The sequence below is a fragment of the Lactuca sativa genome, chromosome 5 (genome assembly GCF_002870075.4).
Source record: "Lactuca sativa cultivar Salinas chromosome 5, Lsat_Salinas_v11, whole genome shotgun sequence".
NCBI lineage: Eukaryota > Viridiplantae > Streptophyta > Magnoliopsida > Asterales > Asteraceae > Lactuca > Lactuca sativa.
The window spans coordinates 260,679,017-260,751,105 of record NC_056627.2 but is presented as its reverse complement, the minus strand read 5'-3'; the positions used below and the strand labels follow the sequence as shown (position 1 = coordinate 260,751,105).

The 72,089-nt window shown below is 37.2% G+C and overlaps 1 protein-coding gene and 1 non-coding gene across 2 annotated transcripts; both read left to right on the top strand.

The window, feature by feature from the left end:
* Positions 1–45,836: 45,836 nt before the first annotated feature.
* Positions 45,837–45,943, top strand: LOC111878844 (small nucleolar RNA R71). The gene has a single exon (XR_002845949.1). It is a non-coding gene; the product is annotated as a small nucleolar RNA R71 (small nucleolar RNA).
* A 10,707-nt stretch (positions 45,944–56,650) lies between these two features.
* LOC111878716 (uncharacterized) lies at positions 56,651–57,136 on the top strand. Its single transcript, XM_023875223.1, has one exon. It carries the CDS (start codon positions 56,651–56,653, stop codon positions 57,134–57,136), a length of 486 nt encoding a protein of 161 aa, XP_023730991.1.
* The last annotated feature ends 14,953 nt before the right edge of the window (positions 57,137–72,089 follow it).

Here is a 72,089-nt window from a genome sequence, read left to right as displayed (position 1 = left end):
GAATGGAGAATTGCAATCCCACAAAGAGTCCCTTAGAGCATAAATTAAAGCTGATAAAAGAAGAAGATGGAGAATTGGTGAACCCTACAGAATACAGAAGTTTGGTAGGAGGCTTAAGATATCTAACCCACACCCGACCTGATATTACTTTTGCAGTGGGGGTAGTAAGCAGATTTATGGAGAAACCAAAAACACAACACCTACAAGCAGTGAAGGGTATTCTAAGGTATGTGAAGGGAACTTTAGATCATGGCCTGTCGTATACTAGAAGTGAAGATGAACTGAAGATTGTGGGGTACTCAGATAGTGACCTAGCTGGAGATGTAGAAGACATGAAAAGTACAGGTGGAATGGCTTTCTACATGAATGAGAATCTGATTACTTGGGCATCACAGAAACAACGGGTGGTTGCACTATCATCCTGTGAAGCTGAGTTTATAGCTGCCACCATGGCAGCCTGTCAAGGGATCTGGTTAAGGCGACTACTGACTGAAGTTGCAAAACAAAAGGTTCCACCTGTTACTCTATATGTTGACAATCAATCAGCTCTGGATTTGATGAGAAATCCAGTTTTTCATGGGCGTAGTAAACATATAGATATAAGGTATCATTTCATAAGAGATTGTGTGGAAAAAGGAGAAGTCACAGTTCACTATGTGTGTACCAAAAGGCAGAAAGCTGATGTTCTGACAAAGGCAATGGCGAAGGCAAAACATGAGGAAATGAAGAACCTAATTGGAGTTAAAAAGGTTTGATATTTCTGAATTAAGGGGGAAAATATTGTATTTAATTCAGAAAGTTTATTGTTTTTGTACGTTTATTTAATTCAGTTTTGCTTTGAATAATTCAAGGCCATGTAGGCCATGAGGGTCCGAGTCTCAAGTTTGAGTGGAGTCAGTTGCTACTTTGTAGCATATCTTTTAGTTTAAATAGCTTGTTTTTATCTGGTGAATTACGTACCACCTCTTAGTAATTGCCTATTGAATAAAGTAGAGCAGTTTTTCTGCCCCTGTAAATTGCTTGTCTTATCTTACTTCATCTCTGATACACTGTGAAGACTAGTGAAAGTAGCTTTCCAGTTTTACCCTTCCTGTCGTTAACAAGCTTTTGTCCCCTGTACAATTCAGTATTATTTGTCCCTTGTTTCTTGCCAGGTTAAAAGACTTTGTTGACCCTACAAATTTCCAACAAACTCAAAAGACTGGACAAGAAGAAAATACCCTCGGGACCCGACTCAGTACTATGAGTTCCACAAATGCCAGTGGCACTCCATAAGCAGCTGTGAAGGCCTCAAAAGAGAAAAAACAAGATTAAAACACCGATAGTAGAACTCCAAGAAGAAGCGGGCAATAGGAGACCAAAAATCTTGATGATCCGAACAATGAGAGAGGAAAATTCATAGAAGGAGCCTAGCGTGAAGCGCCATACAAAGAATGTTGAATTCGGAAACAATGACCTGATCATTGAATCCAACAGAGGTGATGAGCCATTGATAGTCAGTAGAAGGATTGGGAAAATACCCACATAACAAATTTTCGTCCACACAAGAAGTTCGGCCAACATCATGTACGAAGAGTGCTACTCTAAGTTACCAGAGTTCATGAAGAAGGATCTCAAGCAATACCAGTCTACGGTGTCTAGGTTCGCAGGACAAGCCATATGGCCCAAAGGGATTCTAACTTTGCCCATATCATTTGAAGATGCATTCAGTCCCTTAAAGAAAACAATATTTGTAGATTTTTGTGTGATCAACGTCGTGTCACATTATAATGTGGTATTAGGGTGAACAGGAATATGGCAATTATTGGTGGTGGCATCCATGGTGCATGGGATGCTGAAGATCACATATAAAGGACACACGATTACCTTGTTGAGTTAGCCATGGCACGTGTCACGATGCTGCATTACTGAAAAAGGAGAGCAAAGCAAAGCAAAAAAATCATGACATTGACCTAATGACGGTGGTGATCAACAAACAATTTCCATAGCAGCCCATCAAGATAGGAAAGTTGCTCCCATCGACCATAAAGAAGGACTTAATTGTGCTGCTGAGAGTGGAAAAGGAAGTGTTTGCATGGAAATCGACCGATATGATTGGAGTTCCTCGAGTCCTAGGTGAACATCGTCTACATATAGCAGCTAAGGAAATACCCGTGATACAAAATAAAAGACCCATTACCCCAGCACGAAGCACATCGGTTAACAAAGAGGTGGATGAGCTGGCATCAGCCAAAATACTCAGTGAGTCAGTTTTCCCAACATGGGTCGCTAAGCCTGTACTTGTCAAAAAAGGAGACGGGTCATTAATAATGTGTGTAGATTTTACTAGCTTAAACAAAGCATTCCTAATGGATGCTTATCCTTTGCCAGAGATAGAGCAGAAAGTCAAGTCCCTAGAAGCATTCAGATGGAAGTCATTTCTAGATGCATACAAAGGGTACCACCAAATCCAAATGGCAAAAGTAGGCAAGGACAAAACCGCATTCCACATTGAAAGAGGAAACTTATACTACACTAGAATGTCGTTCGACCACAGGAGTGCAGGGGAAACCTACCAAAGGTTGGTCGACCAAATATTCAAAGATTAGATTGGAAGGAATGTAAAAGCTTACGTGAACGACACAGTCATCAAAAGTAGGGATGGTACGACTTTCATTAGTGACATCAAATAAACATTAGTTAGGTTTAAGGAAACGGGCATGAAGCTAAACCCTAAAAAGTGGATATTTGGGATCGAGGAAGGAAAAATCCTAGGGTACATGGTCACCCCAGCATGAATCACCACAAATATTGAGAAATTAAGGGCATTTCTCAAAACAGTAACCCCGAAGATAGTCAAATAGATTTAGAGTCATACCGATAAAATGACCTCCTTGGGCCGTTTCTTGTCTAAGTCAGCTGAGTTAAAGAAAATTTTGAATCAAAAGGAGGTCGAACGAATGAATGAATGAAGCTGAAGCAGTTTTAAATAACCTCAAAACTAGCTTGATGAATGAACCTACCCTTCCCAGTCCAAGGCTCGGAGAACCACTTACCAAGTATCTAACAACTGGATAAAAGGCCTTAAGTATGGTGTTATTGGAAAATCGAGGCAAGACCCAGATGCCAGTTTATTTTGTAATCCGGATGATACAAGGTCTTGAGAACAATTACCCTCAGTTGGAAAAAATTTCTTGGTGTTGGTACATACAACTTGGCGTCTACGAAGATAATTCCAGGCCCACCCCATTTGTGTGCTAACAAGCCAGCTGATTAGGCAGGTGCTCTTGCAATCCGAGCGGTCAGGACGGTTAGCTAAATGGGATATAGAGTTGGGAGAGTATGATATCTGGTATAAGCCAAGGACAAGTATAAAAGGGCAATCTTTAGCAGATTTTCTAACGGAAATGCCAAGAGAAGAATCGAAAGTCTCCATGAAAAGGAGGATGCATGTTTTGAAGTGGAACTTCCAAGCTAGACCTTGTACACTGACGAAGCGTCAAGCAACGAAGGGTCGGGAGCCGGGATAGTCCTTGTGATCCCACAAGAAGAAACATACACGTACACATTGTGTTTCCAGTTCACATGCTCTAACAACAAGTCCGAATACGAGGCTTTACTGACAGGGCTAAAGATGACTAAAGAAATGGAAGTCAGGCATCTCAAATCATATGGAGACTCAATGATTGTACTAAACCAAGTGAAAGGTGAATATAAAACAAAGGAAGAATCCATGTGGCAGTACCTCAAGCAAGTAACAAACGCAACACTATACTTTGAAACTTTCACCATAAAACAAATCCCGAGATCCAAGAACAAGCATGCAGGCGCTTTGAGTAAAATGGCTTCCATGGCTTTCAGCCACCTTACAAAGAAAGTGTTCGTAGAAGTGTTGGAAGAAATAAGCATTGGTGGAAAAAAAAATTGTGCAGGACTAAAGAAAGGGAAAGCTAGATGGACCCCATAATAAGATACCTCACTACATGTATAAAACATAGGATTTAGAAAAAGCATGAAAGATCAGGGCAAAAGAACACAACTACGTGCTTAAACAGGGGGGTCTTGTATAAGAGAGGTGAATATACTCCATGGCTCAGATGCCTAACAATTGAGGAGGGAGAAAAGGTGATCAAGGAAATGCATGAGGGGATGTGTAGAGCTCATGAAGGGGAATAAATGTATCCTAGAAGATTATCCGAACTGGCTACTTCTGGCCGACTCTGTCAACTAATGTCAAAAGATGGGTCCGGAAGTGCGAGTCCTACTAAAAACATGCAAATGTTCCACGAGCTCCTAAGTGGAAATGACAAGCATATGCAATCCTTGGCCATTTAACCAATAGAAAGTTGACATAGTCGACCCATTTCTCGAAGCCCTAGGGACGCTAAAGTTTCTGGTGGTAGCTGTAGATTATTTCTCCAAGTGGGCAGAGGCAGAACCTCTAGTACACATTACGGGAAAACATACGGCTAAATTCATATGGATACAAATAGTATTAAAATTCGGAGTCCCTCACACTATCGTCATTGATAATGGAACTTGGTTTTCCAATGAACCATTTAAAGCTGGTGAGAAAAGATGGGCATACAACAGAGGTTCACATCGGTAGCACACCCTCAAGCCAAAGGACAAACTGAGGTAACTAAACGAACCATCTTGAGAGCGATAAAAACCAGGTTGTCGCAAGCCAAAGGTTTATAGGAAGAAGAGTTACATAATGTCATATGAGCTTATAGAACCACACAAAGAAGAGCTACCAAAGAAACCCCCTTCGCACTAGTATACGGAATTGAGGTGGTGATCCAACCCGAACTAGATCTCATAACCAACATAGTGGCTAACTTTGAAATCAAAGAAAAACAAAGAATCAAGGAAGTTCGAGTTAGATGTCGTCAAATAAAAAGGGAGGAAGCCGCCATCATACAAGCTCATTATAAGGCGACCACAAAACGTTTCTATAACTATCGAGTCCGTCAAAGAGCATGTAAAGTGGGAGATCTAGTGTTGAAAAAAAATGAAGCCAGTCGAGTTGAGAAAGGATGAAAACTTGGCGCAAATTGGGAAGGGCCTTACAGAATTAATGAAGCACTTAGAAACGACTCGTACATCTTGGAAACCTTGGAAGGAGACAGAGTCTCGAGGACTTGGAACATCTCTAACCTTAAAATTTTCCATTTTTAGGTTAAGTTACTAAAGTCAAGGGATAGGGTATTTATGGATGTATTTTTGTGCGAAGGGAAGTTCACTTAGTGGAACTAATTTTGTACTAGAAATCTCATCCTTAATCGTAAAAAGGAAATCCTTAATATCAGTACAATGACATTGAATAAATTAACCCTCGGGCAGGGCCACATGTCGATTCACGCAAAGATGACCTGAATAAACCTTAGCCAGAGCTAAATAATATCGAACATATCAACCCTCGAGTAGGGTCATGGGTCGATTCATGCAAAGACGACCTGAATAAACCTTAGTCAAAGCTAAGTAATATCGCACAAATCAACCCTCAAGCAGGGTCACGGGTCGATCTACACACAGACAACCTGAATAAACCTTAGCCAAACTAAGTAAATCGCACAGATCAATCCTTAAGTAGGGTCACAGGTCAATTCATGCAAAGACGACCTAAATAAACCTTAGCCAAAGTTAAGTAATATTGTATAGAGCAACCCTCAAGTAGGTTCATGGGTCGATTCACGTAAAGACGACTTGAATAAACCTTAGCCAAAGCTAAGTAATATCAAACAAATCAACCCTCAAGCAGGGTCACGGGTCGATTCATACAAAAACGACTGAATAAAATTAAGCCAAAATTAAGTAATATCAAACAACTTAACCCTTAAATAGGGGAACAGGTTTATCCACACAGAGACGACATGAAGAACCTTGGCCGAAGCTATATAAGTAACCCTCAAATAGGGTCTGCGAGTCAGTCTATCCGAAGACAACTCAAACAAAGCATTGGCCAAAGCTTCATAATATTATACAAACCAACTTTTGGGCTAGGTCCACAAGTCGGTCCACGCAAAGACAACCTAAAAGGAAAGCTTAAAAAAGAGAAAGAACGTTAAATAAACCATCCCTCAAGTCAGTTTTGCAAATTGATCCACATAAATATGGGCTAGATAAATTTTTGTGAAGCAACGATAGCCCCGCCAATGACAAGTCCAAATTAACACCTCACATCGGGCGTAAGGGACTAACTAGCACCTAGAGAACAAAGGTGTATATGCTTGCATATAATCAAAATACTAGTAATAAAGCACAAACATTCGTATCATAAAAACATGTCCATAACATAATTTTGGAGGATAAATAGCTATTACAAAAATAATAATACACAAAAACATAACAGGGAATAATTAAACACCATCACCACCCGATTCAACGTTGACCACCTGAGCTCGAACCAACTCCTTGAGCTCCACAAATCCGACATGGCCCTCCCACGATTGCTTCAGAAAATTAAAGTCTTCTGTAACTAGAGCCTTGAACCAATTATGTACCATGTTTAGAGCATCAGGGTAAGATTACATAGAAATGACCTCCTTCACTTGAGCTAGGTATCAGCTCTTCATCTCAACACAACCTTTTTGAAAGCCATACCTAATGCAAGCAGTTCGAACCCTCACGTTTTCCTGACCATATTCCAGGGAGTGCAGAAGATGAACAAGGGCATCGAATATACCATCCTTCATTAACCAAGAAGCATCAGTCAAGATCTATTGAAGTCGCTGGTTACACCAGCTCAAGCCCTCTAAAAAAGCACCCTATCACTCTCCAAAATCACCGACTTGTAAGGAAATCCAGACTTATGATGTAGGCTCAAGGGTAGTCCAGTCTGTAAAGCTGTGGACCCATTGCATGTTGTTATTATATTGTGTTATTTGTTATGTATTGTTATTTTGGGGGAAACTCACTAAGCTTTAGGCTTAAGGTTGTTTGATTATGTTTCAGGTACTTCTCAGGATCGCGGGAAGGTGAAGGCATGATCGTGCACCTCCTCATGTTTTTATTTCAGGATTTTGGGATTTCTCTGATATGAATCTTATTTAGGAAACAGTTTGTAAACAATAATGATTTTGAATGTTTTTAAAAAAGTTTAAATATTTCATGAAGTTTATGGGTGTCATAAGTTGGTATCAGAGCCTTGGTTTGAGTGAATTGGAGGAACACTCATGTGAATCTAGTCTTAAACTAAGGAAAAGATTTTTAAATGATTTTCATACGGTTTTCAAAAAATTAAAGGAGGATGTGATGTGTACGATCAGCCGGAGCTAGTAAGTAGACCCCAAAATACCATACTATTATTTGATATTGTGATATGTAGAACAACATGCTAGTGATAGGTTAGGGATCTTCAGGAATTGCGTGATGGAATTGCCTGATTATATTATGTCTGATAGCCTAGGGCCTTTATTTTATGAAATTGACATCATTACTATAGTTGGTTAGTATATGCATCACTATTATATATAACTAAGATCTTATAGCCTGAGAATGTTTGGTTGTGCCTTATTTCCTGTTCTTGTTTAATGAAGGGCTTAGGGTAGGATCAGATATTCAAATGTCTAAAGGGTTCAATGTTATGTATGGCTAACATATACGAGTGTTGCAGGGTTGGTAAAACTTTCATGGATGAGTCGTGAGGGGTCAGTCGGCTAGTAGTGAGGACTAAGCGTTCGTCTATGCTTATGAGTATTGTTAGGGTGTTGTGATGATCCTTGAGACAAACACGGGTAGGTGTGGAAAGTAGTATGGGCCCGTACTAATGAAAGCATATGACCTGTACGTGTAGCAAGGAAGTCACAACCCCTAGGGATTTTTTGGGAGTTGATTCCCCATTATTGATGTGGATTATCTGATATCATCCTGATGTGTTTTCAATATGGTGACTACGAGGCGAGTTGAGATTGGATTCGGGTCAGGATCAGGGGCTAACAGTCAGATGAGGTCAGAGGATTTGGATGCCAGGATCAAGAGGATCCTCCATGAAGAGGTTGTGACCATCTTCCGTGGTCAAATTCCAGAAATGTTTGGGTCTATCAAGACCACTATGATGAAGGTTTTTAATGAGAGATACACAACCATTACTGAGACTATTGCTGTTGCAGCATCTGCAGCCGTAGCCATTGTAGGTGTTGGACTAGGCTGGGCCTTTAAGTATCGGGACTTCGATAATATGAAGCCTCCAACTTTCGATGGATTCCAGGAACCGATTGTAGTCATGAGGTGGCTATCTGATGTAGAGGGGTGTTTCTTCACGTGTTCATGCCCTATTGACCGGAAGGTCTGGTGCTCTCTGAACCTTCTAAGGTTCGAAGCGAAGGATTGGTGGAGACTTGTTACGACATCGTACTCTTATGAGCAGAGGGTTACAGTATCTTGGGATCAGTTTAGAGAGATGTTTCGTACTCGCTACATTCCTCGGGTGGAGCATGAGAGGTTGTCTTAGGAGTTTTTGGAGTTGAGGCAGAGGTTGGATTCGGTGGCGGAGATCACCCGAATGTTTACTGAGAGGGCCATGTTTTGCCCTGGGTTTGCTTCGGAGCAGGCTCAGATGACCCGTTACTTGAGCATGCTCAAGACGTATATTCAGCAGTTTGTTTCCACCCAGCAGTGTGATACTTTGTTGGAGTTACAGGAGGCCACTAGGCGACATGAGCTTTAGATAAAGCTTTAGTTGATAGAGCAGAGACAAGCCCCAACGCATTCGTAGCCTGCGCTAAAGAGGTTTAAGACCACAAATGACAGATCTGGGCGCCCGAAGGGCTGCACTAGTGGCAAGTGCGGTAAGGCGCATGAGGGTACTTGTCGGTCATCTTCTAGGTGCCACAATTGTGGCCGCCAGGGTCACATGGTGAGGGATTGCCGCCAGCAGGCTCCAAAACTCAGTTCCAAGATTTGCTATCATTGCGACCAGGTTGGCCATGTGAAGGCCAATTGTCCATTGCTCACTGGCAGTACGTCGTAGGTTCCACACCAACTACATTGAGGATCACTGACGGGAGTTAGGGCAGAGCAGAGCCCCTAAGGGCTCAAGGTCGTGCTTTACAGCTCACCGTCGAGGAGGCCAGAGCAGTACTAGATGTTGTGACTGGTATGTTTCTATCTCTTATATTATTGATTATGATTGTTTTATGCTCATATGTTTGTACCTCTAATACATACGTTCTTAGTGAGTTCTTTGCCTGCTCTTGTCTTGTTCGACTCGGGTGTGAGTCGATCCTTCGTATCTCAATCTTTTAGTAGGGAGTTTTCTTTGCCCTTAGGGGAGTTGGAGTGTCCGTTGCGAATTTCCATCACCAACGAACATGGGGTTTCTGCTGTTTCAGTTTATCAGGATTGCATTCTAGATATATTCGAAGTATCTTTCCCGATCTATTTGAGTCCTATTCCTATATGATACATCTTCTTGATAGTGGGTATGGATTGGCTCAGCCGTTTCGGTGCCATGATCGACTGCGAGGATTAGAATGTGGTAGTTCGAACCCCAAATAGGGGAGAACAGTTATTTATGGAGAGGGCACCGGGCTGGGTTCAAGATTTTGTTTAGCAGCCAGGGCTCAACAGTATATTTAGCATGGGTGTACGGGTTGTTTGGATTACGTAGTGGATATGCGAGTTGGGGGTCAGGTGTCGGTTGCTGATGTTCTAGTTGTCAGGGAGTTCACTGATGTATTTCCGAAGGAGTTACCCGGGGTTCCTTTTGAGAGGCAGTTCGAGTTTAGGATCGATCTTGTGTCAGGTGCGACCCCTATTTCCAAGGCGTTATACAGATTGGCACCGCCTGAGATGCAGGAGCTGTCATATCAGCTGTAAGAGCTGCTAGGAAAGCAATTCATCCATCCGAGCAGTTTCCTGTGGGGAGCTCCGATTTTATTTATTAGGAAGAAGGATGGTTCGCACCGGATGTGAATCGATTATTGGGATTTGAACAAGTTAATGGTGAAGAACCGTTATCCCCTTATTTGGATTGATGATCTCTTTCATTAGTTGCAGGGAGAATCTTCTTCCTCCACGATAGATATGAGGTCTGGGTACCATCAGGTCAGTGTGAGGGAGGAGGACGTGGAGAAGACTGTGTTCCAGATTCGTTATGGGCATTCTGAGTTCGTGGTGATGCCATTTAGACTCACCAACGCGCCTGCAATATTTATGGATTTGATGAATCGGGTATGCAGGACGATGCTCGATCGCTCGATTATTGTGTTTATCGATGATATATTGGTTTATTCCAGGACCAGAGAGCATCATGCGAGCATCTTCGCGAGCTTCTGGGGGTTTTGAGGCGAGAACGACTTTATGCTAAGTTCTCGAAGTGCAAGTTTTGGTTGCGATAGGTTTAGTTCCTTGGACACCCCATTAACCAAGATGGGATTTTGGTCGTTCCGACCAAAATCGAGGTGATGATGCAGTGGGAGGTTCTGAAGTCTGCCTCGGATATCAGGAGTTTCCTAGGTTTGGTAGGGTACTACCGGAGATTCATTCAGGATTTCTCCAAGATTGCACTACCACTCACACATCTGACGAGGAAGGAGGTGGATTTCCAGTGGGGCCCTGAGCAGCAATCTGCATTTGAGACCCTTCGAAGGAGATATTGCGAGGCCCCAGTCTAGATCCTCCCGGAGAGAACTGGGGATTTTGTGGTTTTCTATGATGCATCCATCACCGACTTGGGGGCAGTCCTCATGCAGAGAAGACGAGTATTAGCTTATGCTTTGCGGAAGCTGAAGCCGCATGATACGAGATATCCCACGCATGATCTTGAGTTGGGAGCAGTGGCTTTAGGTCTTAAGATTTGGAGGCATTATCTTTATGGGGTCCGTTGTACTATCTACATGAATCACAAGAGTTTGAGGCATGTTATGGATCAGACGAACCTAAACATGAGGCATCGTAGGTGGCTGGACGTGGTCAAAGATTATGACTGTGAGATCCATTACCATTCGGGGAAAGCGAACGTGGTGGCGGATGCCCTGAGCCGCAAGTCGGTTGGACCTTCTGTTGAGGTGGCATGTATGAGGATATCTATGGATTCTCCATTTGTGGGTTTGATTAGGGATACTCAGTCTGAGGGTGTTCGAGAGGAGAATTGGAAGATTGAGAGGATTAGGGATGAGATCACCAGATTTGTGCTGGATAGTCGTGGTTTGTTGACCCATTGTGGTCGAGTGTTGGTTCCTGTGTCTGGTGGGGTCAGACAGATTGTGATGGAGGAGGCTCATAAGTCTCGCTTTTCTATCCATCCGAGGGTCACCAAGATGTATCGGGATCTGAGATTGAGTTACTGGTGGTTGTGCATGAAGAGAGAGATCACTTTTTATATTAAGGGGTGCTTGATCTGCAGGATGGTCAAGGCCGAGCATCAGAGGCCGCATGGCATGTTGCAGCCTTTGGAGATTCCCATGTGGAAATGGGAGCAGATTTCGATGGATTTCATCACTAAGTTGCCGAAGACAGCGAAAGGTTTTGATGTTATTTGGGTCATCGTAGATCAATTGACCAACAGTGCCCATTTTCTTGCAATTCGGGAGATCTCGTCGGCCGAGAAGTTGGCCAATGTGTATATTCGCGAGATTGTTGCTCATCATGGGGTTCCGGTCTCTATTGTTTCAGACCGTGATGTTCGGTTCACCACCCGCATCTAGCAAAAGTTCCACGAGGAACTGGGCATGGAGCTGCATTCAGCATAGCTTATCATCCACACACCGACGGCCATAGCAAGCGGACCATACATACTCTCGAGGGTATGTTATGAGTATGCATCATTGATTTTGGTGGGAGTTAGGACTCCTACCTACCTCGTGTTGCGTTCTCCTACAACAGCAGTTTCCACTCGAGTGTTGGTGTTCTGTGTTTTGAGCTATTGTATAGGCGGAGGTGTCATACCCAGTCTGTTGGGGCGAGGTTGGCCACAGGTTCTTGGGTCGGACCGAGGTGGTTCTGCTGACTACAAAGATGATTCAACAGATCAGACAGAGATTGCAGACTGCTTAGAGTCGACAGAAGAGTTATGTCGATCGACACCGATCTGAGTTGGAGTTTTTGGTCGGTGACATGGTGCTGTTAAAGGCCTCACCCTGGAAGGGTGTGATTCACTTTAGGAAGAGGGGGAAGTTGGGCCCTTGATATATTGGACCATTCCAGATTATTTCCAGGGTTGGTAAAGTTGCGTATAGATTGGATCTTCCGGAGGAGATCAGTTACATTCATAGCAATTTCTACGTTTCGTAGTTGTGGAAGTGCATTCTGGACGAGGATGCAGTGGTATCATTGGATGACATTCAGGTTGATGAGCACCTGAACTATGTTGAGAGGCCGGTGGCTATTCTGGAAAGGAAGGTAAAGTTTCTGCATAACCAAGGTTGTAAAAATCGCTTGATGTAGGCTAATCGGTGGACTAGGGTCAATGGATTAATTGGCCAGGCGGGGATTAATCAGAAGATTAATCGGAGACCATTAATTATTAAAAAAATAAAAAATAAAACATTAAACATAAGAATATAGGTAAATAAGAACAATTCAAATGCATGGACATATTTGATATATAATCTGGAATCATCCCACTTATGTTAGAGCTTCTCAACACCCTGCAACATCCATACAAACTCTTGAGCATACAAGTTTTGAATTAAAAAACTTGTTAAAATTTATTAAATTCTACAATCACTTACAACAAACTCATGCTTATATATATAAATGAAATCACATGATCTTGCTTCTCTTTACCAACCTATCAACAACATGGTATATGAAATAACATTTTCACTCAGGCATTTTGTTCTTGCTATCGACAATCTAGACACTAACCTGAAATTCTAATCCAAAATCATAATTTGTAAGCGCTATCGACATCAACAATTTATTGTTTCTATGAATTCAATTCGAAATCACAAAACATCTATTGATTATCACATCGAGATGTAAATTGCAGTTTTTAAAATTGATTAAAGATGTATACACAAATGAAATCACCAATGAAAACAAAAGTGAATTAGAGGGATATCGATTGAAGGGATACCGATGAGGGAGCTGATGATCGCTTATGATGCCGATAATAGAGTTGTGGGGTAGTCCGCACTGAAAGAGATGTCAGTTATTGCTTCAGGAATCGGAGTCGAGCACAGGGGAGGAGCACCAATATGTGACTAATCTGAGTCGCTTGAGTCGATTGAGTCGTCTTCTTCGTCCCTTGATATTTCACCCAAAGGCGCAGAGAACTGGTAGTGAAGTCATGAATGGAAAAGGGGGATTGATTTTAAATTCACGATCTATTTGAAACAATATATCAAGAGTGTGCATATCATCTGATTTGAACTGGTGGATAATCACATCTATCATCTGATATGTGTATGTATATAATTAAAGAGTGTTCAAGGGAGCTGTGATAAAAACTAAAGAGTTAAGAGTTTCCCACATCGGTGGTGGGATAAGAGACGAAGGCAAAACTTATTCTATAAAAAGGGAAGCTAGCTGACTTTGAGAATCAAACCCAACTAAGTTTGGGCTAGCTGACTCCTTTGAGTTGGTGGGTATTTTAGAGTTAACCGAGCTGACTTGGTTCCGTTTGGGTTTGATTTGGGACGAATTAGTCCGATTTGGACCGTCTTTGACCGATATTGACCAAGGCCGATTAGATTGTAACACCTATTCGTAAGCGGTTGGAGTCCGCCAAGCGTCTAGGCGCCGATTAATCGGCCGCCTAGACCGATTTTTACAACCATGTGCATAACAAGGAGTTACCTTTGGTAAAGGTACAGTGGCAGCATCGGAGGGGATCCGAGTGGACCTGGGAGTCGGAGGTTGAGATGCGGGAGCATTATTCAAAAATTTTCACGCAACAGGCTTCGAAGACGAAGCCTAGTTCAAGTGGGGGAGAGTTGTATCATCCTGATTCTCAGGTATGAGAATTTTATTTAAAAAATGCTATTTTTCCTTGGAACTCGTTGAGTTGATGGCCTCAACTCGACGTGTTGAAAGTCTATGGGTCGCAGATCTTTTTGGACCAACTTGACGAGTTAGAGAAGAAAACTCGATGAGTTGGTGGTTGAATATGAAACCCTAATTTTTTAGGGTGTTGCACCCTATTTAAAGGCCTTAAGTCCCATTGTTGGCCTCCCTAATTGCCTCCTCTGTCCAGAAACCATAGTCTCATGTTTTCTCTCCTATTTTTTAGTGTGTGTGAGCTTAAAGAGTGTTTCCTTGGTGTTCTCTTGAAGAAGCTTGAAGTTGGTGGTGCATAGATTGAAGGGGGAAGCTTTAGATCCAGAACCTTCTTGAGTTTAGCTACTCTTTTGAGGTAAAAAGTCAAAAACTTGCTCATCTATTTCTTAGATCTCTTCCTTGGAAATTTATTGTCATTTTTGGATCATTTTTGGGTTTGTTTTTGGTTTGAGCATGTCACGAAGTTATAAATTCAGATTTGGACATTTTATGGCCTCCTTAGGCTTAAAGTTTCAAGCTTTATCTAGATCTAGGCTTCTTTCATGATCTAAGTCCCTTAATAAGCCTTATTTGAGTATTTTAGTCTCTTTGTGTTATGCATGGACGTAAAGTTAGCAACTTTACATGGTTTTTCATCTCTTGGGTTCCAGATCTACATTCTTGAGAGTTAGAAGGGATGAAAAAGGAATGAATGAGTCAAGCTGGGAAAACTCGACGAGTTGTCCTGAAAACTCAACGAGTTGGATCGAGTTTTACCGCTTTTCTGGATACTGTAGGAAATTGACGAGTTATCCTGATAACTCGACGAGTTGGCTCGGATTTTCCCTGTTTCTCTGAGTGGTGAAGGAACTCGACGAGTTAGTATGTGCAATCCATGAGTTGGGTCAACATGGACTGTTGACCTTGACAGTTGGCTGTTGACTTTGACCATGGTTGACCAAGTTTGACTTTTGAGAGCATTGTGGGTATTTTGAGGTTTTGATGGGTTGGTCATAATGGTTGTAGCCTTTGAGTCGAGAGTTGAGATTCAGACTTACGTCTTATCAGTTCAGCTGCTTGTGAGGTCAGTCTTCCTCACCATACTTTCGGGTCAAAGGAACCAAGGTCGGCCCATTAGTTTGATAACCTGATATTGCTGATATTCTGAGTATGATATAGTTATGCATGCTAGTCTACTAGATCTGTAGGACTACCTGTGAATTGCCTGTTTATCTGTTTACGATATTATATTTTATATGTTGACATATTGTTTGGGTTGGGTTGAGGTTGTACTACTTTATGTCGTAGCCAAAAACCCTGGAGTATGCCAGATATGAGCTGAGGGCCAGGGAGGGCATGCCAGACTCATACTGAGGACTCATGAGCATTCCAAATACGAGCTGATGGCCGATCTAGGCATACCAGACTCATACTAAGGGCTTAGCAGTATTCAGTCTGTTGAGTGACCAGGCCGGGGAGCAAGCCAAACATAAGCTGTGGGCCTGTAAGGCAATCCAGACTTATGTTGTGGGCTCAATGGTAATCCAGTATGTAAAGTTGTGGACCTATTTCATGTTGTTATTATATTGTGTTATTTGTTATGTATTGGTATTTTGGGGGAAACTCACTAAGCTTTGGGCTTATAGTTGTTGGATTATGTTTCAGGTACTTCTTAGGATCGTGGGAAGGCCAAGGCGTGATCACACACCTTCTCATGTTTTTATTTCACGATTTTTGGATTTCTTTGATATGAATCTTATTTTGGACACTGTAAACAATGATGATTTTGAATGTTTTTAAAAAAAGTTTAAAGTTTTCATGAATTTTATGGATTTTACAGCGTAAGGATGGAAATCAGTAGAACCTTTGGACCCTCTAAGATTAAAACATGCCTCCAGCCTCTACGATCCCAATATAGGCTTAACCTTGCCATACCTAAACTCACTTCCTTAGGATCAGACCATTTGATCACATAGTTGGACAAGACTTGATAAACGATTTCATTTTTTTGGAGAAATACACGGTTTGGGATCGCAAGGACGACAAGAAGTCTTGCTATAGGTCATAGGGAAGGGGAGCGACAAGGAATCCACAAAGAATAATTTGTTCTTCCATAGCTTGATAGAATCTGAAAGAACGATACATATGTTTGTAGCTCCTTGCCTGCTGGAAAAGGTGACCCAGTCGTTGATGGAAGTGATGCAGTAGAAATAATGGAAAATTTCCACATCAGGAACAATGTACAAAGCATTGTAGAGTAGAAGAAAACACATGACCTTGCGAAAGTTTTTAGGGCTCATTTGAGTAATGTGTATCTTTTAAACATGACAAACATCACCGATGAAGGAACATGTTGGAAATCCCAGTCCGACTAGTTGAAATTATAGATAAACTCATACCTAATTGTTGCCTGCGTCACGAATAGAAGACTTTGGAGGAGGAGTGGATGGCGACTATGCATCAGGAACCCTATACATCTTGATCACCTGCCTCAGAAAATGTTCAGTAATATGAGAAGGGATTGATTCTACCATGGCTTTTCCCATGCTTTCGCCTTGGAGGAAGAAGATAGAGGAGAATAGAGACGAAAATGACCTAGGATGAGGAGGAGTTAGAATAACAAAATTAAAGACACGAATTTTATAAGATGAAGGGAATGGAAAAGACGGCCTAGGGAAACGAATAGTTAGGGAAAGTACTTCTCATAAATGTCGGAGTCAGAAGTAATGATGGCCTAGGGGATAAGATCACTGTTGGTGTAATAGATGTGAAAATAATTTTAATTAAAAAACAAATAATTTTAATCAAAACTATGGATGCTTGATGATGTATATGATTCCTAGACTGATTTGACGCCAAAAAAGTTAATCGACCTCCCCATCACGAGAAGAAACCGTCACCGGGACCGACCTCTAAGTTCGACTCGATTCATGTTGAGTATACCATTAATCCGGGGCCAGACCAGAAAGACCCACCTATTACCGAGAATGTACCTCCTCGGATGTACTCTCTTCCTTGGACCAATCGGTAATGCGATCCTCCAAGTCTATAAAAGAAAGAGTGGAAGCTTAGAGGAAGGTATGCTATTTTCTATCAAATACACATACAATTAAATTACTTTCTTAGATCTTAGGGATTTAAACCTTCATCTCACGACATACTTACTCTTGTACCGGAGAGGATTCAAGGTATCCCTAGTTGCGCTCTGAGCCATGTCTATTGTTGCAGCCTTCGGGTTGACAACCCATCACGTAGGCGATAAGGAGAAAGAGGGGTACAACACATCTCAAGTTGAATGCTCCTAAGCAAAATTCACCCATTTTTATGAGGATTTTCTTCTTCTAAAATTTGACATTGTTATTCATTGTGTTCGGGATCAAACTCATTTTATATAAGTGTATATTTTGCAACACTTTACATTTATTAGACCACACTGTAAACCCTTTGGCATTCATATAAATTTTAGAAACACCAAAATGATCAGTTACACTATATTTCAAACAAATTATATAAAACATAAACTAAAATTTATACTAATTCACTACGCTTATTTTAAGGATTGGTATCTTTCTATATAAGATCATTTCATCAGAAAGAGACAATCATTCATTTCCAATCTCACGCTATCTTCTCATTTTTTATATTCGGTCGTTCGTCCAACACTATCAATTATCCATCTCCACCCTCCTATTGATAGTCCTTGATTTCCCTCCTTTGATATGCAAATCATCACAATCTTCTTACCACTACAAGAATCAGAAACACATTTTGATTACCACATTTAGCATCCAATCCAGAAATATAAAAAGTAATCGTTATTACAAATAAATGAAGTTATTTATTATTTGCTAAACTAGGAAGAAACCATCAAAATATAACCAGATTATTCATGAATTTTATTTATTACTTTCTGGTTTGTTGGCACTAGGGGCTGAGCAAAAACCGTACCACAACTAAAATTAACCACAAAAACCGCATAAACTGCAACCGCAATTAAAACCGATGATGAGGTTTTCTGTTTTTCAAAAAACCACAAATTTACGGTGCGGTGCGGTTATTAGTTTTCAAAAACTGCAAAAAAACTGCACCGCACCGCATATATTATATACAATTTTTTAATTAGTTATTAATATATTAAATATTAAAAATAAGACAAGTTTCATGGATTAAAGATAGATAAAATACTAGAAGACAAAAATATTGGTGTTTTGTTATGTTTAACTTTGAAAAATGGTGAAATTAGACAATTTTAAGATATTTCTTGTTAATTACTGTTGATTTGACTTTTTTAAAATATTAGTTGTTTGTGATTTAAGTTAATTTTCTTATACTTTATGGTTTTTTTATTATTACAAGTAATATGTTTGAACTCTTAAAACCGTTGGGGCTTTAAACTGTAGTTAAAAACCACATAAAATAACCGCACCAAATCTATGCGGTTAATAACCGCAACATAGAAAAAACAAAACCGCACCGCGAAAATAACCGTCTAGCCGCACCGCAAAAATAACTGCAATAAGCGGTTTTGAAAATGGATTAACCGCATTTGCGGTTAGTGGTGATGTTTTGGCTAATAACCGCACTGCGCTCACCCGTAGTTGACACGAACTTTGAGTTCAACATTTTCTTATTTTATTAAACAATTTATCATTCAAAGATATAGCTTCTTCTAGGGACTTCTGAACAAATGACTTCAAAGTGGAAAAGATAAAAACTGAAGAGAAAAACACATGTGCGGCACGTCAAAGACATAAAGACCTTGTTTTACGAGAAATGTCACGATGATGGAGGAGACCACGTGTGTTAGAACCCATCGTTGTTATCAACTCATGTACAAGATGTGGGTCCTGCCGTGAGAGCACGTCCCCGTCGGCCGTATTTCCGACGAGAATAAATAAGTCGACGGATGACATCGTGGGACCGGGATGGTCCAAAAAGCCGAATAGGTTAGTGTGAGACCGTGGAAACTAGAAAGTACTAACTTTGTGTTTATTGTGTTTTTACATATGTTTCGTTTCGTATTGGAAATATCCGATGAAGTAATAAGTTTTAATTTATATTTATCTACAGTTAAAATGAAATAAAATTTTTTTGTATAAAAAATGAACATTGTCTACAAATAAAGATGATAGTCTTAACCAGGGCGAAACAAGCAATTTTTTTAGGATGCTCTTCAAAAATTAATTAGAAAATAAATATATTTTATCAAACATCCGATAAACATTGCTTCCTATAAAGTCATTCGTTGTGGTGGGTGCCACATCATCACCACATTTCCCTACCATTAACATGGAATACCTACCACTAACACACCACTTCACATCATTACTTTTATTTATTTTTAATTCAAAAATACAATAAAATTACATTTTTTTATAATTAAAAAGCATTCATTTTTTAAACTAGCGTTTCATTAATTATAAAAATAAAATTACAACTTCAAACTACATTACTTAGTTAATTTAGAAAAAAAATTACATTAATTAAAAAAACAAAGAAACATACATATAAAAAACCTAATCGTCGTTCATGCTATGTTGGTACAAATGTTCCATGACATCTTCTCGAAGATTGAAACACGTTTTACTGTTATGAATTTCAACAACTCGCTCTAAAAACACATTCGTTCCAGTCACAAACTCCTCAATTGGAATGACAACGTCGTTCGGACCATACGTGCAAATCGCTCAACCTTCATCTTCAGTAATCATATTATGCATTATAATACACGCTAGGACCATTCATTTAATTCTTTCTTTATCCCAGAGTCGTGTAGCATATTTCACTACATGCCATGTCTGCTTAAAGACTCCAAATGCCCTCTCGATATCCCTTCTCGTCGATTCTTGTTTTTTTGTAAAAAACTTTGTCTTTTCACTTCGAGAAACCGAGTATGTCTTCATCAATGTAGAATAATCCGGGTATATCCCATCACCAAGGTAGTAACCGTATTTGTACGCGTGCCCATTCACCGTGAACGTCATATCAGGTGTTTTGTCGGTCCAAATATCGTTGAAAAGTGATAGATAACTACGTTTCTTTTAGTGATGTTAATTTTTTTTAATAATAAAACAGTAGATTAATTAGATATGATTTATTTTAATTTAAATAACTTCTAAAATACATTAGATATGAATAATGAAATATGCATGTGTCCTTATATATATATATATATATATATATATATATATATATATATATATATATATATATATATATATATATATATATATATATATGCTAGGTTCAAATGAGAACAAATATGTAATCGAGATGTGAAAACAAACCTAAGCCGCTACTTCTATAAAAAGATACCTATTTTTTTAATTATTTAATTGGATACGATTATTTTCAAACTTATTCTTTTTTATGTTTTGTAAACATCTAATCAGATTGAAGTTTTTAGATTTATCTACATCATCGATTCTTCATCAAAACATTTTCAATTATTCATCCAAAATCATAGATTTATCATAAAAACCCATTAATTTTCATCTAAAAACAATGATTCGTAATCCAAAATTTTCTATCATGAGAACTAGAAATTGTTGGTTTACCTTTTCTAGAAGTCTAGATTCAACGATGTCAATAACAACTGTTAGAAATCGCCCGTATTTATCGATCTCAACATTTTCTAACGTTCATCAGTTATTGAAAGTCATCAATCAAAACTTCATTAACATCACACAACATTCGATGAGAAAAATACATCAATAGAATCATGCAATTATCATATTTTTCACAACCTCATTGTTCAGGTAATAAAACATGCAAAATCTAGTTTTTCGTTGATTTTGTTCATATATATATATATATATATATATATATATATATATATATATATATATATATATATATATATATATATATATATTATTTGTTAATCAAATTTTATTTTATTTGGCTTTATTTGTATTTTTCGTGTTTACATCTTCAAGTTTTTCTAGTGTTAATGAACTTAAATTTATGCACTACAACTATTCGATGAAATGCTTCAACGAGTTTTTTTATATGTTTTTTTTATCTCAATGATGTCGTTTGTCATAGATTTTGATATGATTTGGTTTAATTTGTATTTGTTGTGTTCCATAGTTATTGAACTTAAGTTTTATGTACATCAACTATTTGATGAAATGCTTGACAAAGTGTTATAATTTTTACATGTTATTCATATATGAATAATACATAACATTAAATATTTACTTTATCCTCTGAATAAACATATATGTATTCACATATATTGATTCACATCTGAATGTATATTTTGAATTTTTTTAAAATGGTATACTCACATATAAATATTACATAATATATTTTTTTTTGTTAACATGGTATAAACACATTTGAATATTACATGATATATTCTCTTGAGATGATCTATTCATGTTTAAAGTTCATATATGAATATTACATTGTATATTCAATTTGTTTGATATATTCACATATGAATCCACGTGTCTAGGTATATTTAATTGTGAATATACAAGTAGTATTCACATTCTAATGTACTAATAACATATATTGATAAAAAGTTATATTTACTTTCTCCTCTTAACAAATATATATATATATATATATATATATATATATATATATATATATATATATATATATATATATGTTCTTTATTTGGTATAATCTTATGTGTATATTACATGATAAGAGTCTGAGTAATATACATATACATAAGTTAGTTGAATGGTTCTGAGAATCTTTTTTGATGTAATAACTGATTTTAGTTAGGAGATTTAAGAAAGAGGTGATGAGGTGATCAACAGAAGTATTGCAGCCTTCATTAAGGCTGACTAACTAGTAACTAGAACTACTGCCTGATATGATGAGGTTGTAGTTCGTCTTCCTATGTTCAAAGGAGGAAAAATTGGACTGTTAACACAAGATAAAAGGCGTTTTCCATGTTAATGTTTGACTCGTAGAGACAAGAGTCTAATTCCTTATGTATCTGTTGCATCGTGCAATGGAAGGTCATTAGAGTGTAACCATTCATTCTGTTATTGTAGTTGAAGCAAAAACCTTATCTTGGGTTGAGTTTACCACCCAACTTTAGAAGGAGCAAGAGTCTCCGATGAGAGTCGAGTTTGTGACTCAAGAGTTAAGACAGAAGGCCCATCGGAGGATGAAAAACTAGGTTTAGTTTCCAACACCACCATCAGGAAATAGGTCCGAACCTATTCTGTTTTTAGGAAGCTAAGGGAATTGTAGTGATTGTAACTACTATATAAAGGCACATACAAGTATCTTTTGTGCATTTTTACGTAAAGCTTCAAAGATAGTCGGGAGGATCATTACAAGAGGATCAATTGGGTCGCAACAAGGTTGATCGTCCCAAAGGAGAGGGGGGAATAGTACTGATTTTAGAACCCATCTTTTAAAATAGTAAGTTCCATTTAGTTAGTAATACCATTTTATGTACGTGTACGTTGGTGGATGAGTTCGTGCTTGTCATGATCTTGATCAGACTGTCTCCATGTTATGCAAGAAGATCACTCGTTGTAAGAACAAGCAGTGATGTCGTGTTGGAGATATTTAAGTCATTAGTATGGTAATCAGGAGTTTATTCCAGGAAGAAAAGGATCTACAAATCACATAGTCCGATCCAAATAGGCTTTGATCGGTTGTGAGTAGCAACAAAGGAGATTTCAAACCCAAGTAAGGGAGATCCAACCCTTAATACAAAGGTGCAAAAAGAAAATTGACTTCAGATTCAACGTCAAGGTCCAGGAGATTTGCAGCACAATAAGCTAAGAGATAATATTTAGCTTGGGATTTGTTATGAAGATGATAGAACGGGTATTTTGTTTGACAAGTGAGGGCACAACATCAAATACTGTGAGGGAACTTGAGACCTTTACCTATGCATATAGGTAAATGTGACGATCTTATCTTAGATCTTATCATCAAGTGTCCAGGGATGGTGTAGAATCACGATATGTTATGGGTCATGGTTGACCAAGTAATAGAAGTATACCTTTCTAGTTATCCCATATGTAGAAAATTTGTCTATAGAGATTGTTTACATAGAGTCGTTATCAAGAATAAGTAAAAAAAAATTCAATTTAAGACAATCCTCTGTTTTTCTTGAAAATACTTATGTTAGTGATAATGTGAAAACAATTGTAGCTCGATAAAGTTGAAATCCAATAGGGGATTGAAACAGTAGAGTTCGTGAACTTTTTCAATTAAATCCATGTTAGGATAAGTGAAATAGTTGTGTGGGGAGTTCATCATAATAAAGACACTTATTTATAGTGATACTTTATTCAACAGCGTTGATGTCTCAATTATAGAGTTAGGTTGACAGGCTGATAAGCTATCATAAAAGAACCTAAAACAATGTGTCGAGTATAAAACAATAGGTTCAGTTGAGTTAGTAGTGTGAGAACAGAGTATTGGGGCTAATCCTTACTTAGGGATTTAAAGGTGACTTAAGGAATCACTATCCAAAGCTATTTTGCTGTTGTATGATTCTGGAACGTAATCATCCTAAGTGGGAGGTAACTGTAATGCCCGCGAATTCGGGCTAAACGTTTAAGTGATTATTCATTTTATTCAATAATCTAAAATTATCGAATAGGATAATTGCTAATAAATAAATAAGAATCCGTCATACGCTTTGCAGACTATATAAATATTTATTGTATACACGTTATGTGGACGGATATAATGAGTATATAATATTTGTAGAAAATCTTATTATAAATTTATCATTGAACGATAAAATAACACTCTTTTTATAAAAGGTTATTAAGGATAAATAATTTCAATAAATTTTTTATTAATCGTACTTATCAGGCCATGAGTATAAAGAACGCTAAAATCTGACATCGTATGAGGAAGTTGTGATTTTTTGAAGTTTCACATTCAACCCGATACAACAATGTGTGTCATAGAAAGTGAAATTGAGATCTTTTGTTCGTTAGACAAAACAACCAAAACGAAAGTTGATGTCTACATAAATAAGAATCCATCGATATAGAGAATGTCGAGAACAGATCTCGTATGAAGAAGTTATAAATTTCGCAGTGCCGTTTACAGTGTAACCTTCACGGGCAGTAAAATAAAATACAAAATGCGAATTAGCTGATGAATCCTAAACAAAAGTTTTATCACCCATCGAAACGAAACCAGGGATATAAAGAACATCAAAAATGGATTTTTTATGCGAAAGATATGATTTTTCGAAGATCCAAAGTTTACCAACGAAGCCGATGACATGGACCAGCTGAAATGCGACACATTGCATCACGACGAGCTGAAATGTGGTACCAGAGAAAGGATCTCCCATCCACCTATTCAATGTGTAATGTACCGATTTTTCAACCCAAAATTTTCATTTTTACTTATTTAAATATATCAGAGTATAATTACATTATGCGAAAACATATTGTGATTGTGAGTGTGTACACTCGGACCTTGCCATTTTCATGAATTAATGAAGTACCTAAAAACATTTATATTCAACTGGGTAAGAACTCATCTTAGTGAGTTCTCCAAAACACTATATACCACAATACATACACAATGCATAAATGTAATGGCCTTCAACATAAAGTTCGTCCTCCCTTCGCCTTCAGCACGAAAATGATCCGCCATTTTTTCCTACAACATAGAAATGGTCCACACTTTAACCTTTAGCATAAAGCTAGTCCACCCGAGTCTATTGGCCTTCAACCCGAGGTTAGGCTGCCCTCAACTCCCTACATAATATATCAACACATATAAATAGTACAATATGAAATAATCCAATACAACAGACAACTAACTGAACTAGCCTAATGGTGCACTACAGGGCAACTATATCCTAACATATAGAGGATATATATTGGAGTACATAATATAGTGACAAAACTCACTTGGACAATTTCTCATACGATTGACAGCTATTTGGGTGATTCTACTCATTAATATCTATGACGATCTGGTAATGAAAGCTAGATCTTTCATTAATCCCAATCGATAATGAGAGTTCTATCAAATAAGGATCGGCCAGGAGGAACAGTTGGGAGGCATGATCATTTTGGTATATAGCTTTTCTGAAATCCAACATGACCATTCTAGACACCTTTCACGTAAGTTGCTTAATCAATATAATGACTGGAATTATTGATAATTCATAATAACGACTATGAATACAAATATAAGTTACACTAGACGCGTAACTTAACATACAAGGATCCTAGAGAATATTAGGAAGATCGTAGGCAGGGCTTGGATACCGAGCACTTCTATTTTCCGGGCTATCCTATTTTGCAGTACCTAGCTAATTAGATTCTTCAGAACCCCAAAATACCTTAGAAATCCCATGAGAGAGAGAGAGAGAGAGAGTTGAGAGGATTTGATGTGGAGAATGAATGAACCAATGAACACTATTTATAGGGAAGGAAAAGGGATGTGCGCCACACACCCTTCCTGTGCGCGCCGCACACTTTGTTGCGTGGTTAATGTGGCTCCATGCAGAGTGTGACACATGGCAGAATCTACTGGAGTGTCAGTGCGCGCCGCACTCGAGTGCGATTTAACAGTTCTTCAAAATTTCCTATCTTCTTCATATAAGCTCTGTTTTTGATGTTCTTTATATACATCCATAGCTATCAAAGAGATTTACAACTTTCATTTAGATTTCGTCAGCTAATTCTCATGTTATTTTTAAAGCTATTTTTTTAAAGTCTTAGACTGTTAAAGGCCGTATAAAAATCATAATTCTCTCATATGATGTCTTTTCTCGACTATCTTTATATCAACGGACTCCTAATCACAAGATCTTCAACTCTCATTTAGATTGTTTTGTCTAACAATCCACCGATCTAAAATTTGGTTTCTGCATCGCACGTTGTCATGCCCCCGACATGGCGGTGGAAATGTCGGGCGGCACGACATTAGGATGTTGGCTCATAGATAAGAATTTTAGATGTCATTTATTTCATAAATATCAATTTCTTTCCATGATTGATAACTTACAAGAGACCTTTGGTATTATTATGTTAGATTTTGTCTTAGCAATCCTACACTTTGGTAGACTGAAATTCATTCGTAACCTCTTGCTGAATGGTCTTGTATCTTCATTGATGACTTGGGAATACATGTGAGTTTTGAAAAGGGTCAAAGTAATGTTGGTGAGTCCACATGTTTTGTATATTTGAAAATACTTTATCGAGTTTGTTGAGTCTACTCTTGTTGTGTTCTTAGTCTATATTAGTATGTAGTATGTTGTTTCTTAATATTTTGGTAGCAGGATTCAAATAGTTTAGTGACCAAATGTGAAACTTTATGGTAGATGGGTGTATTGTATTACTTTCGTTGATTTTGAAACTCATTCTTGGTAACAAAATAATATTCCCCTAATATTTTTTTGTCGTGTGATATGTACTACATTCTTATTCAAGACGTTTCAATTTTGATAAGGGTAGTATGAACTCGTTTCCTATGTTTCGAGTGTACTATAACTACTTATTTAATTAGTAGTATTTGATAGCTAGTTTTAGTTTAACAAAGTTACGACGAGTTCCTATAATCGATCTATGATTCTTGATCCCAAAAACCACGACACTTCATTGGACATTGCAAATGTGTTTTGAAAGTTATGCCTACTTTGACTTGTCGTTAGGTTGTAGCTAGCATACACATGTGGGAGTATCAACCCCATATAGATTTATACATATCTCTCCCGTTCACTTAATATTTAACGATTATATGATGGGAGCTAGCTGGAAATCTTTCAGCATGCTAATGAATCGTGTCTCATCTAACTCTTGTTGTGGGGGGCTCCCCTGGTCGATAGTGTTGTTATTCTCATTGTATTCGTATGTGTTTACTATATATATATATATATATATATATATATATATATATATATATATATATATATATATATATTAATTATTTAGCTTATACATATATATAATTAGTGAGTTTTGTGTAGCTGAGTATTTGGGCAGAGTAACCACTAAGTACTAAGCTTATCCAAAGGGTGGCTATAATAACGACTAGAGTAACAACATTTCCAGGCAACTGGCTAGCGTAACAACTATGTATGATCTTATTTGTCATTGTGATTCAGTATAACAACCAGGCATAATACTAGCCAAAGAATTTTGGGTAGAGTATCCATCAGGCATAATATCATCCTAATGTTATGGGCATAATCATCTAACTACAGTTAGTAGTAACTATATATAGTTGCATTTTAACATATAGACCCCTCGAAAAGGTTTGGAAAATGGGGTCGTGAACTCACTTGTAATTTATGAAATCATTGATGTAATATCAAAGTAGTCAAAAGATTATCATAATAAAATGTTATCAGAGTACAAATTCCCAAAATCTCTAAATGCGGAAACCATAGGGTGATGCGGTGCAATCAGGTCAGTCCCTTCCCCTTTGAATTGGAAGTACCTAAAACATAAATTGAAATCTGTAAGCACAAAGCTTAGTGAGTTCCCCCAAAATATCACATACTAAACAACATACAGCGAATCATATCTGGGTGCTTGTCTACCCCTTCGGTCTATCTCAACCTGATACTATCAATCATATGTGGGTGCTTCCAATCCCCTTCGGTCTATTTCAACCAGATACTGTCAAGCATATATGGGTGCCTGTAATCCCCTTAGGTATATTTCAACTGGATAAAAGGTCTATTTCACCCCTACCCCCTACCACATAATATCATAACATGAATCACAGAGTCATCAAGCAAATATAGGCATAACTGAAAAATGTCACAAAGACAATCATCACACCACATCATAAACTAGTGGGAAGACATTAGTGCCTTCGACCCACAAATACAGTGAAGGAAAAACTCACCTCAAACCGAAGGTATCAAATCGCACTCAGGGATGACTCGCGAAATCCTCTCCCTAATGCATACCTATAAAACCCTAATTAGAAATTAGGCCACATTCTAACTTGAAATTCTAAATCCTAATTGTTGACTTAAGGGAAAAAGGGCTTCTATACCCTTGCCTCATTAGGCCTCCCTCCCTCCATGGCCCAAATCCGTACAAATTCCAAAAAGGCATCCATGCCCAAATACAAAGCCTCTAAGGCCCAAGAACACCCAACATGGCCTTAAGCCCAAAAATATCCTGCTACAACAGGTGGGCCCGAGGCCCAACCTATACCAGTCCAAAGCCCAACCAAAACATGAGCCTAAAAGATCGATCATCCATAATCTCAACCTTTAATGGATGATCCAGCTCACCCGGAGCTCCAACAAACCTATTGCTGAGAACAAGAAACACGAAAGATCGGATAGCCCCTAAGTCAAATAATATCAAAGCAGAGATGTCGTTCACAAGGAACGACCCTAAAACGAAACACACAAATATAAGCAGATAAATCAACATAAATAAAGATTTAAGGATAAGAGACATACCCGTCACCACATATGGTGTAGCACGCGCCTCCTCAGCAGTCAGCTGAAAAGCCCTGCTCCTTACAACAGGCTCATCCGCCTTGCTTTGGCGCCCATCAATGATCTGTAGGATCGCTGGAGTAGGTGCTACTACTGTTCCCCCTGATGCTAAACTCGGATAGTTGGACTTCGTGTGGCCCCTATGATTGCAATGAAAGCATATCATATATGATGTTTGGGTGGCGGTGATAGCAACAATACAATCCTTGCTAAGGTGCCATGTCCTGCCTCACTTGTAGCACCCGAACCTCCCGCTATGTAAACCCCATCATGCGACCTACCATATTTACCATAACAGATACGACCCTCTTGGTCCTTCCAACTAGAATTAAAACCCATGGGTTTCTTCGCTGAAACCCCAACCGTCTGCCCAGGCCCCACCTTCCTGTTCCCTATGTGCTCCAGATCAATCTCTCGCTCCCGCGCCCTGGATATCATGTCATCTAGAGTCAGGCAGGCAAAAAAGCTAATGAAATACCTGATGTAAGATCTCAATATATCATGGTATTAGGTCTTCCTCATCTCATGATTAGCTGCATACTGGGATACCAACAATTCTCTCTCTCTGAACTTGGTGGTGATCTCCGCCATAGTCTCATTCGTCTATCTCATGTCAAGAAACTGTCTGGCTAACTGTTGCACCTCAACAGCCGATGCAAACTCTGCTTGAAACCGGGTTACTAAATTTGGCCAAGTAATGGTCTTAATGGTTGGGGTTCTAAAAGAATATCTGACCTCCTCCCATCAGTCTTGGGCTCGCTCCCTCAAAATCCTGCAGCGAACCTGACCTTCGACCCCTCGGGGCAGAAGCTCGTCATCTGAGCACATTCAATGCCAGCTATCCAATGCCTAGCTAAAATGGGGTCTCTCACCCCAAAGAAATCTGGTGCCCCACGTCCCCTGAAATCCTTGAAGAAGATTATGCGGGCCCCCGACTGGCTAGCAGCCATATCGGCCCTGATGATCCGAAGGCAATCCTCCATCAACTTGATGATACCCACCTTTATCGACCGAAACATTACCAGGGTCAAATCAAGGATGCCTCTAGTAACCTCATATGCAATGAACTCGTGTAGCCTCTCATCAATCGGTTTGGTGCTCATGCCCGAACTAGATTCAGATTCTGAACCCCCTGCTCCATGACGTGTCATCACCATACTAAAACATAACCACATAAAAACTTAGCAAATACAAGAGAAGGTTCACACTGTCAAGTTCCCTAGCTTCATTGTGGTCTTCCTAGTCTCGGGTATAAATCCTATGCTTTTAGCAGTACAAGCCCAATACTACCTTCCACACCTATTTATACCCTCCTCAAGGACAAATCCGACTCCTCTAAGTCACTCTTCCCAACTAATACATTCCTCAAACTATAAGGCTTCTTGCACACCAAAGCATCTCATAAGGACTCCCTAAGACTCCCTTCCTCAACCCTCTCTTCTATCAGTTGTAGAAGGTGATGGGATTTGAGCATAACATCATTCCTATGGTGTTCATGCAACCCTAATTGCTTTGATCTAGGTTTTCTAATTTTTAACATACAACATTGAATACCAAAGCAATAAACCCTAATCTATCTTGCTTATTTCAAAATAGACATAATAAACAAGTTAGAATGATTACCTAAACTTGGTATGTAGTAATAACAAGAACTCCTTGACCTTTGAAAGCTTAGTGGCTCAAATGTAGCACCTCTAATGGAGTCACAAACACCACTAGCAACAAGGAAGAACAAGAGACAAAGGAGAGGCTCAAAATCGGCTATGGAATCCTTCTAGGGTTTCTAGTGGCCGATTTTGGCATGCCCAAGGGTTCCATATATAGCTGAGCAATTAGGGTTTTAGTCAAAACCCTAATCCAGTTGCTTAGTCCTTAAGCAGCCCAAAGGATCCTTCCAGAAGGCCCCTTGGACGATTTCTATATGGACTCCTATATAGAATTCGTCCATTTCTTCCTTATGGATCCTAAGCCCAACTTTGTCACAGTCTTATAATTACACTTTCAGTCCCCTTGATTTAATTAATCTCTTTTGACCACAAAACTAATTCTAAATTAATTCTTGATCAATATTAGTTAAACCATATGATTTCTCTTTTAATATATTATTCACATAATGTATTAATAAATCACAATTAATCCTTTTTCTCCATAATTCATCCTATCAATTGCTAAGGTGAAGGCAACCCAAAAGGACCATGCTCATAATCAGGTCAAGTACATACCAAAATAGTTATGGGCATAAACACCTAATCCAACAATATCCCACTTGGATAAGTCTAATAACTATTTTGCAAGTACGACTTCTGAGCCTGATTAGCAATCGTAGCTTTAAAAAGCCGCTATCGAACTCTGATCTTATCAGCAACGTGTCCTTTAGATAAGGGATCTTATATTCCTCCATTCTAGATATCGTATGAACTGAGACATGGATTATAGTCATACTTTCTGTTCAAGTGTTGTTTCCCAATTTCCGATTTAAGACGACTGACAATAGAATTCAGTTGAACACATCAACTTAGTCCATGCATGGCCAAGCGCGTAAGGTGTCGTCACTAAATCATCGAGGGGCCCATAGATATCGCTTTTATCCCTCTTAGGGTAAAATGAATGGATAAACTTTGACTCAAATGCTCATTTGTACTTACTCATCAAATCACACACAACAATATGCTTTATAACACCAAGTTACTGGTGCATTTACATATGTCAATGTGCAACCAACTTGCAAACTACAACTCACATGTCTCCGTTTCAAGAATATAAGATATTATCGTCTCACTAAACACTCGTGATAAAATCCATGAAGTGATTCAAGTGAGCGTGGGTTTAATCCAATACTCAAATCTTATTTCAAGAGCACTCATGAACGTTGCAACAAACCTTTTCTATGTCTAAACACTTAGACAATCTACAAACCAATTCATGATAGTCTTCTTTCATACCTACTTCCAAAGTATGATCGACTGTGAAGAGTTTAAATAATCTTATTATTTTGGAAGTCAAAACATGTGAAGTGAAACACAAGAATAATCGAATCCAATATGGTCTCAAAACTTTTGAGTATAAATAAAAATACATTTTATTTAATCACCATATCGATTACACATTATTCATTATATAATGTTTCGGATAATCAACTTGATATTTGAATTGAAACAATAGTTATCCCATGCTCCAAGCATGCATACTATGTTCATCTATGGTCCTTACTTTGTGAAATAGATCAATTGAACAAATTTCCAATGATGCTCATTTCACAATTCCCGATCCTTATCACAAGTGTAAGAATATCAAATTCTTGCCACTAATAGAATTTATTAGATCTAACATTTTACGCAATGATCCTTTTATAATGTCATAGCACCAAAGTCACAAAGACTTTGCCAAAGAAATTACAAAGTGATCTATTGGAGATTGTTATAAGACAACTCCATAGACATGAAGTCTCAAATTCAAAGTACAATTCTTTTGAACATCCTTCTTGCATAAAAGTTTCTAATCTACATAAATCCTTAATATCCAATTCCCATGATGGAAACATTTCCATATTTTCCATATGACAACTCATTCTAAATAGAATCCTATCTATTTATAATAATGTCAATATGGTTCATCCATTACAATACTTCTAACTGCCCACAAGTGACCAATCCTTGGTGAACCGTAGATTGTACTTGACAGTTATTTAACTTAATTTCAGTCATATCTGGTTCTGGTGCTTTTTCCTCTTAATGCCCTAGGAATTTGGAAAATCAGAACAGTCGAATATTACAACATATGCAATCGATCCTATACCCGAAGCGTATGGGATACGATACACAATGAAAACGTGATACTTTACCAGTCTCTTGCCATAACATTGCCATATATGGAATTCGCTTACATTGAATCTTTTCAACATAACATTTATATATGTCCTTTGACTAAATTTGATTAAAATTTCTCGATCTAAGCTTTTAGATTTGAAATGAAGTGAAATATTCTCTCCCTTAATTATAGCAAAATAACTTTTCAACCTCTGCAACTTTGCGAATTGAAACTCTTGTTTTCTATAATTAATATTGCTAACTTGCAACATTATAATCATGCTCCCACTAACATGATAATTATCAACATAGCACTTATGCTCCCACTAGCTTTGACATGTATTTAGAAATCAGCTGGACTTTCTAGAAAACAATACTTATTGACTTTCTAACCAAAAAGTTCATATTTCTGATATGAAACGCTTCGATAAGCTTTTATCTAAACTCATACACCTTTTATTAGAAAGCTCATATATGTGTCTAACTTTTCAGAAGTTACAACAATAAGTCTTAAATGCTAAACTAATTTCCAAATCTCACAATTCGAATTATGAAGAGGGATGTTGTAGTCATAATCGAATTTGAGAATGCAATTTAGACAATCGTTATCTCCTTAAAATCTTCCTAGTGAAAGTGTTTCCTCACAATCATTTTCATGAAGCGGAGAAAAACCTTATCAGTTAGATTTTATGGTGTATGTGTTCATATCCATGTGAATTTGTCATAACCATAATCATAAGACAATGTTTGTGACAAATCCAAACTCATATGGACTAAACTTGTTTAATCTTTGTTTCTTTCCATCTGGCAGCACAAGGGCCTACCATGTCTTCCAAGTAGTTGTGCAGCTCATCCGTACAGATCAATAAACTTTCATTGATTAAGGTTCTTTGCCTTTATCCATTCTAATGAGAACTCATAGAGCTCACATGCATAGTCAACTTTACATGGAATGGGCATAAAAACAAGAATGTGTCAACACGATAAGTCATAAACCTCTAGTCGTGTGCTAGTGTTTAACAATAGGTTTACTCTTAATTAGTTCTTGAAACTTATCAAGACCATTTAGACTCCCACTGACTTCTTGACATATAAGATTCTCTTATCAATAAACATTCTTGACAAACAAATATCTAAGAGTTAGTGTGGGTTTTTATCAAGACAAACACTTCACACAATTGGTTTTAGTTGGTCTTTGTCTTATTCAAGACATCACAACTTACCAATTTCAAATGTGCGAGAGTAAGAAACATTTCTACTCCACATTGGATGTGTGTAGTAACCTTCTTTAAGATGTGTCACTAAAGTCACAATCTTGGAGTTCAACTCTAAGATTTGATTTTGGAACAAAGTATGATTCACCTTTTGATCTAACCATTCCAACAATTTTCGATTCCTCCTCTTAGCCATACTAGTGCACTAAGGTGTCCTTAAAGGATCAATTATGACATAGTTTCATAATCACTAAGTTAATCATAAAACACGATACTTAAGTACTCTCCTATACTTTCAGATTGGAGAAACTTTTATCTTTCTGCCTAATTGATTCTTCTTATTCGTTCTGCTATTCATTTAAACTTTTCCAATGATTCAGAATCATGCTCAATCTTTTAAGCATAACCACATTTACTAAACTTGTAGAAAATCATGATGAATATTCTTATCATTCTTTGTGGTGGACTTGTCCAATGCACAATAATGTGTACTAGATCTCCTAGTCCTTCACTTGACTCACATACTTATGTGAACAATGAATTAGTCTAAATTTCCCAAATACGAAGGTTCTCATTCATCATACAATACTAGTTGCATGATTCCAAGTTTCTATCCAATTGAAACTTGGGTGATGAGAATCTTCCTTATTTGTAAATTTTTGACACTACCACAAATAATATAACTAAGAGTTGCATCCTTTTCAATATTGCTATCAAAAGAAACATACAAACACCATTTTTTCATAAATGCAAATGCAAGGAAATATAAAAAACACAAAAAAATTATTTTATTTACAAAAATGCGGAAAACTTTACCTTACAACACAATTACAAATGAAAACTATGTTACTAAACATTTCTACGCAATCTATCCTAACTTTTAAACAACAGCTCAAAAAGCCAATATCCGAACCATGCGATCGATATCCATTTCTTCGTGATCAGACTCAGTTCACTCTTCCTTTAAGCTTCCTTTCTTTTCTTTGATCCTATAAAACATCAAAATGCAATCTTATCACATCATGTAGTAAGAATCTACAAACAGGAACTTAATAGAGTTAGACAGTGGATTTTACCTGAAGAAGAGTCATACAACTTGACTCTTCCATCTTCGCGATCCTTCAGGTAGGTACGACAACTTCGTATCCAATGCCCCTTCTCTTGGCAGTAGAAACAAAAGGAGTCTTATGGAACAACACATGGGACAATCTCAGATTCAGCCTTTCACTTTACCATCCGCCCAAATGGTTTGACCTTGGTCAATCCTTTTCCATTGGGAAGAGAAGACTTTTCCGGACTCCTAATGTTACCATTGCCAATGTCCATGGAAGTTTGGGAGGTTGACCTACCAGTCAAGTTTGCTTTACCAGTGTGCCAAATCATTGCTGATTCAGCAACAATAAGCAAATAGGTAAGATCAATGAGGGTCACGTCGTGGTCCATCATATACTACTCTCTAATGAACTCACTATATGAGTCAGGAAGTGATTGAAGAACGAAGTCAACAACCAGCTTCCTAGAGACTTCGACACCCAACATTCCCAATCTATCAATATGCAACTTCATATCCAATACATGAGCACATACAGACTTTCCATCTTCGTGTTTGTTTGCCAATAGGGCTTGAGTGACTCTGAACTTTTCAAGTCTTTGAACACGTGGGTCAAGGAGAATTACTGGAGGAGGTGGAGGAAGTGAAGCATGATTTCTGTTTCCACAATCCAATCGTGGAACATCATCTTCATGTGGAAAACTTTTTCCAAAGGATTCGAGAAGACCATAGTTGTTAGAATTTGACATCTACAAAACAGGAGAAATTCAAGTTAGTTGATTTAATCCTTAATATAACACCCAAATGAAATATTAAGGCAAGGACCCACCACAATATTCTACAACTCGGAAGAGGGATGTCGTAATCCAATTGCAAAATATTTGAAGGTAGGTAAACGACGATTTACCAATTTCCACCATGAAAAATGAAAATTTAAAATTAGGTTTTAAATGAATTGAAATTCCTAGATCTTTTGAGATTCATTTAACTTTTCAATGGCATGTTTAATCTTGATTATGCCCTTCAAGTTTGTGACTGGGATACAGAGGATCACAAACAAGGTGTGGATAACCATGCAAATTAGCTTGGTACTCTTGAAGATGTCTATCACCTAATCAATGTGCTGGTTAACCACACACGCTCCATTGATCTATGCTAATATACGAGCTACCTATTGCCATCATTCATTGGTCCCATATTAGTGTGTCGGTTAACCACACACGCTCCAGTAACGACCAACAAGGTGCAATGTGTAATTTCGTGGACTAGCACCAACTCCACATTTTTCCTAAAGTAACTAAGATTTGGGTTTTTATAAAAGGCGTTTAGTTACTTCGTATTTCCTTAAACACCCCTTATAGACCTACTTCATGAATGAGGCATACTAACGGTAAGACTGACATTTACTTATACATATATAATATTAAACTTTTAATTCTATATAGTATAAGGGTGTATTTTACACTTTTAAAATCCTATATGGTTCAATCTATTAATAAATTAGACTTTTAATTTGATTAAATTAAACCATATAATTATGGATTTATTAATTATCTCTTTTAATTAAACACTTAATTAATTTAATAAAACCATAAGGGTGTAATTTGAACTCTTCAAAGTACTAGGGTTTTAGAATTCAATATTTCAAAATTAATACCTTTTAATTAAATTTTGAATTCCAAAACCCGAGGACAAATTTTGAAACCTTTAAAAATATTAGGGTTTAACTATTTAAATTTCAAAAACTAAAACTTTTAAGTTCAAATTTAAACTATAAAACCTAAAGTGTATAATTGGAAACTTTTCAAACTTACTAGATCAAATATTTGACTGATAATAAGCCTATATTATCCATATTTAACCAAATCCAATCATTTTGATAAGGAATCATTCCAAACATAAAAAATCGATTTTAGGGAATAAAAACGAGTTTTTGGTAATTATCCTTAACAAAATATGCCCAAAAATCCCGACAACAGCACACTGGACTTGCCGAGTCTACTGATGGACTCGCTGAGTTCATGCAACTCGTCGAGTCCACTAGTGGACTTGTCAAGTCGGTTTTGCATACAACAAAAAAATTCGACTTTTTTTTATCCTTTTGCAGTTCACTTTTGCATCTAATCAACTAGAAAAACGACCTAGGCTCTGATACTACAGATGGTTTTGAGCATAACATCATTCCTATGGTGTTCATGCAACCCTAATTGCTTTGATCCAGGTTTTCTAATTTGAACATACAACATTGAATACCAAAGAAATAAACCCTAATCTAGCATGCTTATTTCGAAATAGACATAATAAACAAGTTAGAATGATTACCTAAACTTGGTATGTAGTAATAACAACAACTCCTTGACCTTTAAAAGCTTAGTGCCTCAAATGTTGTACCTCTAATGGAGTCACAAACACCACTAGCAACAAGGAAGAACAAAAGTGAGAGGAGACGCTCAAAATCGGCTATGGAATCCTTCTAGGGTTTCTAGTGGCTGATTTTGGAATGCCCAAGGGTTCCTTATATAGCTGAGCAATTAGGGTTTCAGTCAAAACCCTAATGCAGTTGCTTAGTCCTTAAGCAGCCCAAAGGATCCTTCCAGAAGGCCCCTTGGACGATTTCTATATGGACTCACATATAGAATTCGTCGATTGCTTCCTTATGGATCCTAAGCCCAATTTTCTAACTATCTTATAATTACAGTATCAGTCCCCTTGATTTAATTAATTAAGAGATCATGTTCATCAAATATTTTACAAATATTTTCATGAAAGGGACTATGTTCATGAAAGGGATCATGTTCATCAAATATTTTACACACCAAAAAAAAATTAATACATTATTCAATACTTGTATTAAAATCATGTTCATGAAAGGGACTATGTACTCACTTGTTAAAGTGATGATTCCAAACTCGGGTCGCGCCTTGCTTTTAACGATTCTATTTTCCTTCGACGAAAGCTAACATTATTATCGCTAAGTTTTAGTCTAATTTTTATTGCGACTAATTATTAGTCTAGATTCATCATTAAATCAAAGTCTACTTCATGATCTATCAAGTAAGGATCATCCAGGCAGGACAGTTGGGAGGCATGACCATTTCGACATATAGGTTTTCTGAAATCCAACAACCAAACCCAATGTGACCATTCTAGACACCTCTCTCGTAAGTAGTTCAATCATTAAAAAGACTTTGAATCACTGATAAATCTTATTTATAGGTTCATAATAATGATATTATATTTATATATAAGCTATATTTAAAGTATGGTTGGCGTATCTCACTTACAACGAAATTTTATTAAAACCCGGGTTTCGCTGGAACAGCGTTTCCGAGCTAAAAACTCTTTTTCTCAGAGCCGTCAGGCACTCTGGAGCTTCCTTCAAGTGCTAGGGGGTACCCTAGGCTTTGGGGGGGGGGGTTAGGAAGGCTAGAGAGAGTAGAGAGAGAAAGGAGTGGTGAATTTGTGAGAAAAAGTGGCAACCTTCGCACTCAATTTATAGGCCGAGACCTATTGGGAACATTGTGCGTTCATCCGAGGGTATGTTGGGCGTTCCTCGGACATAGGGCGTTCTCAGCTACGCTCAACGCTCGTATGAACACGTGTCAGAAAGTGATGAGTTGAAAAACTCTTAGATCGATTAGATCTTCAACAGGTTAATTTTTATTAAGGTTGTTTCATCTTTTCTTTTTATGGTGAAAACTTTGATTTTATTATATTTAGATCTTCAACGGGTTAATCAATAAAACAAACAAACACAATAAACATGATATAGAATCAAGTAACGCTTAATGATTCAAATGTAGTCACGCCTCAGCAGAGCTCGAGAAAGAACTTCCACTGTAGAGGCGAGCTAGGGTTTGTAGTACAATACCAAGAATAATAAATGAAAAGCGATACTGAACAAGGATGCATGCATGCATCTTAAATACTAAACCCTAATAAAACAAGCAAAGTTGGACAGGCCCAAACCGGATAACAAAATGGGGCTAAGGACCGAGCCCAAAGACGCAACACTTCTGAACCCAACAATCTCCCATTTTGCGTCAATTGGGGCGAGACTTCACTTTGGTTGAGGTTGGGGAGTTCGCTTCACAACCTTGAACAGTCTTGGAATAATGGCAAGAAGAGTCTGTCTGAAAGCCAAATACCACCGAAGCATGTCAGAGAATAGCTTATTGTCTGCCTCACTATTCTGATCACACCCATGTATAAGCTCAAGAATGTGCTCCAAATAGGAATTGGAGAATAGATGTTTGTCAGCCAGAGCAAATAGGCACCTTTGACCTTCATCTCTAAGAAACAAGACAGTGTGAGACTGTGGATCAATTTTTCCTTTTACCATCAGCTTTGTGTGTCCTGCCTTCCCTATTGGCTTGATTAAGGGTCTGTTGCGTATAGGAGCAGCAACCTCCTGATCCATCTTTTCCACTTCATGAATATAACACACAAGTATACGCTTGATGTGATCAATGATTGGCTCATATTCGTTCTGATTGGAGAGAAGGATGTTGATAAGGAGAATCCAATCGTGAGGATTCAGATTTGGCAAATCTGCAAGCGAGACCGTATGGACCGAACCATCTGATCCTCTGGTCACCTTAAACTTGACATTAATAAACTTTCCAGCAACGTTTTCTTCTTTCACCAATAAAGCCCTGCCATGAGTAGGCTTCCTTACTTCTTCATCTTCTGAATCTGTAGACCAAACTTCAACTCCACCAAATTCATCGTCAACTGTATTTCCCTGCACAATAAGAGCATTCATAACGTTATTAGATCCAACTTTCTTTTTCTTGATTTCCTCTAATCGTCTTATGAGGTTCACTTCCTCATCATCATCTTCATTCTTTTCAGACTTCTTTCTCAGCATAAAATCTTTGGCAAAGTGATTTTTGCCTCCACAATAATGAAAATTAAAGCCTGAGTCACCACCAAGTTTTGACTCCTTCTTTGGTTCTTCGGTCTGAGCAACACTCTTCGGTTCCTCCTTTGCTTTCTCAGCACTGTAGCTTCCCTGCCAGTTTCGGTTTTATTTGCTGGGAACCTCCTTTTGATGAACTTCTTGGGATTTGACACCATTAAAGCAAAATCTTCACTTGTTAGATCATATTCAGAAAGATCTAAATCTTCTTCTTCTTCGATAGCATTCTTTCCTTTGGAGATTAGAGCCAAGGACCCCATGCCATAAACCACATTCGTTTCTTTAGTCACAGCACTCTCATGTGACTTTAATATCCCCACCAGTTTTGCCAAAGAATAAGCTTTGAATTGTTCGTGTGCCTTCACAGTAGACACCACAACCATCCATTCGGGTCTAAGGCCATTCATAAATGTGACCTTTTGTTCAATGACTTTCCTTTCTATCCCATGCTTTATCATCTTACTAAGGAGATGATTAAATCAATAGAAGGCTTGAATAAGCTTCTCTTCAGGATTCTGCTTGAAGTCACCAAATTCCAAGCGCAATAATGTTTGGATTGCATGCTCAAGATCTTCATTCGTATAATAAAATTCCTTCAACATGTCCCATATTTCCTTCACTGTTGTGCATGAACTTACTAACCGAAACATGCCCGATTGTAAAGCAAAGCTAATCATCCTTAAAGCTTTGATGTTGCACACAAACTTTTCTTTCTCATCTTGGGGTATGTCCTTCACATCATTAACAAGTTGATTGTACTCCTTTTGAGTTTTAACAATTCTTGAAGTGCTTGAGTGAGCGAATGGACCTACAGTAATCGCCTCCCAGATCAAGTATCTGTTGTCTTCTGAACCAATCATGTAGTCTTCGAAGTGATGCGTCCAGACCTCATAGTCTTGAGTGTACAATATAGGAATCCTTGTCGTCGATCCTATACTGTTGGAGATATTGATTGGGTTTGACTGAGAATCATCCATGACATGACGATGTTTGTTCAAAAACCTGCTTAAGATCAGACTCGTATATAACGTTAGGGTAAGATCGAATATTTAAAGAACTACGTTAATAGCAGATGACGACTCTAATAATATCAATCAAAGCGGAAAACCCTAAGATCTTCTTCAATAAAAGAGATGTGTATGGATTGCACAGTCTCCTGCTCTAATACCAATTGATGAGTTGAAAAACTCTTAGATCGATTAGATCTTCAACATGTTAATCAATAAAACAAACAAACACGATATAGAATCAAGTAATGCTTAATGATTCAAATGTAGTCACGCCTCAGTAGAGCTCGAGAAAGAACTTCCACTGTAGAGGCGAGCTAGGGTTTGTAGTACAATACCAGGAATAATAAATGAAAAGCGATACTGAATAAGGATGCATGCATGCATCTTAAATACTAAACCTTAATAAAACAAGCACGGTTGGACAGGCCCAAACTGGGTAAGAAAATGGGGCTAAGGATCGAGCCCAAAGACGCAACACTTCTGGACCCAACATAAAGCTGTTGGGTCTTCGTGGCCGATCTGAGACCGAGGATTGGGCATACGATGCACGCTCCATCTTCATACACAGGGCACTTTCCTAACGCGAGGCGTTCCTCGGTTACGCGGTGCGTAGTCTTCGGACATCACACACATTTTCCTTTCCCGACTTCTAAAATTCATAACTTTCACATACGAGCTTCGTTTTAAACGTTCTTTATATCCACACACAGGCGGGACCGTACTCTACAACTTTCGTTTAGACTCTGTCGGCTAATTTTGACTTTATTTTTAAAGTTATATTTTTAACAGGCCTAGACAGGAAAAGTTCGTTAAAAATTCATAACTTCTTCATCCGACATCCGTTTTCGTCTGTCTTTTTACCGTTACGCTACTATTAACGAGGTCTCTGATTCTCGTTTAGGTTGTGTCGGCTAAAACTTGCTCGGTCTAATATTCGTACTCCGGGTTGTGTACTGCTAATCCGAAACTTAGAAAAATCATAACTTCCTTATACGAAGTCAGATTTGGGCATTCTTTTTATGCACGCTCTCGGTTTAATGTATTCTATGACTTTCGTTTAGATCGCTAAGTGATGTGCACAAAATTACTTACTAGTTTTAAATTTATAACCTAACTAACTTAACTAACTAATATGCACCTAGGCAGTGTACCTAGTCAGATTCTAGTGTAGTAATGTAAGTTGGGGTCGAACACAGGGAACATATTTAATTAACTAATATAATTAATCTAAATTAATCTAAAATCAAATAATAATTTAAAAGGATTTTATCTTATTTTGCAAGTTCAGATAAACTTAATTACTAAACAAAGGTTCAATCAATTACTAAAAACAATCCTGTTTAGTTCGAATCCACTTCTTCTTTATGGTTAGCTAACAATTATGGATTATCAAAGTTGGTTACCTAATATCATATTATTAGCAATTTAAGTCTAAATTTACTAATATTTAACTAATTCATGTAAAACTATGCATTGTCACACACAATCAAACACATAATCAGTTATGGATTATGAATAGGCTATGGAAGATTCATTATGCAAATAGAATTATGGTCATATTTTATGTTCTCCAGCACAACTAAATTCAATTACTTCAATCACTTATCTAAGATTAGGTCGATCCTAGCTCTAGCAATTCAATATTCACTAAATCACTAGGTGTCAAGTTCATGTAATTTAATAATCACTAAGCTGCACATAACATGAATTCAAGCAACTAAACAACCAAATATTAGCATGCTAGGTATTAACAACCAAACACAAGCACAATACCAACAAGTCAAATTCATAATTAATTAAACTAATCCATAAGTTGAAGCGTCATCTAGGTAAACAAGAGTAGCTAAATTCAGCTACTCATGGTAGAAATCAAACATAGAAACTCATTAAAGATAAATCTAAACATGATCAAACCGAATAAATTGATGTTTTCGTCTAGATCTCTTCAAATAATGAACCCGAATCATTTCCTCCTATTCTAAGGGTTTTCCAGAGGTTATTTTTCATAATGCTTCTCCAGAAAGTCACCTCCAAGTATCTCAATTCGATCATATATATATATATATATATATATATATATATATATATATATATATATATATATATATATATATATATATATATATATATATATATATATATATATAGTTGCCTAAGATCTGGCCACCACGACGTGGTAAAGGCACCACGTCGTGGTCCTCGTGTTTATCCCGTATTCCCCAAGCCAACGGTAAGAATCACGAAGATTCCATTCACCACGTCGTGGTGGGATCACCATGTCATGGTTATCGAGAATCAACATTTTCTCAAAACACGAAAGTTGTCTGAAATTGTGTCAAGGTTTCAGATCATTTTAAACCACGTCAATCGGAGTTACGAGTCATGAGATATAGCTAAAGTACTGATGAGGGGTCAAGCTGTCCAGCGACATCCTTCTTGTGTCTTCTTCTTGTCTAAGCTTGTATTTTCCTGATTCTAGCTTCCATATTGCTCCCGGAAATGTCTTTATGCTACACAATAGATATTAAACATAATAAGTACCTTTTGTTCTATAATAAGCATAAATATAACATAAAATATTAAGATATGATGTAAAATATATACGTAGATATGCACATATCAAAACACCCCTCACTTATCTTTTGTTTTGCCCTCAAGCTAAACTATTTATTTTTAATTCAAACCTTCATCAGTAGCATCACATAGAACAATCCATTTCGTTTTCAGCTATTATACCAAGACCTCAATACATATATTTGTGTCTATAAATCCTAAAACTTCCCACTCCTAAATCCTCACAATCCTTATGAACTTTTCACCCCTTAGTTTATACGACACTCATTTCTACAACCCTCCGAATCAATCCTCAGAACTCTTTCTTAACCTCAAGGTATTTTTGGTTAAGCAACCCAAGCATACATAATCTAGAAATTACACTTTAGATACTAAATTTGAGCTCTAGGAATTCTTCACTTCTTTGATATTTGATATTTGATTTCTTTGAATTCACCACCTTTATGATTTTTGGTATCTTCAAATTTTTTTCCTTTGGAATTTTGATCTTTTGATCTTCATATTTGATATCTCCAAAATTCTTCAACTTTTCGGTAATTTTTTTTCACATGTATCACACTTTTTTTTTTCTTTTTCACTCAAATCCTACATGCTTAAGCATGGGTGCTTAACTTCAACTTTTATTGGTTAAAGGTGTTAATCTATGTGCAATGACTACATAAGCTTTCCTGGATAGATTTCAGGTACATGCTGCAAAACTTATTATGCCATATAAACTACCCGATTACCTTTCATATCTCATTACTTTTCACTAAGACTTGGGAAGCCATAAATATACTATAACATACGTTGGATCAATTAAACATTTTAGCTCGCATTAGATCATCCTATATAACACTAACAACTTAAGTTAAAACTACTACTAGATTCAAGTTTTAGACTATTATTTCAAATCTTTTTCTAAATTTATTTCTAAATTTTTAAATTTTCTAAAGTTTCTAGCAATTTACTTTTTTCAACCCCTACCCCACACTTATTACATACAATGCCCTCATTGTATGCAGAAAATAATATAAAGCAATAAAATGGAGTAAAATGAACAGGCTCCCCTGGGGTAGTAGTGGCGAGAGTGACTATGAAAGTGTGGAAAACGTGAACATCTTGTATACTTGCTGGAAATAGTACTTCTGGACCTTCTTCTTGTGAATGAAAATGGTCTGTATCGAATGAAATCAAAGAACCATTCTTGAAAAATGTGTTGAACTGCCGCCATAATGTGGGAAAGCAATGCCACGTCGTGGTGTCTTCTAAGATTGAAACAGGTGGGCATCGACTCTTTGTGATGTGTAAGACCATTACCATTATTCTTTTCAGTAAATATGCTTCAAAATGCTTTTCTCTTCATTATATGAGAACCCCACACTTCTTCAAAAATTTGTTCTTCAATTATGATCTTCAAAAATTGCACGACTTCTTTTAATTAAGCTCCTTCACTGCTTCACTTTTGTTTAACGCTACAAAATAAGATCAAGAACTAGAGAAACACATCATCATTCGGTTAAACTAAAAAAAACAAAAAATTAAAAATTAAAAACTAAAACAAATCAAAAGGAAATGAAAATGCAAACTCATAAAAATCGGGTTGTCTCTCAAGAAACGCTTCTTTTGGAAGAGTCGTGAGTTGGATTCCTTCCCACTCTATGTTGCATCAGGTGGAAGGGTAACCTCCCCATTCTCCATCATCTTGAACCTCACTCATTTATAAGCAACCCTTCTAGTGAATGCCTTTCTTGAACTTTCTTGCATTGTTTGGTTGACATCTTCTTTATGTTTCCGCTTTGGTTCTTTCTTCATTATCGTGTGTTTAGCTTTTGCCTTGTCTCTTTCCGGGTTTTTCTTGTCAAAATGAGATTCGTCACTCTCTTCTTCTTTTTATTCAATCAGCTCTGTGACTTGATCTGTTGGTCTTGTAAAAGCAACTATCTTAAAAATCATTGGCGTTGAAACTAGAGGTTTCAAATGGTTTTCTTCTTTTTCCAATTGCTCTCCAAGTTCTTTATGCTCCATGAACATTGTGTTTCCTTGCTTCACCAGATTTTCCTTAGCATGAGATAGGAAAGGAAGAGGTGGTCGATACGGCTCAACAATAGAAAAATCATAATCTTCTTTTATTGCCCACGACGTTTCACCATTGCCTCCACGTCGTGGCGACTGGGAAGCTTCACGATACTCTTCTTCTTCTTCTTCTTCTTCTTCTTCTTCTTCTTCTTCTTTCTTTTTTACTTCGAGTGGCTGATTAGACTCCTCTTTAAGGTCCTTCATATGCACCAATTCATAATCTTCTTCTTCTATATATCAACGGCCATGGCTTGAGCATTTTGGATTGACTCGATTTTTCATGAAGATGAATCTGGTAGCTTTTTTTTGTACAAGCCTTGTCAATTGCACTACTTGCATACAAATACTTAAAATAGATTCTTTTTATTCTCTAAGTATTGCATCTGTAGGATCATGTCTTTTTTTCGCTAGCTTCCATGAATCTAAATAACATTGACTCGAGAGCAGATATTTTCTTTGATTGGACTTCCTCAATTTGGTAGAGATCATGCTTAAGTTCTTGAATTTCTTTCACGTCTCGTTCTCTCTTGTACTCCACCTCACAATCCCTTGTAGAATGAGGTCCTCCACAAGCTCCACATCTATCATGAATTGATCTACCCATTTTTGTGATCTTTTCTTCCATTACATCGAGCTTTGCAATTACCGCACTGATAGTATATTGACTTCCATCTTTACTTGACTTTCCTCTAGTGAAATTCTCCGTTGAGTTGTGATACTCTCTTGAATGCTTAGAGAATTCTTCAATCAAAGATTTATTTGTATCCAGACTCTTCTTTGTCATGGGCCCTTGCAAGTCTAGAAGTTGACGAGTGCACACATTGACTCCATCATAAAATATCGAGATTTCTTGTTGCACATTGAATTCATGTTGAGGGCAATGTCGTAACAATCTTTTGTAATATTCCCAAGCTTCGTATAGTGACTCCCCTTCTAATTGTTGAAAATTTTGGATATTTCTTTTAAGATTTGCCACTTTTAAAGGAGGGGTAAAACTGGTTTATGAACTCAGTCCTAAAATCAACCCATGTCGTGATTTCTCCAAAGGGAATTGATTTTAACCATTCCTTAGCTTCACCCTTCAAGGTGACCAGTAAAAGTCGAAGCATCACAACATCTTTACTCACGTTTGGTGTCCGAAAATAATGTGAAATCTCCACCACTTCTTCTATATGATCATAAGCGTCCTCGTGCTCCTTCCCATAAAAAAGTATTTCCCTTAGCATATTGAGAATGTGCCCCGGAAGTTTAAACTTTGTCGTGGCTGGGCTTTTTGGTGGATCAAGACCCCATCTATTTTCGTTCCTTATATGTCGTTTGTAGTCTTCCATTGACATGTTCGTGATGTCCCCCATTTTTTCCTGCTAAAACAAAACTAGAAAACACGCGTAAAAGGAACAAAAGCTAAAAACGAACTAGAAACTAACTGCAACGTGAACACAACGTGGTGATGATGACCACGACTTGGTTACAGATCAAACAAAAAAAATAAATGCAGAAAAATAACTTTTTGTGGTTTTTACCCCACAAAAAGGATCAATTAACCTAAAGAAATTAAATTAACAACTAAAATAGCCATTCCCCGGCAACGACGCCAAAAACTTGATGTGTATAAAAGTACCTACTAGTTTTAAATTTATAACCTAACTAACTTAACTAACTAATATGCACCGAGGGAGTGTACCTAGTTAGATTGTAGTGTAGTAAACTAAGTTGGGGTCGAACACAAGGAACATATTTAATTAACTAAAATAATTACTCTAAATTAATCTAAAATCAAACAATAATTTAAAAGGTTTTTATCTGATTTTGCAAGTTCATACAAACTTAATTACTAAACAAAGGTTGAATCAATTACTAATAACACTCCCGTTTAGTTCGAATCCACTTCTTCTTTATGGTTAGCGAACAATTATGGATTATCAACGTTGGTTACCTAATATTATATTATTAGTAATTTAAGTCCAAATTTACTAATATTTAACTAATTCATGTAAAACTATGCATGGTCACACACAATCAAACACAGAATCAGTTATGGATTATGAATAGGCTATGTAAGATTCATTATGCAAACAAAATTATGGTCATAATTTATGTCCTGCAACACAACTAAGTTCAATTACTTCAGTCACTAAATCACTAGGTCTCAAGTTCATGTAATTTAATAATCACTGAGCTACACATAACATGAATTCATGTAAATAAACAACCAAATATTAGCATGCTAGGTATTAACAATCAAACACAAGCACAATAGTAACAAGTCAAATTCATAATTAATTAAACTAATCCATAAGTTGAAGCTTCATCTAGCTAAACAGGAGTAGCTAAATCCAGCTACTCATGGTAGAAATCAAACGCAAAAAATCAATAAAGATAAATCTAAATATGATCAAACTGAATAAATTGATGTTTTTGTCTAGATATCTTCAAATCTTGAGCTCCAGTCATTTTCTCCTCTTCTAAGGCTTTTCCAGAGGTTATTTTTCGTAATGCTTCTCCAGAAAGTCACCAAAATCTGGCCACCATGACGTGGTAAAGGCACCACGTCGTGTTCCTCGTGTTTATCCCGTATTCCCGAAGCCAACGTCAAGAATCGCGAAGATTCCACTCACCATGTCGTGGTTATCGAGAATCAACATTTTCTCAAAACACAAGTTATCTAAAATTGTGTCTAGTTTTTAGATCATTTTGAATCACGTCAATCGGAGTTACGAGTCATGAGATATGGCAAAAATACTGATGAGGGGTCAAGCTGTCCAACAACATCCTTCTTGTGTCTTCTTCTTGTCTAAGTTCGTATTTTCCGACTTCCAACTTCCATATTGCTCCCGAAAATGTCTTTATGCTACATAACAAATTTTAAACATAATAAGTACCTTTTGTTCTATAATAAGCATAAATATAGCATAAAATATTCATATATGATGTAAAATATATATGTAGATATACACATATCACTAAGTCTAAAAATCGCTCTATCGAAAAATCACTATTTACATCGTGCCGTGTCGTGCCAGTTTTATCGCGGAACTTCGACGGGCCATAACTTCTTCGTTATAACTTGGATTTCGGCGTTCTTTATATGTACGAAACCCTTTTGACATATTCTACAACTTGGTTCAGATTATTTATTCTAAATAATGTTTTGTAGAAAAGTCTTTTTTGACACTTATTGTCTCTATATTGACTGGCCCGAATCTGCGGGCGTTACAAATTCTATCTTGCAATTTTGAGTAGATACTTAGCCCCTAATCTAGCATGCAATTCTCATATCATAGCATAAAACATATAACTTGTATGGGTATTTTTGGAAGGCTTACTTGAGCTCGGCTGATTGCACGCATCGCACCCCTTTTCATTTATTAAAAATCATGAGATTAAAATGTTTCATTTTTTTTTTGGAAAAGCTACCAAAACCCTCAATTTGAGTCCAGGCACACCCAAGAGTATGCCCGAATCCCTCAAACCATGGCTCTAATACCAACTTGTAACAATCCAAAAACACGGATATTTTTTTTAAATTCATTTCAAATCATACGATACTAATATCAAAATAGTCAAAAGAGTATCATAATAAAATGTTATCAGATAACAAATTCCGAAAATCTATAAATGCGGAAACCATAGGCTGATGTGGTGCGATCAAGTCGGGCCCTTCCCCTTCGAACTGGAAGTACCTAAAACATAAACTGAAAACTGTAAGCACAAAGGTTAGTAAGTTTCTCCAAAATACAACATACTAAACAACATTCATCCAAGCACATCTAGGTGCTTGACTACCCCTTCGGTCTATCTCAACTGGATACTATCAAGCATATTTGGGTGCTTGTAATCCCCTTCATTCTATTTCAACCGGATACTTTCAAGTATATCTAGCTGCTTGCAATCCCCGTCGGTCTATTTAAACCGGATACCGGGTCTATTTCACCCCTACCACTACCACAAAAAATCATAACAGGAATCACAGAGTCATCAAGCAAATACAAGCATAACTGACAATTGTCACAAAGACAATCATTACACTGCATCATAAACTAGTGGGCCGCCATTGGTGTATTCGACCAACAGATGACTCGCAAAGACAATCATCACACTACATCATACTCACCTCAGAATTAAGGTATCAAATCGCACTCAACGGATAACTCACGAAATCCTCTCCCTAATGCACAACCATAAAACCCTAATTAGAAATTAGGCCACATTCTAACTCGAAAGTCCAAAACCTAACTCTTGACTTAGGCAAAAAGGGATTCTATACCCTTGCCTCATTGGGCCTCTCTCCCTCCAAGGCCCAAATCCATACAAAGTCTAAAAAGGCATCCAAGCCCAACTACAAGGCCACTAAGGCCTAATGTAGCCCAAGAATACCCAACATGGCCTTAAGCCCAAAAATATCCTGCTACAACAGGTGGGCCTAAGGCTCAACCTAAACAAGTCTTAAGCCCAACCAAAACACAAGCATAAACGTCTTGCAAGCCCACATACATCGTATGTGCAGCGTACATGCCTCGTACGCCCAACGTGTTGGGTTTAGTATACTACAACATCCTATGGTACACATACAACCCTAAATGCCTTGGATCTATGTTTTCTCTAATTATACATGTAATGGTATTTCCAAAGCATTAAGCCTATAACTAGCATGCAATTGACATAAATAATATGGAATACTAGTTATGATGACATACCTCTTATGTAGCTTGAAACCTTGTTGTATTTGGCCTTAAGAGCTTAGCACCAAAAGTATGAATCCCTCAAATGGCTCACAACTCACCTTGGACAAAGGTGGCTCTTGAGAGAGAATCTCCATGAATCGAAACCACCTCATGAACTCCAAGAATATGTGTGTAGGCGTTTTATGGCTAAGGATTACATATGTATATGTTGGATTCCAAGGGTTATGGGTATAACCCAAATCCATACCCATGGGTATTATGATCCATGGTTCATGTGACCCAACTCTTTATGTGTCCATACATAAACTTGGTCCAACATGGATCATAAGCCCAACACATATAAATATAACTAATTACCATAATTAGTCCCCATAGATTTAATTAGTCTCTTTTGATCACTAAATTAATTCCAAATTAATTCTTTATCAATACTAATTAAAACATATGATTTCATATTAATATATTAGAACTCATAATATATTAATAAATCATATATAACCTTCTCTCAAGAGTCCATCCTAACAAATTGTCCTGGTGTTATGTAACCCAAATGGACCATGCTACTCTCGGGTCGAGTACATACCAGTAATAATTATGGGCTTAGACATCTAATCCAACACAACGTACGTGGATGATATGGAAGTTGGGGCACTGGCTCAGTACGCGTAACGTACTCTAGAATATATCCAATGTACTGGTCAGTCAAAAACTTAGATCCAACTCATAATAGCGGCTTAATCCATAAAGTTGTGAACTTTATGCTTTTGCATTCCTTGTTAGGGCTCAAACTATGAATTAAGCCCTCTAACTCAATTAGGAGGTCACTAGCATATGCATGGTTGAGTCTTATCCTCTAAGATAATATTTTTATGACTTCATAGACTTATAAGAGTCCAAAAGGACAACTCAAATAGCCTGGAGCAGCTTATACTCCATCAAACCAAGTTATGGGATCAAAAAGATGCTAAAATCTACCCTAACCCTAGATTTAAGCATAAAATGACCATTGTTCAAACTTTATACCTTTAATAGGATAGAAATGGTGCACAAAATTTGGATCTACAAGCTCCTTCTTCTCCTTTGCTTCTTCCCCGAACTTCCTTCTTCTTCAAAACCACGAAAGAACACCCAAACACTCAAGGTAAGCTGAAAAAATGCACTCAAGAAGGCTAGGGTTCAAAATTGGCGCTAAAAGGGCAATGGAGGCTGAAAGGGTAATGGACTTTACGAACTTAAGGTCTTTAACTAGGGTGCAAACCCTAGAAATTAGGGTTTCCCCCTAGCTTGAGTACACCCACGTACACCGAGATCACCCCGATGACGAGCATGCAAGGAGTACAACGTGTGTACGTAGTGTACGCCCAACGTCCTCACAAACCCTCCTTCACCTTTTTATGGAACTAAAATTGATTAAATCATTAGCTTCATACCTAGCAACTTAGGTGCTACAGTTGATGTAGGGTAGAAAACCGAGAGGTCCAACACTTGAGAGGCATTCATGACTCATTTGCACAAACATTGAGGGAGAGTGAGGTGTGGGAGAGGATTAGTCTGATTCTACTATTTATAGGGGGTATTTTTGAGATGCACGCCTCACAGTGCGCGTGAACCACCAGTGTTGAAACATGTCCTCTTCTTATGGTGTCACATCATTCATATCATGGAGGATCGGAGTGTCAGAATGCACGCCGCGCACTGCGCGCGGGTGCACAAGAGGATGTTTTATAATCTTTGAAAATTTCTGACTCTCATGTATGGACTCCGTTTTTTATGACTCTTATATATCCTTGTAGGTCTCGTCGTTCTCTACAAATTTCATTTTGTTGCTTTTGGCTAGTTTTAACTTCTGGATTTTGACTAGTTTTTATAACAAACTGTTATTTCAAACCTATGTAATAATGTAGGTCAATTTGTATTTCTTTTTAAAATAATAAAGAGAAATTTTAGCATACTGTGTATATTTACATAATTGACCCTCAAAAATAAAGTATTAAAAAATCTCGATTGGGATGAACCAAGTGGATAAGATTTTAATAAGGTTTCCAAAAATATAAAGAACACTAAAATCCGAGTTATAACAAAGAAGTTATGACCAATCAAAGATCTGCGAAAAAACAGGCAAAACACTGTTCGGTGTAAAAACTGAATTTTCAATAAAAGGCTTTTTAGCGTTAACAATCTAAATGAAAGTTGTAGTTTATGTTAAACCGAGAACTTTCATAAAAAGAACACCAAAATCTGACTTCGTATGAGGAAGTTATGATTTTTCTTAGTTTCAGTATAGCAGTGTACAACTAAAAACTCGAAATAAAGATTGAGTGATTTTTAGCCGACACAACCTAAATGAGAATTGAAGGTCTCTTCAGTAGTATTACAACGGTAAAAAACCGACAAAAACGGACATCGGATGAAGAAGTTATGAATTTTTAACGGATTTTCATGTCCCGGTCTGTTAAAAATAATAATATTAAAAACAAAGTCAAAATTTACCGACGAAGTCTATACAAAACTCATAGAGTATAATTTTACCTACGTGTGCATATAAAGAACGTCAAAAACGGACCTCGTATGCGAAAGTTATGATTTTTGCAAGTTTTTGGCCTAAAAATCGAGAAATGTTGAAAACCGGGAAATTTCGCATGGCTGACCTTCGGCCACGTCACCTCGCATGCGAGGCCTCCACCTGTCACCTTCTGATTGAACTGAATTCCTCCGTGTCGCATTCTGATTGGACCGCAGCCGAGGTCCAATAGGCAGCCGACATCCTCGCAGGACCACACCCCTCGGAAACCCCTTGGACACGCGCCCTCTTCCCATTCGACCGAAGTTCGGTCCAATCCGAAGCCAACACCTCCGATCCACCTGTCCGAATCGAAGCCTATCCCCTCACCACCTGTCCGACACGCGGCAGCCTCCCCTTGCTTCGGATCCAATGCTTCGGCCTATATAAGGCATGCTAGACCTTCTGGATTTTTACACATTTTCACCCCATTTACCATATATTTACACTTCTTTCACTTCCACAAACTCACATACAACCCCTAAATCCCGGATATCTTATCTCAAACTCTAAGCAAAGATCGAAGCCACGAGATTCCCGAGAAAAACAACCTCTCTCCAGTCAAAATTCTGCCTAATTAAAACCAATTTTTCACCAAATTAACTCCTTTCCAGGAAACGAAACGCTATCCAAATCACCATTTATCAAGTGAGTTCATACCCCCATATTTTCATAATTTTTATTGTTTTAAGGGGGGAAATACAAGTATAACACAAGAACTTTGTGTTACAAATAAATAATTTCAAATCACGATAAAACGATTTTAAGGCATCAAAAATACTTAAAATATTGAACTCTTTTATAATCTTATATTCTTCCCAAAAATTCATATTTGTGTATTTGTGTATGTGTGTGTGTGTGTGTATATATATATAAGATTTAAAAGGCTTAGGACTAATAAATCATTCTAGGTCATTTTCCTTGTTTGGATGTGGACTTATAGCATCGGTTATTTGTCTGAAAGTCGTTTAAATTTTACTTATATATAAAATTGAATATGTATATAAATATAAAAGTTATTTCATCAGTTTAATTAGCCTTGTAACATGTTGAACAAGGGGTTACATGCAAAAATAGATAAATACCAATTCATAAAGTACATATAAATTATAATAGGTATAATTTATGATACAAAGAACAATAATTCATGACTCAAGTATACTATAATACATTGTTTTACAAGAAACAAAGGGTTGATTCAAAACAAATCAAGGGTTTACAGTTTTCAAATACATATCAAGAATACAAATTCACGGACATACAATCAATCATTTATTTCAGAATGATTGGGTTTTCATTATACATGTAACGTTTATATGTTTTTTTATGAGACATTCAATACAGGTTGTTTAAATTCATTTAAACAACCAAGTTAAAGTCAAGATAATTATAACCAGAGTCTCTAGTCCGGGGATCGAAACAAGGTGTGTGTAGATCTATTTTGGGATTGACAACCCCACACTCAGACTGCTAGCTACAGTTAAGCATACACGCCAATGAGTGACAATTTTCATCAACAATTTAAACGCCTACAAAGCGTTTGTTTCATGGCATTCAGTCACAGTATGGTTATAATAACTCATTAAAAAGATATTAACAACACGTTAGTGTATAAACAACTAAACGTAAGTACATCTTCAAAGTACCAGTTTACAAAATACAAAGTACAATGGTATATTACAGTTTTCAATAACAGCTGGTGAAACCAGGCACACTCTCAGTTACAAGTTTTACAAATACAGAACATTGGTTTACAAATAGAACGGTTTTATGGAAATAAAACTACTTTTCATATACAACAGAAAATATGTGATTTAATGGAACAATTCTCATTTTCAAGATATAGAGACATCCTTTCAAAACATAAAGACTTATGCACTCACTCAACTTATTGTTGATAATCTCTTTTCAAATTATTTGTATTCTCAGGGAAATAATAAACAGGTGCTCCCCGAGCTTTTTGAGAAGATAGAGCTATTTTGAGTCATATTTTCTTCTATTGTGTAACTATTTTGGTTTCAATATACATTGATTGAACACATGTATATACTTATACTTTTTAAATACAATGGTTTGTACTTTGATTACTATGATGCATGTGTTGTGATACTATAAATGAAGTCCTCCACCCCCGAACGTTTCCGCTGTCTGGTTTGAGGGTGTGACAGATTGGTATCAGAGCATTGTTTATAGTGAACTCAGTATATCAATCCATAATAGATATACAAACTATAAATGCATTAGGGCTAGGAGCTCTGACTACAAGTATACTTTTTAAAACATTAAGTATTTTTACAAGAAGTATACTAACACTCATACCTACAAGTACATAGTCATAAGAACTTAAAAGTATTTGGATATTGAACATTACGGTCAAGCTTGGGTAGTTATGTAATCATATCTAGAATTAATATAGCCTGATCAACTATATTGATTTCAAATATGACCAACATGTGTTTAGGAGTGATAGTAGTGTTGTGACATGTGTAAAACTTACCAACTACAGAAGAAACTCTAGAACAGAACATGAAATGCTATAATAATATTTTAAACATCGATATGCTTTAGTTTTTCAGGCATTTCTGATGACCTTATTCTCATACAGACACAATGACAGGATATCATCTACCAGGGGACCCTTATTTTCCATATCATGGTAATGAAGGATGGGTAGTGGAGGATCTGGAAGAGGATCCAGAAGAAGACTCAGATGAAGAACCATTTGAGGACAGCGAATCAAGTGGTACAGATACAGAACCACTAATTTGCAACCTTGGGGAACGTCCCCTGAGACAAGACAAAGCAGAACCCATACCCGAGTGGGGCGAATATATAAACCATTGGAGTCGGCAAGACGGCCAACGCCCTCCTTACGGAATGGAAAGAGGTTTCTATAACGCCTCTAGAGGAGCAACAACCGATAGAACTCTTCTAGTTATAGTAAATAGAATAGCCCGCCAAGCTGATCAAGCGAGGATTGCGATCAATCGAATCCTAGAAGTAAATACGGTTGCACAGGTTAACACTGCACATATCCTTCGTCTTGATGAAATGCAGGACGACACCTAGCATCATACTGAAGCCCTTCAAAGGCAACTCAGTGCTGCTCAATCTGAGATAAGGGTATTGAGAGAGCATCAAGCTGCACAAGAAAGGCGCTGGAAAATGCAGGATGAAGCAGGACCCAACAACCGTCGTAGCAATCGCCGCAAATAGTGTTTACACTACTTCTACTTTCTTGTTTAATATACTTAATGTGTAGAATACTTTTCATGATATGTACAAAACCAAGTATCAATAAAATAATAAGCAATTTACTTCAACAAGAGTTATTACAATTTTCATAAACATCCTATTCCAAAGTTTTGGATTACATATATGATCCAGTGTTATTTTTCCTGCTTTTCAATACGACCGCAAAAATTTTATTTTCGGTAGGTCGGTTTGATGTCGATGCTTTCCCAGTATTGTGATATATTATAGACCTGCTTTAAGGTCAAGTATTCAGATTACATATACTTAATATATCAACACAATCGACATATATTTTCATACTCTTTGAAAAATAACCACTCAAATTCATAATCATCCTATTGCAAGTTGTAATTACAATAGATTTCTATTTCCAATCCTTTACAACAACCATATTTGATTAAGTGTTTAGTTCAGAGATATCAAATTCATATTCCTTCTTGATATCTTACCATCTTTTTACCTTTTAATTCTTATAGGAAAAGATGCCTCCTCGTAGAAATCCAAGACATAGAAATGAAGCACCGATGCCACCTCCACCACCACCCCTCAATACGACGTCGATATGTTTCAAGCAGCGGTCACGACGGGTATAGCGGTTTCCATATCTCATATCAATACTCCTGGTGCTAGTGGGTCGGGAGCTGGTGCACATCCTTCTAACCACGGCGAGGGTCATGAGCACTCGCGATAGTGCACTTATAAAGACTTCTCGAATGCCAAACCCATGACCTTTAATGGAACTGGAGGAGTGATGGTTTTAAGGCAGTGGATTGAGAAGAGAGAAGCAATCTTTGAAATTTGCTCCTGTCTAGAGGGTATCAAAGTTAAATTTGTTGCTTGTACTTTTTCAGATTGGGCCCTAACATGGTGGAATGGCCATGTGAAGTCACTGACTTTGATAGTGGCTAATACTATAAGCTGGGAGAACCTAAAAACCATGTTGACGCGCAAATACTGTCCGCGAGGGGAAATTCAAAAACTTGAGCAAGAACTCTGGGGTGCTACCATGGCTGGTGCAGACATAACAACTTACATTAATCGGTTCTGTGACTTGGCGATTCTGTGTCCAGAAATAGTTGCTCTAGAGAGCAAAAAGATTGAAAGGTATATTTGGGGACTGTCGCCCCACATACAGGAAAGTGTCATTGCATCTAGGCCTGTTACCTTTGACAATTCCATGGAACTGGCACAATCACTTATTGACCACGGAAATTGTCAAAACTCTGTGCTTACTGCCCTAGAACAACCTAAAGAGAACAACAACAATAGCAAGAAGAAGGGTTGGAACAAAAGGGAGGGAAAATCTCCTCTGGACCCTTCAAAGAAGCAACAAGTAGTGGCAATCCATGCCACTACTGTACCTACTACCATACCTGCTATTGTGCCTGCTGTTGCCCCTAATAACCTAACACCAACTAAGCCCTATGTTGGTAGCCTCCCTAAATGCAACAAGTGCAATTTTCACCACACTGGAAATTGTCAAGAAATGCAGTGTCGTAACTGCAACAGGAAAGGGCATAGTGCCCGATTCTGTAAAACACCACCTCAACCACTTAACCAAGTACCTGCCGCTGGAGTAGGTCGAGCATGCTACCAATGCGGGGATGTGGGGCATTTCAATAGAGATTGTCCAAAAGCTGGAAATGTCGATGGGGTTGGGTGAATTTTAGGACTGGCTCACGAAGAAGCAGCAGCAGACCCTACAGTGGTCACGGGTAAGTTCCTTTTCAACAATACTTATGCATGCATTCTTTTTCATTGTGGTGTTGAGAGGAGCTTCATGAGCCATAATCTTGAACATCTACTAAATCAAAACTCCTAACCACTAAATGAAACTTTCACAGTAGAAATGGTTAATAGGAAATCTGAATCCACCAACGATATATACATAGGACGTACCCTTACCTTGAATGACTTATCTTTCCCAATAGACCTTATGTCGGTCTCTATCAAAAGTTTTGACGTCATAATAGGTATGGATTGGTTGTGCCCCAACCATGCCAACGTCCTATGCTATGAAATAGTTATTCTCTTGAACTTGCCAACTAATGAAACTCTTATTATTTATGGCGACAAACTTGGAACGAACCTTCAGATCATTTCTTGCATCAAGGCACATAAATACCTTCACAAGGAGTACTGTGCATTCCTACCTCACGTGGTAGACAAAAAGCAAGAACTGAAAGACATCGCAATCATTCCTGAGGTCTGTAACTTTCCCAATGATCTTCCAGGGGTGCCTCCCGAACGACAAGTCGAATTCCGGATTGACTTAATCCCTGGAGCTACCCCCGTAGCCAAATCCCCCTATCATCTTGCACCTTCTAAGATACAGGAATTATCCAGCCATCTTAACGAACTCCTAAGAAAAGGTTTCATAAGACCAAGATTCTCACCCTGGGGAGCACCCGTTTTGTTCGTAAAGAAGAAGGAGGGATCATTCCACATGTGCATAGACTACCGTGACCTGAATAAACTTACCATCAAGAATCGATATCCTCTGCCTCGCATTGATGATCTATTCGAACAACTTCAAGGTGCGAACTACTTCTCGAAGATATACTTAAGATCCGAGTATCACCAGTTACAAATTTTGGAGGAATACGTTCTCGAAACAACGTTCAGAACTCGTTATGGTCATTACGAGTTTATAATGATGCCATTCGGATTGACGAATTCACTTGCAGTGTTCATGGACCTAATTAACAAAGTGTGTCGTCCATTTTTAGACAAATTCGTCATAGTCTTCATTGACGACATCCTTATCTACTCAAAAAGCAAAGAGGAACATGGCCAACATCTTCGTCAAATATTACAAACTCTTAGATCAGAGAAGCTATATGGGGAGTTTTCAAAGTGTGAATTTTGGATCAGGAAGGTTGATTTCCTAGGTCACGTGGTAAGTTCAGAAGGAATACATGTCGACCCTTCCAAAATAAAGGCAATTGAAAACTGGTCAGCACCCAAAACACCTACAGAAATCCGTCAATTCTTAGGTCTTGCTGGCTATTATCATAGATTTATTCAAAATTTCTCTCAAATAGCTAAGCCTCTTACTACCCTGACCTAAAAGGGTGTAATCTTTAGCTGGGGAGAGAAGCAAGAAACAACATTCCAAACGCTAAAGCGAACTTTATGTAGTGCACTGATCCCGTCTCTCCCTGAAGGGACAGAGGGTTTCGTAGTGTATTGTGATGCTTCTAATCAAGGCCTTGGATGTGTTCTTATGCAAAGAGGAAAGGTTATATCTAACGCCTCAAGACAGCTAAAGACACATGAAGTCAACTATACAACACATGACTATGAACTAGGAGCAGTGGTGTTTGCTCTGAAGATCTGGAGACATTACTTATACGGCACGAAATGCACAATATTCACAGACCATAAAAGTCTCCAGCACATATTCGATCAGAAAGAGCTGAACATGAGACAACGATGATGGGTGGAGCTACTGAACGATTACGAATGTGAAATTCTTTATCACCCTGGTAAAGAAAACGTTGTAGCTGACACCCTTAGTAGAAAAGAATACTCGGGGCACCGGGTAAAGTTGTTTACCATGACAATCCATTCACATCTGTCCACGCAAATCAAAGAAGTTCAACTTGAACCCTTGAGACCTGAAAACATGGCAGGTGAAACCCTTAGAGGAATGGATAAGAACTTCGAAGTCAGGGATGATGGAGTCTATTATTTCATGAACCGGATCTGGAGACCAAAGTTCGGTGGTTACATAGATGTGGTTATGAATGAAGCACACAAAAACCGATACTCCATCCACCCAGTTTCACACAGGATGTATCTGGACCTTAAGAAACTATACTAGTGGCCTAACATGAAGGCCGAAATTGCTACCTTTGTAGGCAAGTGCCTTACTTGTGCCAAAGTTAAGGTAGAGTACCAGAAACCTTTAGGTTTATTACAACAACCTGAAATCCCTGAATGGAACTGGGAGCGGATTACAATGCATTTCATAACCAAATTATCCAAGACATCGAGTGGTTATAATACTATTTGGGTAATAGTCGATAAGTTAACCAAATCCGCACACTTCTTACCAATCAAGGAGACTGACAAGATGGAGAAGCTAACAAGAACTTACCTCAAGGAGGTTGTTAGACTACATGGTGTGACAATATCTATTATTTCGGATCAAGATAGTAGATTCACATCTCGTTTTTCGGCAGTCTTTACAAAACTCTCTGGGAACTAGGCTGGACATGAGTACAGCCTACCATCCACAAACCGACGGACAAAGTGAGAGGAAAATTCAAACATTAGAAGATACGTTACGAGCTTGCGTGATAGATTTTGGAAAGGCATGGGATATTCATTTACCCCTTGTTGAGTTCTCTTATAACAACAGTTATCACACTAGCATAAAGGCTGCTCCATTCGAAGCCCTCTATGGCCGCAAGTGCAGATCCCCTCTGTGTTGGGATGAAGTGGGTGACACGTAGCTAGCTAGACGTCAAACTCCTGACAGTGCTCTCACTGGTCCGGAAATTATTCGAGAAACTACCGAGAAGATCGTACAAATTCGGGAGCGACTTAAAGCTTCTAGAGATAGACAGAAAAGTTATGCCGACGAAAGGAGAAAACCCTTGGAATTCTACAAATTTGGGAGCGACCACGTTATGTTAAAGGTCTCACCCTGGAAGGGCATGATATTCTTTGGAAAGCGTGACAAACTGAATCCAAGGTACATAAGACCATTCGAGATTCTTGCCAGAATTGGCCTTATAGCTTACAAACTTCGACTACCCCAAGAACTAAGTAACATTCATCCTACCTTCCACGTTTTGAACTTGAAAAAGTGTCTATCCAGCGTGACACTTGTGATACCACTCGAGTAAATCGAGTTAAACGAGAGCCTCAATTTTGTGGAAGAACCCGTAGAGATACTAGACAGGGAAGTTAAGAAAACCAAACAAAGCCGTATCCCGATAGTGAAGGTTCGATGGAATGCAAAACGGGGACCTGAATTCACTTGGGAGCAAGAGGATCAAATACAACAGAAATATCCACATCTTTTTCCTTAGTCTATCTGTAATGTTAATTTTGGGACGAAATTCTCTCTAACGGGGGGATAATGTAACAAACCGTTATTTCAAACCTATGTAATAATGTAGGTCAATTTGTACTTCTTTTTAAAATAATAAAGAGAAATTTTAGCATACTGTGTATATTTACATAATTGACCCTCAAAAATAAAGTATTAAACAATCTCGATTGAGATGAACCAAGTGGTAACGATTGTAACAAGGTTTCCAAAAATATAAAGAACACTAAAATCCGAGTTATAACAAAAACTGAATTTTCAATAAAAGGCTTTTTCGACTTAACAATCTAAATGAATGTTGTAGTTTATGTTAAACTGAGAACTTTCATAAAAAGAACGCCAAAATCTGACTTCGTACGTGGAAGTTATGATTTTTCTAAGTTTTAGTATAACAATGTACAACTAAAAACTCGAAATAAAGATCGAGTGATTTTTAGCCGACACAACCTAGACGAGAATTGAAGATCTCGTCAATAGTAGTACAACGGTAAAAAGACAGAAAAAAACGGACATCGGATGAAGAAGTTATGAATTTTTAACGGATTTTCATGTCCCGGTCTGTTAAAAATAATAATATTAAAAATAAAGTCATAATTAACCAACGAAGTCTAAACAAAAGTCATAGACTATAATTTTACCTACGCGTGCATATAAAGAACGTAAAAAACAGAGCTCGTATGCGAAAGATATGATTTTTGCAAGCTTTTTGGCACAAAAATCGAGAAATGTTGAAAACCAGGCAATTTCGCATGGCTGACCTTCGGCCACGTCACCTCGCATGCGAGGCCTCCACCTGTCACCTTTTGATTGAACCGAAGTCCTCCGTGTCGCATTCTGATTGGACCACAGCCGAGGTCCAGTAGGCAGCTGACACCCTCGCAGGACCACACCCCTCGGACACCCCTTAGACAAGCGCCCTCTTCCCATTCGACCAAAGTTTGGTCCAATCCGAAGCCAACACCTCCGAGCCACCTGTCCGGACCGAAGCCCATCCCCTCGCCACCTGTCCAACACGCGGCAGCCTCCCCTTGCTTCGGATCCGAGGCTTCGACCTATATAAGGCATGCGAGACCTTCCGGATTTTTACACATTTTCACCCCATTTTCCATATATTTACACTTCCTTCACTTCCACAAACTCACATACAACCCCTAAAGCCCCAATATCTTACCTCAAACTCCAACAAAATCTTGAAGCCTCAAGATTCCCGAGAAAAACAACCTCTCTCCAGTCGAAACTTTGCCAAATTAAAGTCGATTTTTCACCAAATTAACTCCTTTCCAGGAAACGAAACGCTATCCAAATCACCACTTATCAAGTGAGTTCATACCCCCGCATTCTCATAATTTTTACTGTTTTAAGGGGGAAATACAAGTATAACGATTTTAAGGCATCAAAAATACTCCAAATATTGAACTCTTTTATAATCTTATATTTTTCCCAAAAATTCATATATATATATATATATATATATATATATATATATATATATATATATATATATATATACTTCCCAAAAATTCATATTTATATTAGTCCTAAGCGTTTTAAATCTTATATATATATATATATATATATATATATATATATATATATATATATATATATATATATATATATATATATATATATAAGATTTAAAAGGCTTATGACTAATAACCCATTCTAGGTCATTTTCCTTGTTTGGATGTGGACTTACAGCACCGGTTATTTGTCTAAATGTCGTTTAAATTTTACTTATATATAAAATTGAATACGTATATAAATATAAAAGTTATTTCATCAGTTTAATTACCCTTGTAACATGTTGAGCAAGGGGTTACATGCAAAAATAGATAAATACCAATTCATAAAGTACATATAAATTATAATAGGTATAATTTATGATACAAAGAACAATAATTCATGACTCAATTATACTAGAATACATTGTTTTACAAGAAACAAAGGGTTGATTAAAAAAAATCAAGGGTTTACAGTTTTCAAATACATATCAAGAATACAAATTCACGGACATACAGTCAATAATTTATTTCAGAGTGATTGGGTTTTCATTATACATGTAACATTTATATGTTTTTTTATGAGACATCCAATACAGGTTGTTTAAATTCATTTAAACAAACAAGTTAAAGTCTAGATAATTATAACCAGAGTCTCCAGTCCGGGGATCGAAACAAGGTGTGTGTAGATCTATATTGGGATTGACAACCCCACACTCAGACTGCTAGCTGCAGTCAGGCATACACGCCAATGAGTGGCAATTTTTATCAACAGTTTAAACACCTACAAAGTGTTTGTTTCAGGCCATTCAGTCACAGTATGGTTATAATAACTCATTAAAAAGATATTAACAACACGTTAGTGTATAAACAACTAAATGTAAGTACATCTTCAAAGTACCAGTTTACAAAATACAAAGTACAATGGTATAATACTGTTTTCAATAACAGCTGGTGAAACCACGCACACTCTCAGTTACAAGTTTTACAAATACAGAACATTGGTTTACAAATAGAACGGTTTTATGGAAATAAAACTACTTTTCATATACAACAAAAAATATGGGATTTTCTGGAACAGTTTTCATATTCAACATACAGAGACATTCTTTCAAAACATAAAGACTTATGCACTCACTCAACTTATTATTGATACTCTCTTTTCAAATTACTTGTATTCTTAGGGAAATAATAAACAGGTACTCCCCGAGCTTATTGAGAAGATGGAGCTATTTTGAGTCATATATTATTCTGTTGTATAACTATTTTGGTTTCAATATACATTGATTGAACACATGTAAATACTTATACTTTTTAAACACAATGGTTGTTTGTACTTTGATTACTATGATGCATGTGTTGTGATACTACAAATGAAGTCCTCCACCCCCGGACGTTTCCACCATCTGGTTTGGGTGTGTGACAGTTTTTATTACCATTATGATTCTATAAAAATCATAACTCCCTCACACGGTTTCCGTTTTAGGCATTCTTTGTTTCATTATTCGTACTTTAACTAGAACTATGACTTCCTAGTAAGCGACTTTTTCCAAAAGTCAACCATTCTCTTTGTAGTATCCATCATTTTAACTTCTGAAGTATTGTATATATTTATTTTAACTTCTCTTTGTAGTGTCCACCATTCTCTAGCTGATGAACTCTTCAAATTTTCTAATGGTAAACTTGAAGAAACAGCTTATGTTGAACAACCACCAGGTTTTATAAACGAAAAATATCCAAATCATTTTTATATTCTTGATAAGGCAGTTTATGGTTTAAAACAATCTCATCGTACATGGTATGAAACTCTAACTGGATTTCATAAACAATATAAGTTTAAAAAAGGTTTTATTGACCCTACTTTATTTCGTAAGAAGGAAGGTGAAAATCTTATGATCATCCAAATTTATGTTCATGATATCATTTTCAGATCAACAAATCCTCAGCTGACTATTGAATTCTGAAAATTGATGGAAACTAACTTTGAGATGATTTTGATGGGTCCCATTAATTTCTTTCTTAGATTAAATATTAAATCGAGTTTGGAAGGGATCTTTATAAACTAGGAGGAATTTACAAAGTCTTTACTTTCAAAATTCATAATGACCGGTGAATCCAAGGTAATGTTCCAATGGTGTTCAGAACTAAGTTGACTCCATCTGTTGATAAACATGCAACAGATCTCACGTTGTATAGACAAATTATTGTGTCGTTATTATATCTTACAACAAACATGATAGATATCATGTTCACAGTTGTTTGTTGTGCTCGTTATCAAGTAAATCAACGAGAGCTACACATGACCGTAGTGAAAAACATTTTTAGATATCTTAAGCGAACTACATCTCTTGGATTCTGGTATCCAACTGAATTTGGATTCTTTGTGCAGGCTTACTTTGATGCAGATCTTGGTGGATATGGAGTTGATCGAAAAATTACTACAAGCGGATGTTAATTTTTGGACGGGAAACTTATAAGTTAGCAATCAAAGAAGCAAACTGATGTCTCTTTATCAACTACTAAAGCTCAATATATAGAAGTTGCTTCATTTACTTTGTAAATAATTTCGATTCAAAGTCAATTACAAGACTATGGAATAAATATGAAGAAGATATCGTTGTACTGTGATTCAGAAAGTGCAATAAGGATATGTCACAATCCAGTACAACATTCTAAAACGAAACATATAGCTTTGCGATATCACTTTATTAAAGATCATGTTAAAGATGGAAACGTTGAAGTTCATTTTGTTCGTTCAACACATCAATTGGCATATATATATATATATATATAGACACACACACACACTAAAACCTTACCTAGAATAACATTCAATCGCATATTGCTTGGGCTTGGTATAATTGAAGTTGACTCAGTTCCGTAATCGTCATGTAAAATTATGAATTGCGAAAGGGTATTATTCATCATGGAATGGTTCTGATATTTGGAGATCATCGCAAGTCGTAAATAGGCACGAGACATTTACTATTCACATGTGAGCTGTTATGAGATTCGCACACAATCAGAAGATACAAACTTTTGTTCGATGGTTACTGTTCATTTGCGATCAGTTAAGAGTAGTAATTGTTCGTGGTTTCTTTTGAAAATTGCTTTTGGTTGCGAGAGGGTGTGATAAATCGCAGGTCAATGCCCAAGGTATTCTTTTGTTTGCTTATTCATTTTGTTATTTATTTATTTTTACTATTCATATCCAATGAGTTGCGATTTTTGGATGTCATTGGAGATGCTTAATAATATTTTCAAAATTCCAAAAAGATTTTTTCTTTTATTAAACATTCGAAAATCCAAAAAGATTTTCTCTTTTATAAAATTTTCAAAAATCCAAAAGGATTTTCTCTTTTATAAAATTTTCAAAAATCCAGAAAGATTTTCTCTTTTATAATACTTTACAAATGCAAAAATATTGTATTTCGATAAACACTTGCTGATATTGCATGCCACGTCAACTTTCGTAACGATCAGGTATTCTTGTTTTTCAAATTTTACTAGTTAGGTGTCCCTAGAAGCATGATGCAGCATGTTACCCAAAGCCTCATTAATTCTTGGATTATGAAGCCTTAATGAAATTTCGTGCTCTAAGAATTTCTACCCAATAGGCTATATTATCAAAAATCATCAAGCTACCTTTCTCTTTTCATTTCGTTGTTTATAGATTACTGCTTTGTCCTTATATAGCAGAGGTACTATTTTTCTTAAGCCAATCTTGGAAACCGATGATGTCTTGGGTTTATACAAATCCAAACATAGGGTTCCATTTTCTATGCCAAACATAATTTGTTTAACCTTTGGCATTCGAATCTACACCAATTTGAAATTATGGTTATTCAAAAATTATTTTTATGATCAATTACATTGTCACCATGAGATTATGAGAAACTCGTTTTTCCATCTTCTTATCTAATATCTCTTACACTATGCACACACTATGATGCATATCCCATTACATCTCTAGTATAAAAACTACTAGGACGTAGGTGTGCCAAAAATTTGTGTTTATGATCTTTTCATCATTATCACCATGATGAAGAGTGAGACCCACAAAACAATACCAAAAAGGAATTGATGGTGAATTCATTTAAAAATTATAGATTGTAACTTCTGAATTGATGGATGAAATGAACTATGTTTCAATATAACACCATCACTCCATATATTTCTTTCATCCACATTTGTATCTTATTTTGCATGGCACCCCTAAGTTTCAGATGAAAACAATTCAGAACATATGGTTATAAAACTCTGTGCGATGATCGCCTACTATCACCATAGGATAACGTTATCCACCACCAACCTTTCATATTCCCAATATCTATCCTTGAGGTCTCATGTCAAATAAACCAGAGCTAAGATTTCACAAAGTCTAGTTAGTGATTCTAGTCATTTTTCCCATGACTAGATAAAACTCTTCTTAACTTTTGTTACTATTCTGAAAAGTTCTATTATTGATACAATCTTGGTCGTAATTCCAATGGATACTATTTCAATTCTTGTGAATTGGAGGGTGGATCAGTGATTACGAAACGGCTGCAAAACAAAATAGCACATTTCGTCTTGTGAAAGTTAAATCAAATTCAAAACTGGCACATTTTTTAAAAACCAGTTCTATTATAATTATGGTGAGTTGTCAAGCGGTTGTTTTACCTACTTTTCCGGGATGATTGTTGTGGGAATTTTTGATGACGTCTAAAGTGACATGCTGAAGAGATTTGAAATCGAGTTTAAAGATCAATTCATGTAAGAATTAAGAAAGAAGAAATACGATGAATACGAGAGTAAATATAATAGTTGATCAGCTCATATTATGCTTTTGATTTTACAGAGTACAAAGGAATTTTCTGTAAAGAATATGTGAAAGTTAAGTACTCACTCAGTACAGTCTCCTATTTATAGGAGTACAAAAGCATAACAAAATACTAAGAACTAGACATTCAGACTATTCATTAAAATGCCTTAGTAAATATAACATTACATCCGAATATTCTACTTACGAAGATTAGAGATCCTTCGTAACCATACAACTAACACTTCGACTTATTACAACATTTATATCCTAATAATCTCCCCCTTTGGAATAAAGGTCGAAGTCTTCATGAAGTTAGTAGTTGAACAGCATACATCAGCACTCTTCGGATTTCCAAGTACCAAGAGATAACTTTCTTTATCTCCTTCTTGTCTCCTTCTGAATCTTCTTGCAATGATTCATACGAACAATTAAGTTCGTATATTGCGAATTTGTATATCTTTCCACTTCAGCGGTTTGAAACAAGAATCTCTTGGCTCTTCCAGCTTTATCTTTTCCTGCGAAGACTATCCCCAATGGCTTTAAACATATTTCTCCGCCTTCGTACTTTTTCAATTCAACCTGCTTCTTCGTAGGAGCCATTGGTGCTGTAATGTCGATGCCTTTAACAGTAGCAAGTTCGACATCAGTTTGAGCTAAGCATTCGAAATAATTCTCCAAGAAAATTTTTATGTGCCTACACCCAAGACTGAAAACATCTGGTTCTGTTTCTTGGAGAAAAGAGAATGACTTGTCTTTAAGAATCAGAGCAACATTGGTGAGATCGTAAGTGTTCATCAATGGAAAGTCTGCCACAGTGAACTCTTGTATCTTTCCACTTGCTCTTGTCACAACATATTTCAAATTCTGAAACTTTCCTTCGAAAATAACATCCCTTTTTATGGATATCACCTTCTTAATCTTCTCCAAGTACCAAACTTCTTCTTGAGCCTTTGCTAACACAACATGAAATCTTATCTTCATCTTCTTTCCCTCTTCGACATCCATAGACTTTGTCTCTGCTTTAAACTGTGGCATGACGAACATCATCTCGTTGATCGGAAAGTCAAGTTGACCATAATCAGTATTTGTCACCACAAAACTCTTCTTCGGAATCTTTTCAAACGAATATATATGATCGAACATCACCCTTGATTCAATAGTTTCGTAGTTGAACAATTTCGAAGGATCTCCCTTATCAACATTCGAACCTTCAAGAGCTCTTTGTCGCATAATACTTTCCACATGCCTCATTCTTTCAACTTCAGCTGCCACCTCAGCTTTCTTCTCTTTGTTAGTCTTCTCAATCATGACTCCTTTTCCTTTGTCTTTAACATTCGAAGGAGTTGCATTCTTTGACGAAGATACATTCGAAGGAACTACATTCTCAATTACAATACCTTTTGTAATAGGTCTTGAAATTGGAACAGTTGTAGTCACAGTCGAAATGACTGGAGCAGCTGAAACTATTGTTGGTTTAACCACAACTTTCGAAGGATAAACTTTTCCTACCACCTTCGAATCTTCAGATATCTTCTCGTGTTCCCCAGCCTTTGCTTGACCAACCTTTTCTCCCCTTTACACCCCTGTGACAGCAGGTGGGGCATCTGATACGTTCGGCAAAAGGCTTGAAATTCGAAGTAATGGAGTAAGGTGTTTTTGAAGAATGGCTTCGAAATGAATGAATTTCTGAGAAAGAAATTCTTGAGAGATAATTGGAGAAGATGATTTCGAAGATATTTCTTTGAGTTCTTTCAGCAGCTTCACCAACTCTCCAAAATGTTGTTCTTCTGTGGCTGAAAGAGAGATCATCTAAGGATTTACTTGTTCGAACATCTTAACACATTGAACAACCGCATCACAAATGATATCGATCTTCTGATGTGCTGATTCATACCCCTGTTGAATATGTTGAACTTCTTTTGTCATTTCTTCACGAAGTTCACGAATCTGCATATTAACGTCTTCTTGAACCTTCTTCACTTCCTGTACGAAGAGCACATGTCTCTCCTTCGTAACAGTCTTCAAATCCTTTACTTCTTTGAGAAAATCAGATCTCATAGAATTGATTCTATTTTCAGTAGAACTATCAGTCTGATCAGTCTTCTCAAGAATGCGGCTTTCAGAATCACGTATTAGCCCTGAAGTCTTCGAAATCACCCTGCTTTCCATTTCCTTCATAAGAGAATCAACTTCCAAGATATTGATTCCAGCACTTCCTACATCCGCTTGAGATTGCAAGATAGAATTCAATTTTGAATTCAATATCTTGAATTGCTTCATCGTCATCAGCATATGGTCAGGAAAATCTTCTTCAGCTTTATCAAAGGAAAGAGCTTTGAATATTCCTCCAAACCCTTCGTTATCAGTTCCCTCATCAATAGCCATGGTTTCAGTAACAGGTGATGATGGATTTGGAGGATCAGTTGATTGTGTAGAGAATATGGTGGTGAAGGGTTGATCCATAATAGATTGGAATGTAGGAGAATCAGTTGTTGAAGTAACCTGTGGTAGAGACGTTGATTCAATGAGCTTTATATCAGCAGGCTTCGAGATTTCAGTAGACTGAAGGATTTCTTCTTCTTTTGGAATTTCATCTTCGGGAGTCTCAGGCACTTGATCCACTTCTTCGATACGTTGGGTTTTCTTCAAAAATTTCGCCATATCTTCAGCCCTTCGCTTCTTAGAAGATGGAGACACCGGAGCTGGAATTTCTCGAACAGTAACCCCTTGATGAGTAACCTGAGTTTTCTTTACCAACTGAGATTTTCTTTTGATCTTTATTCTTCGAAAAACCCCCGTCTTCGAAGGAATCGTTTCTTTAGATGGGGAGGCTTCGATAACCGGTGTATCAGCCACTGAGGTTAAAACCGGAGACACCTCTTCGACATTTCGAGATGTAACGATTAGCTCCTGATTCTTTTGTTCTGCTTTTACCCCTTTTTCCAAAGACCCACCCTCTGTCTTCTTTGATTTCTTTGACTTTTTCTTTATTTCTTGTTGTAACATCCCAGTAACGACGGTTGTGTCAATAGATTGTAAATATGACACCAACACATTATTCGTGGGATCCACCTTCTTGAGCATAGCATCCGGAATGCGAGCAACTGTGGTAAAAATAGTCGGATCATCATGTACTTCCTTCGGACTCCCATACATATGAAAAACGGCTTTCTCTTCGTAATCCGGAACTTCGATTTTCTCCTTCTGATAGACATATTGAACTATCAGACTCCAATATCTTGCACAAGAAATTCCCTGCTTAGCACTGGTCTTCGAAATACTTGTGATGAACTCTGTCCATAACTGCTCAGAATAATCAACCTGCAAATCATAGTATAGCCCAGCTACCATTGCATAGACCTCCATCCTTCCTTTATCCAACCCCACAGTTCTTCCAGTAAGACATCTAAGAAAGATGCCAAACAAAAAATTCCAAATTGTTGGTAACCCCGACTTCTTGAAGTCACTAATACAAGTTAATGGAGGTTGGTGACCCATCTCATTGAACATATACACCACTTGTGAAGAAGTAAGTTCATCAAACGGACCAGAATTCGGAATTCCCAAAATCTTGCAAAACAACCGCTTTGAGACCCTAATTCTTGTATCTGTGACCATTGTGAATTCAACACACCCAGTCTCTTTATTGTATGATGTCGTAGAACCTGCCTTTGATAACCAGGACATTGGAGCAGCAAATAAGTCAAACATTGCTTTAGACAGAACAGAATTCTGTAAAGCAACCACAAGCATGTGTAGTTCTTCCGGATATTTTGAGAAATCCGATTCGACTTGGTAGTTGGAACCCTGGATCTTCAGAATTGGAACACTGATAATTTCATATGTAGTTGGTGAGGAAGTAGTTGCCATTGAAGATGATTTTGAGTAAAGAACTTATGAAGAAGATGAATTGCACAGAGAGTTTTTGTGTTTCAGAAAGTTTGATCGCGTAAAGTGTTATGGAGTTCTGATTTGCCCTTTTATATGTAACCCTAGAATTTTGAATTTGAAGCGGGATGCATTAAATGCTTGCTGACATGGCACCTTGAAAAACGGAATGTACTCATGAAAAAGTAAAAATCGTAACTCTCAACACGCCTTACACGCTTATCATACACCATGCGTCATCAAGAGATAGGACTGTTTGGTATTCCCCAAAAGAATTGTAATCGTCGGATACCTTCGGAATAGAGGTTAGGCTCTTTCACTTTGAGGTTTAAAAAGCGAAGTCATTTGCCAGAATTTCGAAATCATCAGTTTAAGTTGGTGTCACTCAAACCTCAAGGATTTCGTGTGTGCTGTGTTCCAAAAGAAATTAGATGAGAAACAAAGAAATTTTTTTTTGGAAAACTTGTGATGTCAACAATTTCTTTTGACACAAAAAGAATTTTATCCCAGGCAAAGATATCTTCGAAAATTATCAAGAGAGATAATTAACAGCTTGTTTGGTTTCCCGTGAATTACAATCGATAACTTGTAGAGAAGTTTCGAAGGGTTTCTTTTATAGGTCAAATGGGTGGCTTCGAAAATTTCGTTACATATCAACCTTAAAATAAGGTGAGAAATTGTAAACAAAATTAGTTGTATAACCAATGTAGTTAGTGACAACTTGGTTGCGAATGATATTCAAAGTAACTTAGAATTTTGAAAATATACTCACACGGAAATCATATTCATAAAAACATTTATGCTGGATCTTGTTGGGAACAAACATCGTAGTTTTCGAATGTTTGATTAAGATCACTCAAAAGAAATGAATAGGATTTGGAGTATAAAAGGTACTGAAGCAAAAGCTTCGTAAGATCTGGAACATGGTTCCCCGTCAATTCCTTAAGGTTTATAAGATTTTGGGTTTCACTTCTATCACGGACTCATGATATTAGATCATAAACACAGAGTTGTGATTTGTCTAGGTTTTGATTGGTTTGATCAAAGACCTCAAGGACAAATTGCTTCGAATATTTGGAATATAAGAATTGTTTGGTTTAAAAAGATTGGATAAGAATCAAAGGGTACCTCTGTTATAATGGACAAAACAGAAAACTCTTAACTCATTTAAGAAGAGTAAGGTAGCTCTTGTTGATTTATGCAAATACAAGCCTTGTTGGGAAGAAATTTTCATGAGATAAATTCATCAAGGCTTTCATTTCCCATACATAGAATCATACGAGGCTTGAGACAACATGCAGCAGCATGCTTCTAGGGACATCCTAACTAATCCAAAGTGTATCAAGATCATACCTTTCGT

Bases quoted from the DNA above. Each gene is read 5' to 3' on its own strand.
- LOC111878716 (XM_023875223.1), top strand. From the start codon at position 56,651: ATGGAACTGGCACAATCACTTATTGACCACGGAAATTGTCAAAACTCT.